Source organism: Periplaneta americana, chromosome 5 (genome assembly GCF_040183065.1).
Source record: "Periplaneta americana isolate PAMFEO1 chromosome 5, P.americana_PAMFEO1_priV1, whole genome shotgun sequence".
NCBI lineage: Eukaryota > Metazoa > Arthropoda > Insecta > Blattodea > Blattidae > Periplaneta > Periplaneta americana.
The window spans coordinates 123686442-123749966 of NC_091121.1; the positions used below are offsets into that span (position 1 = coordinate 123686442).

Sequence of the window (63525 nt, forward strand, 5' to 3'; positions counted from 1 at the left end):
GCATCAACCTATAAAAGTAATTATCAGGCAAAGGATTTATATGTAAATACATATTTACTTATAAAGCTAATATAATTTATATTTTGCATTATCTTTATGTTTCACAATGTGTAGGGTTGAAAAATCCTACTTTTATTTTCCATATTTTTCCATATTTTAGAGTTTAGTACATATTTTCGTTAATTTCCATATATTTTCCATATTTCATATAAAACAGTCCATATTATATTAGGTTTAACAATAAAACAAAACAAAATTCCATTAACTTTTAAAAATACATTTCAACAATAGAGATTTAAACACATGTTCAGTAATCCCTTTAACATCAGAGTTATTTGAAAATTAGCAGTCCTATCAACAATGGGAAAGTAAGTTACAAAACTGTATTAATTTAATTTAAAATTTTTAACAGACTTCAGTTGTGCAGCTCAACAGTTAAATGCCAGTCAGAGTACACATAGGTTCAGTTTTGTAAATCATACTATAAAGACGGTAAATATGCCAAAAGTACGTCATTCAGTCAATTTAAAATCAAAACTAACAAGTTACATTTCAGAATTTAAAGAAGATGGTTTATCAACTGACAATAAAATATTATTTTGTAATTTGTGTCAGTGTGCAGTATCATCTACACAAAAGTTCCTGGTGCAACAACACATTACAACTAGTAAACATCAGGCCAACAAACAACTAAATTCCAAGCAGAGACAATTGTTTTTAACACAACCAACAACATCGAATGTAAGATCTGAGTTTAACATCGACCTGTGCCGTTCTCTCATCTCTGCTGATATTCCTCTCTACAAACTAAAGAATAAGGTCTTCAGGGAATTCCTTGAAAAATATACTCAACATACAATCCCGGATGAGTCAACACTTAGGAAGACGTATGCTCCATCCATCTACGATGAGACAATACAGAAGATAAGAGATGAAATTAAAGATAGTTCAATTTGGGTTTCCATTGATGAGACTCCCGACAAAGAAGGTAGACTTGTTGGTAATGTAGTTATCGGTTTGTTAAGTGAACAATATTCTGAACGAATTCTTTTACATTGTGATGTTCTAGAAAAGTGCAATAACAAAACTATAGTTAAACTGTTCAACGAAGCTATGGGTATCCTGTGGCCAAAGGGTATTATGTACGATAATGTGTTATTCTTTATTAGCGATGCTGCCCCTTATATGGTCAAAGCTGGACAAGCATTATCTGTTGTATATCCTAAATTGACTCATTTTACTTGTGTGGCGCATGCATTTCATCGTGTGGCAGAAGTGGTCAGAGACAATTTCCCTAAAGTAGATTTGTTGATTTCATCAGTGAAAAAAGTATTTCTCAAAGCTCCCAGTAGAGTTAACGTGTTGAAAGAAATGTACCCTGAAATTCCATTGCCACCCAAGCCAATTTTAACTAGATGGGGTACATGGCTAGAAGCAGTTGAATATTATGCCGAACATATAGACTCTATTAACAATGTTCTCCTTGCATTGGACTCTGAAGATGCAGTCTCAATTGATACTGCGAAAACAGTTACCTGTGACATAAGTGTGAAGAATGACTTAGCTCACATTCAGCATACATTTTCATGCATCATAAAAACGCTCAAAAGTCTCCAAAATAGGCACCTTTCACTATCTGAAAGTTTTGAAATTATAAATAGTACTGTGGAACAACTGAATCGTGGTAGAGGTAAAGTTGCAGATGCAGTAAGAGCTAAGGTGGACACTGTACTTTCAAAAAACCCTGGATATGAAGAACTACAAAAGGTTGTTGCTGTGATGAATGGTGAATCAACAGTGAAGATTAACTTGGACTTATCCCCAGCAGACATTGTGAAATTGAATTATGTACCAGTTACTTCTTGTGACGTCGAACGCTCTTTTAGTCAGTATAAATCTATCCTCAGAGACAATAGAAGAAGATTCACTTTTCAGCACTTGAAAGAAATGTTTGTAACCTATTGTTATGGTAACAGACAATAAAAATTGTGTTTTGTTGAAACTACATTGGAAGATAAGGTACGTCCATTATATTTTTTGTTTAGTTTGATTAAAATGTACCAATATTTAACGTACATAGTCATTTTTTTATAATTTTAAGTCCATATTTAATTCCATATTTTGGTAAAAATCCATATTTAATTCCATATTTTGGTAAAAATAACTACATATATATTTACATATTTCATATATTTTTAGTCCATATAAATCCGTTCCCTGGTAATTATTATAGGGTAGCATTTTTATTGGACTAGTAGCAAAATAAGGTCAAACTGTTATTTTCCTTTTTTATCATTATTGTTTGTTTAACCTTCCAGATTATCTATTAAATACCATACTGCAATTTGAAGAGCTGCCAATTTAAATAACCTGTATATATGTGATTTATCGATGACAGTTTCGTAATTTTTGCTAAAAAAATACGTGCATAGCGATTCTGTATTACGAAACAAACAAGAAATTGTGAGTCCTACAAGAAATTAGGGACATATGGAATTCTTATTATCATAAGATCTTCTATAACGTAATAGCTATTTTGCAATGTTTTGGTAGCAACAAGATGGCGTCAGGTCCATCAAACCGGCTTCACTCCGTCCAATAGTATTAAGATGCTAGTGTCTACTCTATTGTATTCTGTGCTCGTTGGTTGGAACTCGGTGTGAAATCAAGATGGCTGCACGTCGTACAGCTGGTGATTTGAAGGATCAATTTAATTTTGATACTGATTCTGATGATAAGTTCTGGAGCAGATGCTTCGTTATATCAGAACAGCAAAACGAATTAGGCTGCGTCCAAATAATTTTGAAGAGTGGGATGACGAGAAAGTTTTGAGACGGTTTCGAATAACGAAACCTACTACATGAAATCAATGATCAACTGAAACAAGACACAGATCGTAAGTACACAGTTAATAATAAGCTACACTATTTCGGTAGGTATTACATCAATATTTTGTATATAATAGCACTATAATAATTATTTTGAAGTACAGTAACCTGTAATAGGCGTACAGTAGAAGTGAGGTTAGAATGTTGCTTCATGCAGGTGTTCTGTTGCCCTTGCAAAGTATTAAGGTGATTGATATAATAATATAGGGCAACCTACAATAATAACAGTTTCAAAATACTTTTATATAAAAAATATTAATAATAGTATAATAATATATCAAAATCCTTTATATGGTAAACTATCATTTCTTCACAATTGCGTTACCACTTTAAGATACAAATGTATTCACATATTTGGCTTCTAGTCAAGTCATATGTATCATAAACGAAAGAAAAATTGAGTGTCGACACCAATTTCCCAAATAAAGGTGGAAAGTTGCTGTGAAAGTGGAGTCCGGTGGAGAGGTACTGGTAGGCGGGATCGCTCTGTCGAGATAGAAGGGGTAGGCGGCAGGGAAGGGCAGCACATTCATTTCATTACTGTGTTTCCTTGCTAATTAAAGGGAAAAGACAAGTTGTCGTAAGGTTAGGTTAGTATGATTTGCATACATTTAAAATTGTCTAAAAAAATGTCAAAACTACATCCAAACCTCTCTTTTCCAGGCTATCCTGTAGGGAGTCCTTGCCTTCTTTTGGTAACGCTATTGTAAAGATTTACCGGTAAAGGTGTAACCAAATCTTTGTTTGTATATTTTTCCAGAAATAATGCCTTACCTCCAATGGACCAATTACTACTGGTATTGAGATTCTATGCCACTGGGAGAACATTGAAAACAGTAGGAGATTTTTGTGGGGTCCACGAAGTTACAGCAGGAACTGTTGTCAATCGAGCTAGTGCTGGACTTGCTGCTTGGTTTAATTGAAGTGATGACTTTTAATGCTTCATTGGGAGTAGTTTTATTTTCTCCAGTAATTAACTGCAAGGCTTGTTCCCCCCCCCCCCCTCGAGGGATTCTGTCTCTCTTTTTGATGCTGTTACAAATACTTCAGAATAGTATTTTGATACAGGTTTTATGTACATATTATAGGTCTTGATTAAAGTTTTGCTAGAACTGTTTCATTTTGTGTCTGCTAGTTGTTTAGTCAAATCTCCGAAGATAGATTGGAATACCAATAAGGCATCACTCATGAGACAACTGTCAGGAGATAATGTGGTAGGGTGGCAAGTTCCCTTCTCCTTCTTTGCATATATCGCTCACCAGTAGGAGTAGGCCTAACATATTTCACTAATCAGACTTAAGATATGCTTGCTATATATTATTATTTAACAAACTGTAACAGTTTATTGAATTTTAGACGTGACAGTTTTTCTTCATTTCCTGAAAGTTTTGGAATTGGCATTTATGTTTTGCAAGGGAGCTGTTTCATTCACGTTAGGCCTAGTGATTCATGTATGAAAACATATTCATATCGTTACTTTTTAAATATATTTTATTGCTTGGATCCCTCACACTGATCTCTTAACAGGCTAATGCATTGTATCTGGAATTCAAATTTATTTTACATAAGCAAAATATGGTAAAACAACATTTTTCAAGAGGCACATTAATTGAAGCGTCAGCTGGAACAACGTTATAAGTTACATTTGGTAAAATTTACAGTAGCTGCAAAAATGTGTATGCATACAACTTTGTTCTTATGAGGGGAGCAAACTTTTGAGTGGACAAATTTCACGTACTGCATTGATGGACAGTTGCAAGCCAAGGAGTATAGCAAGGTAACATGACCTAAAACATTATTACACAGAAACACACCGAATGAAAATTTTGTAACTTACAATGTTGTTCCAGCTGACGCTTCAATTGTATTCAGGTACTCTGTGAATATGTACTTAAAACAAGAGAGCTGGACTATAGCTGCAATTTAATTTAAAAATTTATTTATTTATTTTGTGTAAACAAAACACATTTTTCAGGAGACACAATAAGCATAATCATTTATTACATCCACTGTCTCATTATATATGCTATGGTACATGTCATATTTACAAATTAATAATATGCAGGCTAATACATAAGAGTACATAGTAACTGTAATTAAACACAACACAAATACATATGCAAATACACAAAACTTGGAAAACTGTGGCAGAGCCAACTTCAGCTATAAGCCCCATTTGTTACAGATCTGCACGGGCCATAATTCTTAGGCCCGGCCCATCTCGGCCTGATCTGAACCAGACCCAAACCCAACCAGAAACCTTAGATTAGCTTATAATTATCACCTGACTCGAACCTAATCCTGAAGACTAGCAGATAAAGCAGAGACCATAGGGATCAAGAACAGCTGCAAGAGATTATCACTACATTAGAAGGATGAGAAGAAGTAATCTCCCAGTCATCCAGGTCAAACAAATCTGGTCAACAAAATTAAACATATTTTTTGTTAAAACATAAAGAATGGGTGATTATTGTAGCATTTACTTTCTGCCACTAATTGAAGATGTCCTTGTAGATGGACCACCCATTAAAGAGGAGGAAAAAGTAACGTAAAAACTCCAAATGTTACTTTTGATATTTCAAACCCCATCTCTTTCCAAACATGAGGACATGACTTACTTTTATTTCAAATCATTCTTTGTTATAATGTTAGTATCCAACTTTCAACTAATGTATTTTTAAAGAAATCACTGTAATAGTACTGAAGTTCATGCATTTCTAACATCTCAAGTATAATTAAGTCAACATTAAACTTACAGTTCACAGATGGAGAAAGATTTTTCAATGTGGCGAATGCATTCCTCAGAGGCTTGCTTTTTCTTTCTTCTTCTTCTTCTTCTTCTTCTTCTTCTTCTTTAAGCATCCTTGGGGTGTAACTCGATCAGCTATTATCCCATTATCAGCTGAAATATTTAAGAGAGGGATATATGCTTATATTCAGACCTTTCTGGGTTTAGCCTACACTACCTGCACTGAATAAACCAGTAATTTCACTTAAAACTTACTTTCATTACACTGTGTAGACACCAGTACAGTGGAAGACCTTCATCTGCTGCACCAGCTGACTCTGTAATATTTTAAGAGTGGAATTAATTCTTAAGATATTTAATTCTGGAGAAAGATGATGTTTTATCATAAATGTGTGGACACTTCAAAGTCAGCAGCTGTAACAGTATTGTATTTTCTAACGTGCTATTAATCCAAACTCATTTTTAACAATAAGAAAGTAAAGCTGCAATATAAAAGAGAGAGAAAAAACCAAGCAAATAGTTCTATTGTAAATAGAGTGTAGTCAGTTTCTGTATTATCTTATGAAAAGATATTTTTCAGTTTTTCTGTACACAAGAAATCATTCACAAGTTTCAAAGTGAGAATCCTCACAGTAAAATTGAAATACAACTTAACAAAATGTGGCCTAATCTGATTACAAACCCATTACAGAGAAATCTCAAAATAAATTCTTCAGTACTTTCTATTTTTAGGCCTACATTTATAAATTTCAAATTCCCACTCAAATCCCACATAATATTATAATACAATGATGTTTACTTTTTATGACATCCATTTCTTGTGACTAATTCATCTTTATGTACAATTTATATTTTAACATTTTTTTTTTTTTGCATCTAATTTATCTACTGCTTGCAGATTTCATATAGTATGTGTGTTAGTTTTATTTTCAACATGTTGGCTGAAAATGTGTTTACATGTTACAGCTATTTCAGATTGGAAAAGTAAGCATCATACCTAGAATGTGAAAGAACGTTTTGTAGTATAAATCAGATTACCTGGAGGTATTGTTGGGATGTCCAGTTTCACTTCAAAAACTAAAGAATTACACTGTGAACCTGAATGGTACTGTAAATAAAAAAGAAATAATAATATTATAATGTAATACCGACGTTAAATTAAATTTGTATAACAATTTTCAAGAATCTAATATTTTTTTTAATCTCTAAAGCTGATCATCTCCTTCTTCTGACTCTTAATTCCTTACACACTAACCTCATTCGTGTTATTAGTTGCACTGGTATCAGTGGAACTTGGTTTAGTTACTACTTCGGCTGTAACAAAAGTAAGTAAATAAATAAATGAGTGAATGAATAAATAAATAAAAAGAATTCAAACTTGTGTTATACAATTTCCTCTGCTTATTATTTAATAATTGTATAACTTAACATATAAAAGAACTTATGCATTGAATATGAATCAAAATCACTGAGAAATCACTCAATTGATAGGAGAATTAAATCACTTACCTTGGCTGAGTTTGGATTTGGTTTTGCTTCAGTTGGAGGGGCTCCAATTGTTTGTAGCCTGCATTGTCTCTCTGCAGCAGCAATTTTATCTATGTTCTTTTCCAAGAATTCAAATTTGCTTCTCAGCTGTTTTCAGGTCCTTGTATTTGTGCTGATGTTACTATATTCTTCCCATGCTTCGTTGTATATTACTAAAAAGGAAGTAAAACTAGGTTAATTCCATATGCAACCTACAACATTAGGAAATATACTGTATTTCTCTTTCTCCCTTATCTAAGTTTCTATACCTAAATAAGCAAAAGCTTTTAATGGACGATTGTCAGTACAATATCAAACATATGACTATACTGTACACAGAAACTTTGGAAAAAAAACTTAATATCTGCTGTTTCTGTGTTATTTTACGAGGTGTTGAATGTGCATTACAAACAGATAGGCCTATTGCATTTTAGTGGAAACGTCTCTCCACCTCATGCTGATCTTTTAAAAAGTAATGTTAAGCCCTATCTGTGATCGAATGGTATTATGGGCCTAATACAAAATATCCGCCCATTTATTAACAGTAAAAACGTGGGCCTAACGTACTGAAATATTGGTAATTTGCTAGGAACAGTGTACCTTGCTGTACTAATGTTGGTTAGAAATCCCAGGCCAAAGACATCATTCATTATTATCAGTATCAGTGAACTTTTCTTTTTAAACGAGTTATTGTGCCTTCGACCCATGATTTGAAGGAGTGAAGTACACTATTTCTAAAAAATTACCGAAATAGGCCCTATTCACTAATAATGTGGGCTATACAACAAACTGAAAGCACACTTAATATTAATTACAATACAAAAATAATTGCCACCTACACTTCTTGTGCAGTTACACATGAATAAAACAATGATTATGGAGAAAGACGCACTTTTGCTGGAACCCGCACCCGTCCTGTTTAGGCCTACTAATTAAAACCAAAATACTATCATATGGTAGGAATTATTACTATTCGAAAAGAAACATAACCTTTAAAATCTTACCTTTTGCTTCCATGTAAAGTTTCTTCATACAGTATGTGTAATTTTCTGTTCTTCACTCTGTTATTTTCTTGGCTGGAGCTTCAGTATTATAATAAATAATAACAATAATGCTTACAATAAAACCTCGAAATAAATAGTACCATATAAACACGGAACATAAACATGAAATACGCGGGGAAAGGTATACCAACGCAATAAATTTCACTACATTTTCAGTAACTTCATTGCCAACGTAATAAAAATGTTACTATATCTTCCGGATAACAATCCTGCAGTTAAAATCCGCTGGTAGTACAGAACAAAATATTTAACTTCCAGATTGCTAAACTGGAGTATACGAATCTGGAGCTTTAACAGGCGATCGTAGTACAGGCCCTAAATGAAACAGTTAGCCTTCTGTTATTTCCGTCATCCTTTTAACTCACAAAGTACTTCCTGTCCAAAGAGTGTAAATTCCATTGTTATTTTCATACGTGCAAGAACGACCTAAGCAGGGACCGCTAAACTTTACCATTGCCCTATTATTATTCATCCTATTTATACATTTATATTGAATGATTCGGTCTACCTTCATAACACATCTCATCAACAATACTCGATAAAGAGTTGAATTAGCTTTCATGTTCCGTTGTATTTATTTTGTCATGTTCCTACAGCAGGAATATTAAATAGGAATTCCTTAAAACAGATTTATATTCACTCCTATGCCTTTATATAGAATACCAGTACATATACTGTATTTCATAAGATTTGGTTAATTTATAAACGGTATGTTAGTGCATGAACTCTTTTTTTTCATATTTAATAATTCTGGCATGTGTCAATAAATATGCTTGAGACCTCTGTCTCTCTGAAATACTCTTTACTAACTTTAAACATTCCAAATTTATATTTTAAAAAAGTATCAAAATATCCTCACAATTTATAGCACAACAATTCCCGAAATAATCATCCTAGATTAAATTATTAAGATAAAAATGATTCAATCTACCGCTTGTAACAATACCTTTATGGTCCTAATAAATTAAGAAATAATTTACATCCAACAGATTTATTTTAAAATGGCCTGCAGTTATTAATTTGAATTTTATTGTACCTTAATAAATTGAGTTAAGGTACAATAAAATTTCATCAAGTTTCAAACAAAGTAGTTCCATCTTTCCAACAAGGGGACAATAAATACTTAAAGTAATGCTAAACTCGAAAAACTTATTGATGCAACTTAATTTCATATTCTATACCACTGGCACCAAAAAAAGTGTCCTATTGTTCACACTGATTCAAGATGAGTAGTTTCTTAGTGTCTGTCCATTCCACTTTTTTTTATTGTCCTTGCCATTTCTATTTCTCTCATTTTTAGTAGGTACTTCACATGTAGTATATGTTTTACTTTAATACATATATGACCATGAAGATATTTGGATATGTCTTAAAAAATTCTTGCTGAAGACCATTGTGGTAACATTCTGCCACATCTGTAGTTTGTACATTTCGAAATTTTCGTGCTCAGCCCAGAATTCAGGCGGGGGGAGGGGAGGTTGATGTGCCAATGTAGTTTTCCAGAATATAATAATATTCAAAACATTCTCTAATAGGAGGGGCCTCTGCAAAAAATCTGATACCGGTACGTCTGTTGCTGGTAAAAAAGAAAGAACGAAATTTAAAAATTTTAACCACTTTCGAATTTCAGGTGCTTTGTGTCTCAGCTGCTGGTTTGTAATACTGTTTGTTTCCTTTAATTTTCCGGAGCAAAAACTGTCCTAAGCGAAATTTACACTCTGTAATCTTAACACTGGGAACATTTATTTTGGCAGCTTTGTGTGATGCTATTTCATAATATAACAAGAGCTATGAAATGATTAACTGATAAGGTTAGCACTGAAGCGGTTCCTGTGATTTCTGAAGTGAAAACCGTTTAATTTATAAGGATTTTTTTCTTTGTAGAGATGCAGTTGCTTGTATATGTAAGGTGTAAAAGTGCCTAAACTAACCAACCCCAGTGCTGTCATGGAGGCCACACGAGGCCATATATCATATGGAACCTACAATCTTTTTAAATTAATCATATGGGGAAATGAAAATTTTGTCTGTAAGGAGCCATACGGCATATGGGTGCCTAAGTTTTGTAGGTGGAGATCTATACGGATCTTAGATCATCTCTTGCTGTTCCTACTGTACCTACCAGTATTTTGTTTGGTGTTCTTAAACAAAAATTATCCACCTCTTCAGCACTGGAATCCAGAATTATACAAAATAATGGTTGAAAAAAAAAAAGAAGTGCTGCAAATATACACTCCAAGATTCATCGAGACAAGTGTGCATCTATGATGGTGCTACATGGTGTATTCTTTAAATCAAACTTGTACAATTAAATTGTAAAGCAGAACAATTTCTTTACTTCTTCTATAATATTAAAAAAGATAATTAAATGACAATTGGAGAGATAGAGAGAGGAGAGTAAAATATATTTCAAGGGAGAAAAAAATTACCATGACAGCATTGATCAAACCTAACATGTTACAGACTCATGTATGCAAGGTGAATAAGCTGAGTATGAAGGAAACTACCTCAGCGCTAGTTTAACTCTTATAGATGAACTATATAAAGAACTTCAAGTGTCAATATTGTCTCAAAGGTTTCTGTGTAACAAACTTCATTTAGAAATGTCCATCTGCGATTATGTTAACTGCAGAAGAAGGAAGAAATATTGTCGTCATATGAAGTTACTCAAATTTCCAATTTAGGTCAAGGAAAGGCTACAAAATTATTTTTGATTTCACCCTTATAAATTGAATGATTTTCACTTCAGAAATCACCGTAACTACCTCAGCACTAGTTTCAGTAATTTAAGGACCAGTATAAAGTAAATTTGATTAAAGTGAGAAAGAAATTCGTAAGGGAGGCGGTCAGGAGGGATTGAGGTTGTCTACTAATTCGTTACAAACAACTATTATAGGCTATTTCATTTGACTAACGATTATTTGTAGAGAGCAAAATACCTACAGTAGGGTAAAGAATCTAAATCAGTACGTTTATGAGAACGGATATAAAAGTGTCAGGAAAATAGGCTGACAGAATTACCGTATATTGCAATTAACTCTGCATTGGGAGAGAAACCGCACAGGGTATCGTAAATCTGCTAAAAATTATAAAATTGTATAAAAAAATGCATTCAGAGCGAATTTTGCAACCTGATAATATCTCGCCCAAGTTATGGACATAATTCAATACCGTAAGACTGATATGAAACGAATATTACAACAATTTGTTAACCAAAGACGATGTTCAGTAGTTCTGTAGTTATTTAACAATATACAGAGCAAATAAAAACACAAACGCATATTCTAGCAATAGTTCAGATGAAAAGAAAATGATTAGTACGACCGCTTATTCATAAAAAGAACACTGCCAGCTGTGTAGCCTACATGAAGCAATATATCAGGTCTACGTTATGAACACGTTGAATTTAATGTGGACGAGAAACGTACAGTTATTATTTATCTGCTTCCATATCGCAGCATATAATACACCTGTAAAATGAAAACATGTAGGCCGAGAAAAGAGTAAACAAGTGTGGGGGGAGGGAGTCAGTGGCGGCCCGTGCCTTTCTTGGATGGGTGTTCACAAAAAATGAGTAATAAACACACTGATATATTGTCGTATAGCTGAGTCACGCGTCAGAGGTAAACGTTTTCTAATATGCATGCACCATATCTACGCATATAAAACCAAAAAATAAAACCATTAGGCCTAAACAATAGTAGAGTAAAATTAATTCATAGGACTCACCTTCACTGCTTTTGTAGATGGTGTTGAAGATCTGGATTTATTTGTAGAGAAACTCCATGCGACTAGTTTTGAGAGATGCAAATAACTTTATTATTGAAGTCTCTAATGTTATTAACAAGTTTTTTTTTCCACTGCCAACATAGCCAATGCGCTTAATCGGTCTTCTGTCATGGTGTTACGGAGGAATGTTTTAATCCTCTTCAGGGTCGAAAAACACCTCTCTGGTTCAGATGAGGTCATCGGTGTTGTGACAATTACCCTAAGCAATTCACTCAGATGATGGAAAGTATCTTCATGTAAATTATTTTCTATTAAAATTTGTAGCATGGCCCCTGCTCCATCAGCATTGTGAAAGTCACTTCTCCCATATAGGACTTCTAGCTCAGTCCTAAGTTGAGACTTTACTAGAGACGGGTACGTTCTGACGGCTTCTTCCAATTCTTTATCAGGAAATGATTTTAAAAATGAAGGAAACAAGTTGACATCCACTAACCTAGATGAAACCAAGTCGTTAGTGAAGGCAAAGCGGTCATTTATGTGAGAGATGATGGCATCGCAAACCTCCTTTGCCTCCGAAGTTCGATGCTCTTCTCTTCTTCTTTTTCGTAGTGGAACATGGAATCATTCTAGAATTCTTTCTTCCATGGAATCAACACTAACGTTTCTAATAGTTTTCACCGTCGTTTGGAATGATGTTAAACAATGTTTGGCCTTAATGGCATCGATGTTTCGTTGTTGCAACATCTTAAACAAAATATCCGCATGAGGCATAATGCGGTGAAAAAATTCTAACCAGAATAAATAATTTACATCTTCTAAAAGTGCCAAAAGACCAGTCGATTCTCGACGAATAGTGTGGTCAGTATTTTGTATGTGTGAAATTTCATCCAAACATTCTATTACAGCCTCCTTATTTTCATATATTGCATTTACTGTTCTGATATTGAACATCCAGGGCGTTTGAGCAAGCCTCGGAAGTCGCTGTTGAACAATATCGTCAAGCACTTTCATTCTCAAAGAGGATCTAGAAAAAAATGCTGGAAAGCCGGAAAGATTTGAGAAGAAAATCCTGACAGAACTATTAATGAATGAAGCTTTCTGCAAGACTAGATTAAACTGATGTGCGTAACAATGGATATAATATGCCTGAGGATAGATAAGTTTTACTCTGGCTTGTACGCCGTTAGCTGCACCACTCATCACTGCTGCACCATCATAACACTGCGCTATCAGCTTGTGTGGTTGGTTACCTATTTGTTTTGTCAGCTCTCTGATGATAACTTCTGACAAAGCCTCTGCACTTTGGCCATCGGGATTTAAAAAAGACCAGAATCTTTCTACTGGATGCCCACCAACTTCATAACGGTAAATTATTACCATTTGTTGAAGTGTTGTGACGTCAGTCGTTTCATCGGCCATTACTGCCAAATAATTGGCTTTTTTTATTTCCTCAGAAATATCCCTACAGACTTCTAATATGCAGTCTAGAATCTCATTTTGAACAGTTTTTGAAGTTCCTTTAAACACTGTTGCACTGTCAAGATGTTCCTTCATTGCTGCATCGATCGAACTAACAAAATTGACAAGTCCCCTGAACACCCCCGGAGTATCTGAACTTTCACTTTTATCGTGACCTCTCAGAGCCAGTTCAAACACTCCACAGAACTTAATACAATCGATTAATCTAGAAAGAATATGTCTGTTTTTCTCTACCTGTTCATTGTGCTTTTTAACTGATAGCCTATAAGCACTATCTAATTGATCTTGGATATTCGAACGTCCTAACAGTGATAATTCAATGCATGCGTTTTTATGTGCGTGTGTACTGTCATGTTTTTTTGTCACAGAACTTATATGACTAATGTCCCTAAAACCTGTTTTTGTCCATGCGTTTGATTCCTTGCTGAATATCAGGCAGGGAAAACAAAACAAAGCATTTCTAGTAGAGCATCCGCACAACCACTTATACTTATTATACGTAGATATATTGAATTTTCTACGATATTCCCGTTTTTCACATTTTGTTACTTGCTCTATTGTTAGTTCTGGCCGATCAGGACCTAATCTTTTAGCTGCTAATTTATCATCATAAGAGAGCGAGTCTTTGCTTAATAGCGACTGAACGGAATTCATTGTTAAAGAGAAACTGTACACAATGTACAGTTCCCAATCAGTGATCACTAAAAATAATTAATCACAGTCTAACACAGTATTATACACTATTATACAACTTCTAACGAAATCACATTAAATCTATATTCTGCTCAACGCACTTATACTATAGTCTATAAACAATTTTGTACGAAACCACAATAATTTAACACACTCACAATTTCACACACGTTCGTCTCCAAACTTCGAGTGCTACTGTTTCAGCTTTCAATACGCACCAATGCAACTTGTATTTTCCTTACTTTGCTGAACAAAAGACAACAGAATCAGCCCCCGCGCTTAACGGTATTTTGAAAAGAAAGAGTAAAGAGAGAAAACGAGGAAAGAGGGAGAAAGGAAGAGGATGCCAGACCCAAGTGAGATGGAGCATCTCTCTTTCTCTGTTACTAGCACGTTAAGATTTGTGCGAACCAGAGCTGTTGTAACCATTGCAACAAACTACAAAATATTCCCGCCTCAGGCTATTTCACCCTGCTATAGAAAAATCGTGCGAACTGCGAGCTGCTGTCAACCTGTCCAATGGAAATTTAAAGACACACGAACGGGACATTCTCTCGAGACTAAAAATGTAGGAACGTCATTGCCTATTGGGAAGTAATAGATGTAATAATATTAATAAAGTAATACGTATGGTTTTTAAGGTGTTCACGTGCTCCTGTGCTCATATAGAAGAACAGCCGCTGGAGGGAGTTGTAATTCTTCCCCTTTCGAATAAATTTCAGAAGAGGGATACCTGCTTTTCCTTCATATTCAAAAATTATAATCTTGTGCACACAAAATAAATTAGTGCCTTTTCGTGAGCATTATGATGTGCATTCAACAAACGCAGACAAATCTGCTCTTTTTAGGATTTTGTGATAATTGTTGCTAGTGAGTATAGTATATTGAAAAGTAAAAACAATTAGATATCGTACATCAAATGATGACAGATTATATATTGAACGCAAACAACATTATATCAGCCATGTACCAAAATGCCATCTATGTGTGTTGATGAATTTGGGTAAAACAAGCTTCTGTATGCTACAAATTATCGACACATCAAAGTCTTATTGTAACGTTGCTTACGTATTGTAACCGTTGATTACACTACGAGATTACACAAGCAGGCGCATAGCGCTTGAAAAACGAGTCTGAACTGGTTCCCTCGTAATGCCAATTGCGCCGCTCGGAGCGCAGTTCTGCCCTAAATATTAATAGTAATAATAATAATAATAATAATAATAATAATAATAATAATAATAATAATAATAATATTTATTTGTCAGAAACCAGTGTACAAGGCCTGGATATGACATCGTCAGGTTCGATAATACATACACAAGCACGTATACACTCACACATGCACAAACAAACTTGGCACAAATAAATAGACAAGTAAACAAATAATTATAGGCAAATAAACAAACATAGTGAAATAAACAAACACTGACAAATAAACAAAACAAACAATGAGAGATAAACAGAGAATAGCAAAAATAAACAAAAATAGCAGAATAAGCAGTGGTGAATAACATCCATCCTGCTAAGAAAAATAAACCCAATGTTGAACATAGTACAGGAGCTTTTAATGAAGCAACTGTTTCAATTGAAGAAATCTATGAAGCACCTAAAACACCTATAGCCACACAGTGCTCAATTGAAAGTAAAAAAATCCCCAAAGCCATTACATTACAACGTAAAAAAATAACTAGGACAATTCGGAAACAAAATCAGCTTATTGGAAAACTAAGACAGACAATATGTAATTTAAAAAGCAAGCTATGAGGATAGCTGAACAAACTTCAAATAACACTGTAATATGCTTGGCATATTTATAATATTCATACTCAATCAGTAATGCACAATTAATCGAACTATTTTCACGATACACAATGCTTTGTAATGGCACTATTCATAATTTCTTAGCGCAGCGAGGCGAACCTAGCGGTAGAAATTGTCATGACTCACAGAGACCTACTCTCGATCGTGCTATGCGCCAGCTTGTATAATCTTGTAAGCAACGATTGTAACATAATCTCACATTACAAAGAGAAAGAAATTTGGAGGTGGCATGACGTAAAAAAGTCATCCCATAGTCGTATTACTCTATGTACTTTTCAGGTACTCTGCCATCTAGTGTTGGATATCGCAAGCTCATTTCTCGACACTAGCGACGCATAACTTCCGTTATTTTCCAGTTGCGTCCAAATTTAATATAAGCTTGGCTGATCTGTTTTACATAGGTTAAACCCCCCCCTGGCAGTAACATTCCTCAAGTTATTAACATTTCGTTATCACATATTGCCGTCCCTGCTATATGCCGTGTCGAGTGCCACCTAGTGGAAGTGGATCGTAATGTCGGGGAAAAACTTTCATCATTACATTCAAAGACGTTTTATAGTTACATTTAGTTCGTTCGTTGTGTATTTTGTAAAATAATTAATGTGTTGATGTAATGATAATTCCATATATAACTTATAGTGCAACAAGAATTGAAATGTTTTGTGATTGTGATAAAAGTATTCAAAATTGCTTCATAGCGCCACATTTGGCAATAATAGAAGTGTGCAATTTTCGTTACATTGGCGGGTGGATGCTCTACCTTGACCTATGGTGGATTATTATTATTATTATTATTATTATTATTATTATTATTATTATTATTATAAAATTGAATAATAATAAATACGCATTAAAATCTAGAGATTTTTGATAGCGTGATTATATGAACAACTGTTGGCTACACTGACGTCCGATGAGTGCGATGCGATGTAGTGACCGGAACAGTTCCAAAATAACTGTTGTGTTATTTTTTACATCTCTTAACAACTACAACAAGAATGTACTGCAGTGCTGCTGAAAATGCGTCGTGAGACCTGCCTTAAGTATGACAACAAAATATCCATCATTTGATCTAAAAAATATATGCCGTCTTTGTCTGTCACAAGATGGTAACATGTCAATATTCAACGAGAGAAAATCTGAAAAATCTTCACTACTACAGAGAATTCTTTGTTGTTTGCCATTGGACATTAGTATAACCTAGGGGATGGTGCTCCCCAAAGTTTTATTTCTACAGATAAGTGCGTATTTCACGACTATGACGTAGGCCCTAATTAATTTACTGTATGTATTTCAGGTGACTGAAGGTGATGGTTTGCCAGCATCAGTATGCGAGAACTGTGTCTGTCTTCTTGACAAATTCTATGATTTTAGGGAACTGTGTAAACAGTCAGCTTTAACTTTAAAAAGAAAATGTGTAAAAAGTGTGCAGTTATGCGGTAGTAAGGTGAGAAATTGACTGTAATCCATTTAAGTTTGTTTAACCTATCCATTAAGCTAATTCAGACACTGTTATATGGCAATAATGGAGAATTTGGGAGAACCTGAATGACTGTTGCTGATAAGCCCCGCCCAGTATCCCCAACACGAGACACTCTACGGAACGCGTGGGGAATATCGTGTGTAGGGCCATAACACAGTCTTTTATTACAGGATATCTTTTATTATAGGATATCACTTAATTTTCGTCAAGTTTGACAAACGTTGACGTCACACATGGCGGTAGTTACGTCACAACATGGCCGACGTAAACCAACACGACGAGTAAATAAAACTATCTAAAAAATAATCACACAAACTGACGATATCCCATTCTGGAACAGAGCCCATCCGCTCTTATCCAAAATAGGATATCAGCAAAACAATTTCACAACATCCCATTCTGGAATACAACCCATCCGCATTTATTCAAAATAGGAAATCATCAACACGATTCCATTATCTAAAAAGCAATAGTCACACAAATTGACGATATCCCAATCTGGAACAGAGCCCATCCGCTCTTATCCAAAATAGGATATCAGCAAAACAATTTCACAACATCCCATTCTGGAATACAACCCATCCGTTCTGATTCAAAATAGGGTATCATCAACACGATCCCATACGTGAAATTTCGGCAATTCGACACTATACACGGCAGAGAAAACGCACTTATATCATTGAATTCACAGTATTCTACCTCATGTCACTGAGATATCACCTCAACTAACCCACTAACCTTCTCACATACGTCGACCTCATGTCACTGAGATATCTCCTCAAGTAACCCTCTAACCTCACATACGTCGACCTCATGTCACTGAGATATCACCTCAACTAACCCTCTAACCTTCTCACATACGTCGACCTCATGTCACTGAGATATCACCTCAACTAACCCACTAACCTTCTCACATACGTCGACTTCATTCACTGAGACATCATCTCAACTAACCCACTAACCTTCTCAGATAAGTCGACCTCATGTCACTGAAATATCACCTCAACTAACCCTCTAACCTTCTCACATACGTCGACCTTGTTCAGTCCTCCATTTCACTCCTCTTGGGCCAGCAACGCACTCCATAGCCAAACAAATCACCAGTAGCACAACTGCTCACGAATTGAACAAATAATAGAATGATTTACACACCATCCAAACACATGCTTTACCGGTATGCCATTCAAACCTCATCAGTACCAACCACCAATAAAATTTACACTTATACCAACCTAACCACCGGAATCCACAGCGACCTCTATATTTTCATCCGCAAACACAAAATGTAACCCTACCAACCGATTACGTCAATCTTATGACATCACCCCATTCCCCAATCTAACCAACATATATTCTCATAAACATACTACCGATATCCTATAGTCATATAGACCCAGAATTTCTACCCTACAATAAATCATTCAGTGTGTTCAACTCATTTTGATGATAGTTATTACCTGTCAAACTACGTTATTGTACATTGTTATTGTCTTTCACTCCATATCCTTTTCAGTGCATACATGAATAATTATTCACCGAATTATAGATACAAAAACTGTAAATTTTAATAAAGTTAGCAGTTTCATTAAAAACAATTTAAGCGAATATATTTTATGCTTTAAATTAGTTGTTCATTTAATGTTATAATATGACTGATTGAAAGTAATTTTTGTCTTAGTTATGGAGTAATGAAACATTTTCTTATGGTGCTGCTGCTTTTTGACTTCATACAGCAGTTTAACCCACAGATTAAATTAAAATCTTGACATATTAATTCTTTTATTAACTGTGGTTATGAATATTTACATAGAGTTTCTATGAAAATGCAGTACGGGTCGAGCTTCAGTTGTGTAAAGACATAGTGTCCGCGCTCTTGAAGTTTATAACCAGAATGCATTTAGTGTAGTGTGTGTAGTGTTAGTGTATATGTCTTTTTGTGGTGTTACCTCTGTCTAACCCAGTGATAGTGAACCGTTGCTATCCGTGCATTTTTAAGCGCTTCAGTAAAGGCTTTGCTGCAGCAAAATGAGGGTCGAAAAAAAAAAACTCAATTAGGTCAGCTGACTGCAAAATGGTGGACAATTGATATTGGCTACTATTACTGCAGTAATAAATTTAACCTTAAAAGAACTGAACATCTTAAATATTTTCGACTTCCATGATAATGACATAGAATTATTATTACTAGACGATTTTAACAATAATAAACGTTGCAAAAGACCAAAACACACATTCTGCCATGATGGATCGTGCAGCAAACTCGTAAAGCGATATTTTGATTTGCTGCACGGTTGCTGCTGCAGCGCTTCAGCGACGGTGAAGCAAATGTAATAAAAGAACAACGAGTTAGAAAGAGAAAGATATAGAGTGGTCATTGCGCCGCCATGTTTGAAGAAAATTGAACGACCGTCGGTAATGAACTTATGCGCCCAAAACAAAGTGGGCGTGGTGATAACTGACATTAGAATCGTCAGCTGTCGAAATTTCGTTTGCATAAATCAGTTAAACTGAAGTGGAAAAGCCTAGTATTTCGTCAAATACGTGCTAGGAACTTAATCTAAACTTATGTACGCTAAATTTAAAACACTTGAGCTATTCCTAGAAGGAATGCTTAAAAGAATAACCTAAGCAAAATTGTCATGTAGTATGACAAGAAGTCCTACCAAATATACTGAAGAAAATGTTAATATTCCTAGGTTCTTTTAAATGCGACCTGCAAGATTGCCTATAAAATTAACGAGTATGATTCGGATGATTTTATTAAATTGTTTTCCCAGTCTCTACACGTTGCAAAACTATTTACTATACCATAAGATATAGAATGAAAGTAGGTCCTGTCTGAAGTAAACAACCTTTACCTCCAAGCTTGTAACGTGGGTGAAACATGACAAAACACGCTTTCAGTTTTTTTTGTTACAGTAAAGTATAATTATTATCGAAATGTGAACGTGAGGTCAACAGCCGGCTGGTCTGTCTGAGCCTTTCAAGGGCTGTGGCACCACAGATAATTATTAGTGTATAATTGAGCACCCACGTACAATAATGGGGTAAGTAGTTACGAAATACGTATATTCATACTTACCCCATTATTGCACGTGGGTTGCCAATTATTTTCTTTCATGTCCTTCCAGTCAAAATACTAACAACAATACGACCTACCCCAGAGTTTTGCGTTATTTTGGATGCGAGTGTCGAAATACAATTTTAATAATTGATTGCTATTACTAGGTTTGAAACAGAATTGTAGCGGTTTTATCCGTATTTAGTTTAACTTTATTACTAGTGAACCATTTATTTGATTAATCGTTTGTCTTCGAAATAGGCCTACTTCTTATAAGCTACAGCTTATCGTCTTCTTGTATAAGCAGTAAGCACAGAAGGAGCAGAAATAAAGGATGCCGGTGTCGAAATAGTTTTAATATTGTATAGCTATTTGTTTTTCACTGGGTCTGAAACGGAATTGTATTGGTTTTATCCGTATTTAGTTTAAGTACATTACCAGTGAACCATTTATTTTGTTTATGCCGGGCGTTGTTGCACATTTATGCATGAAAAAAAAAATGCTGCTAATTAACAAAACTATGGACTTAACTTCATAAAATTTACATGAAATATCATATACCAGTTGTATTTTTCCTTTCGACATTGCAGTTATATGCAGCACACACAATAGGCATGTTTTTCCTTCGTATTTTTGTACTTCTTACCTCCGTTATACAACATTGTAAGCAGACGAATTTTTACAAAGGTGGGCGCTTAGCTCAGATCTGCCGTGTTTCGCGGTGGCACCGCAAAGAGCGCTGTACAGGACAACATGGCCACTCTATAGCCTTCTCTTTCTAACTCGTTGTAAAAGAACGGTCTTACTGCAGCGCTTTACGTCTTGCTTTAAAAAAAACGCACGGTATATTAGTAGTACATTTATAATGGGGTATTCTCCGCCCATATCCTAGATTCATTTGAACAATTATATGTTGAACAATTACAATGATGTAGCTGATACAACATTCATTCCTGACTTAGAATTTAATGTCAGCCAAGAAGTAACGGTAGTTTCCGAGGGCAATGATGATGTTATAACTGTAAATTCACCATCAAATTCAGTATATATATAATAATAATAATAATAATAATAATAATAATAATAATAATAATAATATCCAATCGGGAACCACAATTAAATACCCAATTATCAGTAAAGCTATCTTACCATTTCCAATATGTATACCGAACAGATTACTGAAGGTTCCATGATGGATCAAATGAAGTTAAGTCCCCGATTGGGGTCCACTTTCGGATAATAATCAAATGCAGACAGTAGGGACGGAAAATAAAGATCATGACATGTTAACAACTCAACCTAATACGGTACCTGAAAAAAACTTATGTAAACCTCTTATGCACAAGTATCAGACGACCTCTAAACGGAACAAACCCAAAGGACAGCCATCAACTTCTCAGGATAACACAAGTCTAACATACAAGAAACCAGCAGTTTAACACCTGCTACGATGACCATAACAGAACATAATTTTGAAATTGAGGAACAAGATAAGACCAATACTCCAGTTACTAGCAAATCTCCACTTGCAATCCCATACTATAACTGTAATGGTGCTGCACCACATACTGTAATTATGCAAGCAAGGGATGGTAATATTACCAAATTACACCCCCTACAAATGGGTAAATTGCTTTTACAAGCCAATATTTTGGGACTTGAAATAGTAAAAAAAAAAAATTGGATATAATAAACTAGAGATGACATTTGATTCCTATTTTGGTGCAAATCAATTTCTCAGCTTCAAATTTTCAGAAACTAACAACATCCACTACTTCATTCCTACCTACAATGTATCAGTGAAAGGCATAGTTAGAGGTATCTCCACGGACATCACTGAAGACGAAATTACTAACTTCGGAAAGGCTTCTGGGTACATTTCCATTTTAAATGCCCACAGATTCCATAAAAAAAATTATAGATGAGAACCAAGAAACTGAATATGTACTGACTACCACCATTGTAATAACTTTCTGATCCAAGTACATACCTAACCACTTCTTTCTGTTTTATAACAGATACCAAATACAGAAAGTGACAGGATTTTTTCTCGTTGCCAAACTTTCAGAACGGCCCTGAGGTTCACTCAGTCTCCTATAAAATTGAGTACCGGGTCTTTCCCGGGGGTAAAAGGCGGTCAGAGCATGGTGCCGACCACACCACCTCATTCTAGTGCTGAGGTCATGGAAAGCATGGGGCTCTACCTCCATGCCCCCCAAATGCCTTCATGGCATGTTACGGGGATACCTTTACTTTTTTACTTTTTACCAAATACAGAAGTATAATATGTCAATTATTCAATGTCGAAATTGTTATAAATTTGGGCATGTTACAAAATTTTGCAGAAACAAAAATATCTGCCCCAAGTGCAGTGGCAACCATACCATTGTAGACTGCACCTCATATAATACTAACTGTCCCAACTGCTCTCTAGCGCACATGGCAACAAATGATGCTTGCACCACAAGACAGATGGAGTGTAATATCATCGATAAAATCAACAATAATATATCCAGATTTGACGTGATCCAAATACTGACCGGCCGGAATCATATTCCACTATAGCTTTGTCTGCCAAGAAATCAAATAAAGTACATTTCCCAATTTTGAATGATACTCCAGTCGATCCAGGTGATACATCAGGAGATACTCACGTGATACCTACAGAAACGAAGAGATTGGATATGACCCATTCACCCTACAAACCAACTCCCAGACAGAGATTAGTTCAAACAACTGAACATACTCCAAAACGTCCTAGAAGGAATGGGGAACAAACCCCTATGAACACTTTCTTTAACCAATTATTCTCCAGGGAATCTCAATACATTCCTTCTTTGCTGAAATGCAGAAAATACGAAAATATTCAACTCCTACGCAACTAGCGGATGAAGAGATAAACCGGAGGAGAAATATCCCAACAAACAGTGACGGTGGCAGCCATTATCAAATTGATACTCAAAAAATTATATTATTAATCAATTCCGACGGCAACACAACAACAACAACAAGAAGAGAAGATTTTACTTGAACTTCAATCAGAATGTCAACAAGGGACTTCACAATAATTCAATGGAATACACGAAGTATAAAAAAAAAACAAGAGGGAAGAATTTTTCCAATATATATCAGATAACAGTGCGGACATTATTATTATTTCATAAACATGGTTACATCCTAAACATTCTTTTAAACATCCTCAATATAACATCATCAGAAATGATAGAGAACAACACGAAAGAGAGGGAATAGCAATTATGGTGAATAAACAGATAACCATTCTCAAAACTTCAGTTATCGCTAATTACAACCAATCGCTCTAAGCTATACAAATTGAACTGGAAAATACCATCATCCGTTGGATACCGTCGAGTCTTCGAAGATGGCGGGGGTGGGCGTGAGACCATGCTTCACATGCATACAAAATGAGAGATCTGATGACGGATATGTACAGTTGTAATTTGGTTTTTGTTGGTATTGAGCTCTTGAAGATGGGATATAGGAACATGAATCGTTGAAAAGCTCTATTTCTCACGGAATGAATATGGTGTTTGAACGTTAGTCTCTTGTCAAGGAGGACTCCAAGATATTTTGCTGATGAACTAAAGGGGATGGCTTGATTTTGAATATGAAGTGGCTCATTTATACGGTGGAAACGTCTTGTGAATATGACTATACTTTTGAATTGGTGTTATTTATTTTAAGTCGCCATCTCGTTGACCATTGCGTTATTTTATCTAGAGCTTCTTGCATATGTTTGCGGGCATACTGTATATTGAAGTGCTTCGTATATATGACTGTATCATCTGCATAGAGGGCACGTTGGCATACATTCTGCAGCTATTTGTATCGAGATGTAGTTCCGATGTTTTGCCGCCAAGTGTCTCGATGTCGCGTCAATAGCGTGTCGAACAGAGCAGTGTATATTAGAGAGTACTGCATTCTCGACGGCGGCAGCCATATTTACTCCTTGCTCGGCACAGACGTGTAAGCAGTAATGCTAGAACGATGGTGATTAAAGGCGATATCATACATGTTGTTGTAGTTTATTGAACACAGGAGACAAGAATTAACAAACATTATTGTCATAGCGAAATGACTCATGGGAGATAACACTTTATTATTTATGTTATGTCCATTTCAATAGGGATAACATCAACAATTTTCTCACCCCAACATTTCGACCGCCACATTTAGCAAATTGTTGTAGTGCATTTGCTATAACAGACAATTTTCTTAACAATAAATATATTCTAGTTCTAAAATAGTGATAAGACCTTTTCAAATATATTATAACGAATTGTGAACGTATGTTTTGAAGTGTTAATGAATAAAGACTTCAAATCCTTTAGTGTCAATACATTTTCTACCAACGTTTCACATTTTTCTGCATTTAGAATTATATCAAACAAGAATTTATAAGGGTATATGTGACATTTCCATGTACGACTTGAGAGTCACTAATATGCTAATAAAATTTATCGATTCATCCCTGTTATCATTTATTAGATATGAAATACATTTTTCACAAATATTATATAACTTATTTTGTTTTATTTTGAACAATACTGATCCCAACAAATAGTAAAGAGCTTGTTGTTCATACAAGTCAATATTTCTATTTTGAGTTAAATTAAAATTTAGCCTATATCAATTTCTTTTGCTCAGATTCATCTTCACTAGACCTTTCTGTTTCGGGTTTACTTACATCTATACCTAGAAACTCAACTAATTGTTCAGAATCGCAAACTTCCCCAAAGGTCTTTTTCCCTCCGGCTACCCAACAATACTCTATATGGACTTCTGGATTCGTCCGTATGTGCTACATGCCCTGCTCATCTCAAACTTCTGGATTTAATCTTCCTAATTATGTCAGGTGAAGAATACAATGCGTGCAGTTCTGCGTTGTGTAACTTTCTCCATTCTCCTGTAACTTCATCCCTCTTAGCCACAAATATTTTCCTAAGAACCATATTCTCAAGCACTCTTAATCTCTGTTCCTCAAAGTGAGAGTTCAAGTTTCACAACCATACATAACAACCGGTAATATAACTGTTTTATAAATTCTAATTTTCACATTTTTTATAGCAGACAAGATGACAAAATCTTCTCAGCCGAGTAATAATAGGCATTTCCCATATTTATTCTGCGTTTAATTTCCTCCCGAGTGTCATTTATATTTGTTACTGTTGCTCCAAGATATATTATTTTTTCTACCTCTTTGAAGGATAAATTTCTAATTTTTATATTTCCATTTCATATAATATTCTGGTCACGAGACATAATCATATACTTTGTCTTTTCGGGATTTACTTCCAAACCTATCGCTTTACTTGCTTCAGTAAAGTTCCCGTGTTTTCCCTAATAGTTTGTGTATTTTCTCCTAATATATTCATGTCATCCGCATAGACAATAAACTGTAATGCTAATTCAGTACAACAGCAATTGATTACACATTGATTAACTGCACAACAACACGGCATTCTTCATGATAACAATGGAATACCGCACTAGAAACCTGTGTTTCTGCGCAAGTCTTACGGTGTACTGAATCTCCGCAGGAGTAAATATGGCCGCCGCGTCGGCATTTGTCGGATCAAAAGAATGCGGTACTCTCCAATATACACTGCTCTGGTGTCGAAGGTAATGCATTGAGTTGGGGGTCTTTTTACGAGACGATAAAAGTCACCCTCGGCTCCCTTTATTATGCATGCGCTATCGGTGAAGAAATTCCGCTTCCGGTGTGATGCTGAGCCCCGTTGTAAGCATAAAAATGTTTTATTTACCGCAATCCAGATATTCAGTGTGTTCCATTAATTACATTACATCCTCAACATCTTATTTTGCACTAATTTAATGCTAACGTATTATTGTTTTTATCATGATTTATCTTAAATGAATAATGTCTCCATGTATCGTCTCTTATTTTCTCAAAGATAATTTCTGTAAATATTCCTCATAATTTATATATTATTTTCTGTTAATGTATTGTGCTCTATTTTTGCCCTGTAAATATCTTACATTTGTAACATTGCATCTTATAGTCGTTATTTATTATCCTTATATTTTGCCATAACCTAAATCAGTGGTTTTCAAATATGGTGTGTGATGAACCCTTTGAAGCTTACATTTCATTTTGGTGGACCTCCAGTGTTTTCTGTAATAATCTGGTAATCATTTTGTACTCATTAAACATTTGCATAATGTAGTGAATTAACTACCCTTAATAAGTTGGTAGCTATATTAAATATCAGTTTTAAGTTTTGAATATAATATACAAATACAAGGTTATTTTATGTTTTAGCATATCTTTACTGTCAAAAATGAAACCATACGGTTTCCAGTGGGATGTTTCTTTTGCTGTTAAAATTAACATTACAAAGACTGGGACTTTCAAACTACCTAGTACGACCAGCACCGGTCATTTTGACATGCACGTTTTATCCTAAATTTCTGTCTCATTAGCAGCTTTCATTTGAAATATCGTCTTATTACAGACTTAGTGGGTATAATTAAAGAGTTGCGAGTTAATAATTCCAGAACAAAATTTGAGACCACAATACACTCTTCTTCTAAGAAGAAATTGTTATGTGTAGATGAAGAAAATTTGTTTTATTAACTGTGCATAAGTACTAGCATATTAATTCTGCCATTTCTCAAATACAATTCTGTTCTTAACATCATGTTCACTCAATTTTACATTAAATATTTTTGACATATATATTTTGTGTTTTCTGAATTTATCTATAGTCTATTGATTATTATAATCACATCTTGCACACACACATGTACATGATTCTACACTTTGCACACACATACATGATTCTTTCAGAATTTGTTATACTTTGCGCAGATATGTGATGTCTTATTTCTGCTGTGACACCCTCCAATCTGACAGGTCTTTCTCTCCGGTTTCCTGGACACTGCTGGAATATATAATCTCGCGAGATATAATTAAAATCACCAGTCTCATTTTCATCTTCGTCACAAACACTAACTGGATATTCTCTTTCCTAATCTATTTCTGACAGTGTTTCTAAATAATGCAGAATTCTTCATCACTCATAATCTTTCATAACAGAAGTTCATCGCTCAAACCCTTTCGTGCCATGTTTGCAAAATAACTACAGTACATGGCAAATAGAAATCTTGAGATAGACTAATGAAATACTTCACACAGTTGCCAAAAGAATTGCCGCTGTTATCCAGAATAAATTGACTATATTGTAATGTCATAGGAAAGCGGTTATAAACTCCCTATTGTCGTTCTTATGTTTGAGTATCAACCAGTCTACATAAAGAGAATATTTTCGGTAATATGAAAGACTTGCCACATACATTCAGTAAGCTTGTCACATGGGGACAATGTAGGCCTATTGAGTTCATTATTAGGAGGCGTAAGACGATCATAAAACAGCAATATTTGTAGTTTGCTGCTGCATGAAAATAAGACAGTGCAGACCAGTAAAAATGACCTATGTTCGTCCTTCTAGGTAACTGTACTTTTATCCCCATAAATAATGATAGGGACTTGACATTTTCAGAGGATCTAAAAAGAGTAAATTCAATAAATGTCCTGAAGGACTAGCTTGTTGAGCAAATACACAGAGGAGGTACAAATAAATTAAATATCGAAATGAGTCAAATGATCGGTTGGTTCTTCTAGTGTTAAACAAGTTTTTTATACTTATAAAATTATTAGTGGAATGGTTGAAGTCGCTTTGCGAAGTCTGGCTGAATTGTAGGTACTCTAAAGCTGCAGTTTGTTTACGGCGATCATTGCTTGGAGTTGCTGGCTGTTAAAATGAATGCGCACTGTTTCTTTACAGCGATGATTGTTGGACGCGGTGCAGAACGCTGGAGGTTGCTTCTGAAGCAAATTCAGGACGCATATCACTCCATACATGTTCAATAATCGATTTTTAGAGAAGGCCATGTAGAAATATTTAATCGAGTTAAAGTAGCAAAACAAATGAGAATTGACAGCGATTTACACTGATAAAGAAACCACTTCCTGACAATCATCGCCAGCATTTATAATCGCCGGCGATGTGCGTCCGGTGATGATCACCATAAACAAACCGTAGCTTAAGTTGCAAATCTACCTTAAGAATATGTTTACTTCTATACTCGTATTTGTTCTTCAAGAAGACCAGAGCAGAAAATGTACTCTCACTGAAATATACTGATGCAAATGGCATTAAGTGTAGTACTGCAATCCAGAAAACATTGAGATATACTGGTGAGTCATGCAACCAAGATTGCAACAGAGATGTTTTAGGAAACACAATTTTTAACCACGATATCAGTAGATAATTCTAATAATTTTAAGAGACCCTTTTCTTTGGTCAAACTATTAATTGTTTGTCATCGGGAATGAATTTTTCATACAATTGTCTTTATTTGATAATATTTCCGTAATTTTAATCTCAATCAATGAAGATACTTTTATGCTTTCAAACATATTGGACGAAAGTCACAGAGTGGAACATTAATCGAATTCTCGATTGATAACTCAGCAAGACCAGTTTAATTTCTTTATTGTTGCTTTAGTCTTATCCTGAATGCTGAACACAGTTGGATCCTAGAGATTAAAATAAAGAAAAATAATAATAATATCGGATATGTAAGCAAGAGTTTCAAGCCAAGGGAAGTCCTTGGACAAACTCATTCCTGTTAAAATCTCAGAAGTGTGAGATAAAAAATATTTCAGCCAGCTGATATGTCACAGAATGTGATGAAGTTAAATTTATTTAAAATAACGTTTGAAAACATACATTGGTTCCACACAACCAGGTGGGCAACCACTTGCTTAGGTAATTTGTCAACTATGAATGCCATAAATTGTGTATTAAGTTATACTTCAATATTGTATAGCATTGTTACATGTTTTAATAATTTTTGTCCTGTAAACATCTTACAGATTATTGTAATACAGTTTCTTGATGGTTTCTTGTACATTTTGTTATTCAACTGTGGAATAATAAATAATAATGAATATAGGTCTATGCCGGTAATAATAAAAAAAATATATATTTTCTTTTTTCCGAGATGTTCCAGTCGAACCAAACCACTACTCTCTATAGAGTTCAAATAATAATCTTTGGCCTATATCATCTTTCAAACAAATTAATTCAATTTTTAGCTAAACTAGTGCTGAAGTAGTTCCCCGCTTATATACATGTTGCATATACGAATCTGTGACAGGTTAGATTTGGTTAGTTTAGGCTTTTGTTATGCCATGCATATATTTGTCTATGATGCATATACGATCAACTGTATCTACATAAGAAGAATCCGTTATAAATTCAACAATTTTCACTTCCGAAATCACCAGAATTACCTCAGCGCTAGTTTCGCCGCTTTATTAACATAGGAATATCTCTTCGAATTGTTAACAAGGTTGAGATCACTCTTAATTTTACTGGATGTGATGCCCCTGGTTTTATAAATTTGCACACAAAGTGTCTTGCAGCCCCTCTGAAGTTGACACCTACGTTTGGTGATATTTATTTGCATATCACGACATTCATAAGTTGGTTTACAGTTGAAATATCCAGAACTACCTCAGCGCTAGTTCTTGCCGCCCCTCTGAAGTTGTAGATGGAATATTGTGTTGGCCAAGTTTAATATCAATACTACCACCAGAAATTAACTCTTAATACATATAGCCTATACATATAGCCTATCAAGACTTATGAGGAAATATTCTGGAATACAATTATACGAAAATAAGGTTTGACTTGGATAACAGGAGCTGGAGTAATAATTGCGAAATCTACCAATGCACTATTATTATAATTACGTAACTTGTATCACCGAAATGTAAATAACATATGATTGCAGTGTTGCCAGCTCCAAATCGAAAATTTCCTCGATGAAACAGGCAAAATTTCCCCAAATTTCCTCAACATGTCTGCAAACTCTGGATTTGTGCAGGAAATGCCGGATAAAGAAAAAAATAGATGATTTGTTAAGACGTAAAAGTGCTGTTTTGTTCAATATAATACCTGTAAAACTTCCACATTACCCCAATATTGCTTTATAATATATTTTGCCCCAATATTGCTTTATAATATATTTAAGCTTTAAATTGTGACTAACGAGTGCAAAGTAATGTTTAATTCTAAAATTAATCTGAATGAAACGGACATTCACTTTTATTTAGCATTTTTATGGTTAAGTGTTTTTGGAATTATACTGGGAATGTAGAAGCACAATACAAATTGAAGAGAGCAACTGCATTCTAAACTTTCATGTTATTTTATTCGTTAAAGTATAACGGAAATACAGATTCTATCATAATACTGATTTATTTGAAACACATTATGTGAGTGAAGTTTGTTTCTTCTATAGCAAAACAAAAGAGTTATTAGCTGTTGGTAACAGTAGGTTTGAAAAGGGCAACAGATTTTTGTAAGCAATGAGCTGAAGATTATAATTAAATAAATAAATAAATAAATAAGAAAGATTGATTGGTATTGGTGAAGTAGCAATAATTTGAAATTTAAACTTTCTTTCGCGTACATGTTCTAATTTGTCAATAACTATCATTCTGATCGGCCAGTGCAAACGAATCTTATCACTTCGGAATATGTATAAGACTTTCTTGTGTTAAAAGTTGTGTAATCAAGATGTAGAATTTTATCAGTTGGATAGACAGAAGATGAGCTGTGGAGAGACGGAAGACAAATACAAATCTCATGAATAACATAATATTTTATTGAAAATCGACTTGAGAGATGTGTATTTATAACACACGTGTATCAAAGAAAGAAAATATAAAGCGTTCAATTTTTTATTGTACATTTCTTCTGTGGATTTAATTGAAAGCCAAAAATTCCTCAAAAGTCTAGTATTTTCTTCAAATCCTCAAAATTTCCCTCTTCTTTACAGAAGCTCCCTAATTTGAGGAAATTTCCTCAAATCTGGCAACACTGTATGATTGTGACGAAGGTGAATCTAGCATGCGGTGAATAAAACAATTTTTATGCTTACAACGGGGCCCAGCATCACACCAGAAGCGGAAATACTACACCGATGGCGCATGCGCAAAAAGAGAGCCGAGGGTGACTTCTATCGTCTCGTGGTCTTTTTATGTATTTGTCTATGAACCCAGCCTTCGAACAACTTTAATGCTCGAAGTTCCCAGCGAAGTTCGCCAGCGATGATCGTCGGCGAAGACCGCTGTAGCCAAACCGTAGCTTCATACATACAGTCGGGCAACTTCACTTTTTTTTTTGCCAATATTCGCGACACTAGCGCCCGAGCGGCAGGCAAGCACAGGTCAAAGGGTTAATACAATCAGGACGTGCTTTTAACGGATTGGAGATGTTATAATAACATTTTAATCATGCGTCGGAATAAAGGCAATGAGTACAGTGCTGTAAATTGCACTAACAACAAGCTTAAATATCCTAATTTGTCGTTCTTCAGATTCCCTAAAGACAAAGAAAATCATAAGTCAATCATACCCAATAATCCACATTGTAGGTAGCCTACGTTTTGTGTTCCATAAAAGATTTACTAGTTATCAGTTACCTATTTGTATGTCAGGAAGGACAGTTTAAATAAAAACAAAGTAAATACGTGTTACAATCTATTCTTTTGTTGCAGAGATCATAATATGTGTAAATGTGTAACCATTCCGATTTTGGATAATGTGTCTACAGTTTTTAATGCAAGTATTTCCATAATTTTTGTATTCGTGTTTTTTTCATTATACAGTATTTTTCAAAAGTTGAATGTTATATTGCATTCAAGTAGGGATCATGGTGTTAATTTTTCAAGAATTCATGGAGTATTGTAATCCTTTTGCAAAATATTCACCTCTTGAATAAATCCAGACTTTTTCGATAAATTTCTGATGTGTTGATGTAGATTCATGTGGCAGACGTATTAAGTTCTCAAGAAATAAAAGTGGCTTTTTAAATTTAATATAAAATAGCAATCTTTTCTGTAATAAATTGCATGACTGTTATTGGTGTTGATTTTACAGTTTCCGTGAGTAATTATTGAAAATAAACGTACATTTTCAGAGTTAATTGAAGTTAAAAGTTTTTCAACAAAAATGTGTGTTCATTTATTTCTTCTCACCTACGTCATATTAACAGTAAGTGCATGTAAATTATGTACTATATAGGTAGGATAAGTTAAAATTAAGCGTATGTGTGAAAACTGGAAATTTAATGTAAAATGCGTTAAACTTGCCATAAAAATATTAAACCATAATATCAGCGCTATTTGAGCCGTTCAGAGCAGAAGTGGTGTAAGTAAAAAATGGGTAATGAGGGTTAAAGTAAACATTCTGTAAAATACAGCGCAAAGTAGCAATTAATATTCAATTTATTTAAATTATTAGTAGTCAGTGGATAGCATGAAGGCCTTATTAATTGCTACTTTACGCTGTATTTTACAGAATTTTTGTTTTAACCCTCATTACCAAATTTTGATTTACACCACTTTTGCTCTGAACGGCTCACTTGTGACTCAAAATAATAAAGGAAATACCGGGTCTTAAGAAATGGAAAAATTAATGAAATTTATAAATCAGTGTCTATTATATTAAGGTTTAAATCCTCACCTTTTTTATTTTCGTTTATCTTAACGGTCGAGTTTACCCCAATTTGCGGTATGGAAAATAGTTAATTTCTCAGGAAATAGGGAGAGGAGTCCACAACGCCATGTACCCTACGAGATATGCCCTACAATTTTGAAGCTACTAATTTTTACTCTTGTCATAGGAAATATAGGGTTCCAATTATGCATAAATATATCTAGGAATGAATTGAATTAACCGTCCACGTACGAACAATTATATTATATCAAATCATGATACGTGATCAGGGCCATGATTCACTTGTAAGGAGTAGAAAGAATTACGTTTATTCCCAGCTTCTGAAACTTGTAGATTAACTGCGTATGAATATCTTCTAGGATTCTAAAGTAAAATTAATAAGAAACATTTACACTTACTGTATAGCATAAAGATATAAAAGAAATTACACAAAACCCGTTTTATGATGTGTTATTATAATTATGTCGTCTGCACATTTTCTTACAATAACTGATAACGTCAACATCCCCCAAGATAATGTTACTGACAGTTTAGATTCTTTAACACAATATTTTCCGACAAAATTCCAAAATATTCAAATATTTCCAACAAACAAACAAGAAATAATTGCAATTATTAAAAATCTAAAGTCAAAAAACTCTTCAGGGTATGATGAAATAACAAGCAAAATATTAAAAGCGAGTTCACATATTATAGCTGGACCATTAAGTTATTTATGTAACTATTCAATGTTCAATGGTATATTTCCCGAGAGATTAAAATATTCAGTGGTTATTCAAAAAGGGAGAAACAACGTCTCCAGAAAATTACAGACCTATATCACTTCTACCAGTCTTCTCCAAAATCTTTGAAAAAGTAATGTATAAAAGATTATATCATCATCTAGAAAGATACAAAATTTTAGTCCCAGAACAATTTGGATTTTAGGAAAAATAAAGGTACAGAAAATGCAACATTTAGTTTAACTGACAAAATTCTGGAGGCAGTAAATAAAAAATTACAAGTTGGAGGGATTTTCTGTGATTTATCCAAAGCATTTGACTGTATAAATCATAAAATGCTGCTAGATAAATTAGATTATTATGGAATTAAAGGTGTTGCACACCAATGGTTTCACTCATATCTCATAGATAGGAAACAGAAAGTTGAAATCAATACAACTATGAAATCTACATCGAAATGGGGAACTATTAATAATGGAATTCCTCAAGGATCAATATTAGGTCCCCTACTTTTTCTAGTTTTTATAAATGATCTTGCCCCCTTATAAAAGATGTAGGTCATCCCATATTATTTGCAGATGACACAAGTATAGTAATTACAGCCAATAACTCCAACACATTCCAAACATCAACAGAGGAAATTCTCTTCAAAATATGTGACTGGTTCTCAGTCAATAAATTAGTATTAAATTGTAACAAAACTAACCTAATTCAATTTAAATCCTGTCCAAATTCAACGTCGAAAATTTCTAGCGCAATAATTAACAACAGATCCCTATTAGAAACAACAACAGCCAAATTTCTTGGCTTAAAAATCGATAATGTGTTAAATTGGAAAAATCATATTAAAGAAATTACCCCCAAACTAAATTCAGCTTGTTTTGCTATTAGATCTATGCAAAAGATAGTAAATATCAATACCTTAAAAACAATATACTTTGCATACTTCCACTCGGTAATGAGTTTCGGAATAATATTCTGGGAAAATTCCACAGATAGTAACAATATATTTCTATTACAAAAAAGAGTAATTAGAATAATAGTAGGTGCCAAATCTAGGGAATCTTGTAGGACTATTTTTAAAAAACTACAAATAATGCCCATGGCTTGTCAGTATATCTTTTCATTAATAGTCTTCCTCGTATGTAATCGTGAAAACTTTGTAACTAATTCAACAGTTCATAGCATAAATACACGTCAAAAAATGACTTTCATACTCCATCGGCAAGTCTATCGTGCTATCAAAAAGGAGTGCGTTATATGGCAGTAAAAATTTTTAATAGCCTCCCTATCGACATAAAAAATGAAACTCAAAACATAAAATTATTTAGGGCCAAATTAAAGAAGTACCTAATTTCTCACGGCTTCTATTCTGTAGGTGAATTCATGACATTCAATAACACTTCATGAAATTGATACTAAAACTGTGTTGTACTAGTAGACTATATTGTAAATCTCGTCTGTATATATTTCATCTAGACTGTGACTATAAATTAAGATTTTATAATAGTATTAAATGTTTTGACTTGTTCCATATTCTAGCTGTAAGCATGTATGAATACCATGGAATGTTAATAAATACAATACAATACAACTTGTCTGTCGCTAGAGCGCTACTGTCGCGACGGCTATCAAATGTTGGCATATTTTATACGTATGAGTTGCGCGACTGATGTGTGTTGATGTTTATTGACTTTACCGGCTTTGAGCCCGAGGCCGTTTTAAGGTCTTATACTCGCAGGATGCCCTCTCCAGCCATTGTACATAAATAATAATAAATATATATTTACATACTGTATATGACACTATTTCTGACATAAGTGCCAGTAGGTGTGTGAGTGCGGTGATTGTTTTATTTATTTATTTATTTTTTTAATTATTTTGGTATATGCCCAATTTGTTAATCTGCGATGCTTAAGGAATGGTGAACGGGACAAGAGTTCGGGGTAAAAGATATCAGTTGATAGACAGCATTAAGGTATTATATAGGTAGATTAGTAGGAAAGCAAGAAATTGGGAAGAATGGGAGATGCTGGGTTTGCAGTTAAAGACCTGCTCTTGGGCAGAACGCTGTACATACATACATGCACACATACATACATACTTTTCTTTTATTTCCCCCTTCTGGTGGCAGAAGCGTCTGAATGGATTATTTTTATTTAATTGATTTTTATTTCAATAGGTTATTTAACGACGCTTTATCAACAGCTTAGGTTATTTAGCGTCTGAATGAGATGAAGGTGATAATGTCGGTGAAATGAGTCCGGGATTCAGCACCGAAAGTTACCCAGCATTTGCTCATCTTGGGTTGAGGGAAAACCCCGGAAAAACCTCAACCAGGTAACTTGCCCCGACCGGGAATCGAACCCGGGCCACCTGGTTTCGCGGTCAGACGCGCTGACCGTTATTCCACAGGTGTGGACGTCTGAATGGATATGGAGACTTTCATGGTGTAGTGTTATTTTATTGATCTGGCTCTCTGTTGCTGTCGTGTGTCCTCTCAGACAGTATTCAAATTTCCAACACGTGTATGCGGTTTTGTTTGTGTGTTTTAGTTTGGTGGTTGTGGCTGGTGGTAGTTGTAGAGGAGTTTCTCCAGTGTTGTTCTGTTGTTTGTGTTCGGTGGATTTGTGAATATACGCGATTTACTGCCGAATGTGTGTATTTCCTGTTTATGTTGTTTAGGTGTATGAAGAGTGGCTTTGTTTTTGTCGTAGTGTAAACTGTGTTGTTTCTGATGCGTCTGTGCAGGTGGAGGATTTGGCGGAGAATTCTTCTTTCGCGGGCTTCAAATTTCGATTGGGTCGTTGGAGGGGCTTGTGTGAGGAAAATGGAGGGATGTATGCGTAGGGATCTAACCAATGCTTTGTATAGGTGAAGGAGTGTTTCGGTTATACAGCCGGGTCGATTGATGCCACTTAGCTTATTGCTCTGGTGGCTGCGTTATATTTTCTCCAGGTTTCTTTAACTACTTCGGTCCAGAAGAGTTTGGAGGTGAGGGGTATTCCTAGATATGTGAGATTCCGCTGGAGTGGAAGTTGAGTGTTGGCTATTGTGATTGGGTTGTTCTGGAGGACCCGAGTCCGGAGTTTTGGGCGGAAGACGCATATCTGTGTTTTGTCTGTGTTGACTGTGATCCGCCACGAATTGGTCCAATTTAGATACTGCCTGAGTGTTGTGTTTAGTAACTTCCTAGCGGAGGGGAGTCGGGGGTGTGTTGCCCAATATGCGACGTCGTCTGCATATTGTGCCAGTCCTACTAGCGGGTTATTAGGGAGGTGCGCGACTGTACACAGTATAAAGAAGATACAGTATGGACAACTAGCAAATTCTCAGTACGCATGTCACGAAACCGGGTATATTATCTATATTATCTGGAACCTCCACCAGATGGTGCTCAATCTACGACAGGGCTGGCATAATTTAATAATAACTGAAACGATTTATTACTCATATTTTAACAATTTGAAAGACATGAGCAAAGGAATGGCAACATAATCATAATAATAATAATTACTTCCGTATGTAAACATCATGAAAATATTCACTAATTGACGCTAATTTTAAAGTCACTGGTAGATGCTTATGTTGGTAACGTAATATTGAATCATTAGCTACATAGAGAATGACATTCGTTTCGATGAAGTTACGACGTCAACAAAGGAAATAATAAAATTTTGTTGACTAGCTAATATCAGTATATTAGTGATGGATATTAAGTATTTCATACTTTGGCCTCCATGATTATTCCTATTATTGACAATCATATTTTGTATATCGATATTGATTTTGGTTTCCAAATTGGAATTAACATACACATTAAAATTTATAACTGTATCGGTTGAATAGAATGTCTCTAAATACTGTAAGTGAAAGAAAATATAACCTCGACTACATAATAATTACCCGATTACGCTGGTGTATAGGTAGCTCTTGGATCTAGCTGTGAAAGAGTGATTGAAAAGATGCAACAATTGATATGAACACTGACTTGCCCTGTGCTAACATGCCGTAGTTTGAACTCCGTGAGTGCATTATTTCCTGGGTTCGAGGCTTGTATTGAGATAGGCCTAAGTAATTACTATGCGTATGAAGGAGTTAAAAAATGACAAAATTTACATACATAATGATTTTTGCCTGTAGTAATAAGCCAGCTTTGTAAGGAAATTATTTCTTGAGTTTGACTCTTATAAAATTATAAGACGTAATTAGGATTTGGTGTAGTGCTCTTGTGTCTAGCTATGGAGTTAAGAATTTGTATTACTGACTACAAAAAATTCTTTACGAGAATGGAAGGTAAGAATTTGTTAATTCAAACGTATTACTGCAATATTGGTTTTACGAAAATGGAAGAAGGTAAGAATAATGTGACAGCCACATCGAGACTCGAACACGCGTCCCGCAAGAGTCGCGCGGGCTCCACGCAGCACTGGGGGGCGGCGCGCGGCGTGGAGAGGAGAGGAGAGGAGAAACGGCGACATGCTGGGCCGCGGGAGAGAGCAGGAAGTAAGCAGCTGGTGACTGAGGGGAGAAATCCAGAGAAGTCTGGATATGCGTCATCTTCTGGACATCCGTGGAAATTTCTAGCATCGTACTTTCTCGTAACTATGGTTTGGTTATAAAATACGACACGCGAGTGAACTTGAGCAGTGTTGTTGTAGTCATTGGACAGGAAGCCAGCCAGTCTTGTGTAGCAGTGAATCCAGCTTCGAGACCGGAGTTCGACTTGAGTGTGTCCGCAGCTGTGTGAGCATCCGAAGCCCTGAGTTCGAGTGCAGTGGACCGCAGTTGGAGGACCTGAGTTCGAAGTTCAGTGGACTGTCTCTGAAGGTCTGGGGTTCGAGATACTGTGAACTCGAGTGACTGAGCTAGAAGAACTAGCCAAGGCAAACGAACTGTGAGCTGAGAACGGACAGTTCTGATTTGTAAATAGTGCTTTGTGAACATTAGTTAAGATTATCAGTACATTGTTGTTTTCAATAATCCAAGTAAATTGTCATTGTCGTCTGTGGAGTGCAATAACGAATACTGTGTTGCTGTGTGGAGTGGAAATCCCATTGTTGACGGGAGTGTTTACATTCAATCATAGAAAATGACTATTGTTGAAACAATAAAAATACATTATTGATTCGTAATAAAAGTTACAATATTGTAATTAAAACGTAGCCTTATTACAGCAAAGGAAAAGTGAAAGAAGTTACCGGGATTTAACTGTTGCCAGTTAAGCATTGTCCTCCAAGTGTAGCACTCCATAATGATTTAAGTATTACATAGTTATGTGATAAAAGTTGCAGTAGATAAATTATTAGGCTCTCTTTGTGCACCTAGGTAGTTAGGCCTACAATTAGTAGCCTACATAGGACATATATAGTGAACACATTCTTTATTATAACAGGTTACCTCGAATGTTTGTTTATTTATTAAATGTTTCCCTGATGTGTGTATTTTACAACATATTGTGATCCAAAATGAAGTGCAATGGATATGAAGAAACAGAATAAAACGGTAAGCACTTCGCTAATAGTATGTTTTACTTCAATTATGAACACTGCAATTTTATATGTATTTTAAAAATAAAAAATGAATTTTCACTAGACCTAAATAATAAGACACAAATATCACTACGGAACAAAGGAGTAATTACAACATTTAATACAAAGTTCCATCTGAAAGTTTAGGATGTCTACTAGCGACATGGTTGGATTCATTGAGTACTAGACCTCCCTGATCTTGATTTTAGTACCAACAACATCAAAGGTTCCGACAAGAGTTGTCTCTATTGTATCTTCTTTAAACTGTGGACTATATGTGTTAGACTGTGATATTTTTTACTAAAATAGATTATTCTAAGCTTGCTCATTCATATTTCACCAACAGAAAATATAAAGTATTCTTAAAGAAAATTAAAAGTATTTAAATTTTTATATATTGGCGACAATGGAGTTTCATGTACTGTGATTGGTCGAGTATACCAACACGTCTATTACTTAAATGATCAAAGCGCCAAATTCAGTCAAATAAGTTAATAACAGATTTAGTCCACGTACGATTATGCAATTGATAAAATAATTACGATGTCTAACTACAAAATCAGGTTCATTTTTCGTGTCGATCCATCAGTATATATTAACGTTGCATCCACAACTTCACAAACATTAGTGATCCCAGCAGCAGCATAAAAATTCTGTGCTATGTTGCTGTTGTTTATTGACATTTCTGGCTTTGAGCCAGAGGCCATTTTAGAGTATTATACGCGCAGGATGCCCTCTCCAGCCATTGTACGTAAATAATAATAGTAAATAACATTTTGGTGATCAAAAACCTGGCCCGAATTTAACTCTTAACAACATCAACTACCCTGTGGGCACTTTTGCACATTGATATCTTAGAAATTCCGTGCTTATCTGCTAACGCACGGAACTGATAGCTAGTATGCAACCAATTCAAAACAATACAGTTCTCGCTTTGAGGTTAGGTCTTCACTTTTCCCTTTTGGATGTTGGATATGTCGTCCCATATCTTGTAGGAGAGATTCCAGCGAAACGGGCTCGAAACGACTTAAGAATGCCGCGTAAGTACTGTCCTTATTGCATTATTAAATTATTTATTTTTGGTGCAGGGAACTTCTTTTTTAAGTGCGAGTATTTATTAAATACAGTCTCGGTATATAAATACTTATGCAGTATTCTGAAGTATAGCGCGGGACTCATTCGAAACGCTTCATTAAATTCATAAAATGATACCAACGTGTTATTAATTCTTGAACGGAGAATTTTACGTATACGTCTTCGTTTTATTAGGCCTAAATTCAATATCTTTGTCTGAGTCATTAGAACTCCTTAATAAATCAAAACTGCGTTAGTTTAATTCTTAATATTATTCAGTTACTCAAAAATAATTTAATAAATATTTTTTATTGCATTTATTCATAATTTGTTGAAATATCAAACTTTACACATCTCAGAGGTATTGTAGAAAATGTGCTAATTTTACAAGTAAAGTTTACACGTTTGTAAAATTACCCTTCATTGTGAAACAGAATACTTGTAAACTGAGCAAAATTTAATTTGTAAAGATTTGATTTCCTTTGTAAAGTTGAACATTACAAACGAAGATTGTGAAACAGAAGTTTACAATTTACAAGCAAAGTTTACAATTTACAAAGATTGTAAACATTGTGAAACAGGCCCCTGTCTTGTTGGTCAAGGCGCCTCTTCTTTTGTTTCTTGTGAGAGGGTGTGTTCGTGTGCTGATATGTGGAGTCAAAGAGTGTGTGTGTTCTGAAATTGAGTTGTGTGTTGAGAATTTCATTGGGATGTGTTTTTGTGTGTATGTGTATTTCATATTGTTCTAGTGTGTTTAGTTTCTGGCTTTTTGGTTGGATGTGTAATATTTCCATATCTGTGTTGATGTCTCTGTAGGTGTGGTTAGCATTTGTGATGTGTTCTGCATAATTATGTGGAGGTGTTTTGTAATTTTGTTATGGATGTGATGTGTTCTTAGTAACGTGTTTGAAATGATCTGCTTGTCTGTCCTATGTAGAAGTTGTTGCAGGTGTTACATTTGAGTTTGTATATGCCTGAGTGGTTGTATTTGTTTGTGTTGTTGAGATATTTTTGTACGCGATGTTGTAATTTAATTTCTTGAATGAGGTTGCAATCTTGTGTGTGTTTTTGCAATTCATGTGAAAATTATAGGTTATGTTTACTATACTTAACTTATATTCCTATATTCGCAATTATACATTATAATTAAGCATAATGTCATGTATGATACTTCGCACATTCAATTTGTATGTATTTTAATACTACAATTGAGTGCCGGTTCTGAATTATTGTATTTATCTATTACTTAAGAGACGAAGTAACACAATCGTACGTACACTAATTACATAGGAGTGGTATGGTAAATTTTCTGTCTATAAGTACGGAAGGTAGATGTGCTAAATTAAAAACACAATATAAATTCTTTTTTATTAAACCTCATAATAGTTTCCATTCTAAACTTAAAATGTTGATGCGAACAGATTATGTTAACATGTTAAAATTCTATTCACATTAAAATAACACAGTTTTGTAAGTATATCTGCAACATATTATGCAACAAGAAGTATACGATAGAATTTAACACAAGAAAGTCATATAATACATATTCCGAATTGCAGCGCATTGGAGCCCACTAAAATTAGACAGAAAGGGACAACTGGTACAGTAAACATAGCCTATAATTTCAACATATCTAAATATCCGTGCGGTGCAACTGAAAATTATTGAATCGTGCATAAATGAATGTACCAGAATTTCTCAATGTTTAATCGAAATAAACACATAGGAAGAACGTAATTTTCACACCAAAAATAATATTGCACCTTAACTCGCAAGTGAATTATATCTGAAGTGTCTCATAATTATTGTTTTAAATTTTATTAATGCAATTACACTACATTTTAGAGAAATATACGTTACGTTTTATGCATTCCAACTAATTTATATGGTTGGAACGCCACCCTTCCTGATCGGGTTAAGTGAGTCACATGTGGCCGTGTGCACCATTCTCGATCATCTAGCCCGTTTATCAGCAATCACGGAAACATGGTCAATTCTTGACAATGATCAAGTTACAGATGCGGTGCACCGACATTTTCCCTCGATCAACTCATTACCGTCAGCTGACGGTACGCTCGCTTGAGAAGAATCATCTGAGCGCTAGGTAACCGCGTATAAAACAGCGAACGAACGCACTCTGTCAATTATCGCTTCGTTTTTGTTTGTCGCCTTGTCGGACTGTTTCAAACATCGTCACAGGTTTCAAAACAAGTTTCATGGAAGAAAAAAAGAAAAGAGCACCGAACTCCTCACAGTTCGAAGTGGGAATTCTTTTAGAACTCGTCGGCAATTCGGCATCTATATTAGAAAATAAAAGTACTGACGGAAGTTCTCTAAGAAAAAAGCAGGCTACCTGGTTGGATTTAACCTCACAATTCAACGCTGTTCCAGGTGAGTTATACGTGTTTACATAATTCGGGAACATTTTAGAACATGGATTGCACGTACCAAATTATGTCTTAAAATACTAAAAAGAGCAGATTTGTCTGCGTTTGTCGAATGCGCATCATTATATTTACGAAAAGGCACTTTTCAGTGCCAATAATTTATTTTGTGTGCACAAGGTTGGAATTTTGAACTAAGAGGGAAAGGGTGCAATCCATGTTCTGGAGTTTATCCCATCCACATAATTTATACAGTGGTTATTTCATAATTTTGATAATAATTGGGAAAATTTTAGTATACGGATACCTCACTGACAATTATCTTGAAATAGGCTACTAAAAAGAGCAGATTTGTATGTATTTGTCGAATTCTCATCATCTTGCTTACGAAGAGACATTGCAGAGCCAATAATTTATTTGGGAAAATTTCAGTATACGGATACCTCACTAACAATTATTAAAAAAAAAAAAAAAAGGCAATTCATCTGTGTATGTCGAATACGCATCATCATGCATACGAAAAGGAAGTTTTTAGTGCCAATTTATTTTGTGTGCATGAGATTGGAATTTTGGAGTAAGAGGGAAAGGAAAGTATCCTTGTTCTGAAATTTATCCATTTATTTTGTATTCACAAGGTTGGAATTTTGGAGTAAGAGGGAAAGGAAGGTATCCGTGTAATTTCTCTTAATTCAAGCGTCAATAGCCTTATTGTCCAAAACGTCATGTAGGTCCTAATAGTTTGAAACTGCAAATCTATAGCTAATAAGTGATAATCTCGCATTCCACAAAATGGTCATTTAGTTTTACTATATTATTACCAGCATATAATAACTACTTTATTATTAAATTGGACAGTTAGGCCTAAATAATATTTTGTCCTCAAGTAAAGTCCCCAGAAACATATATAAAATATTAGTCTATTTTTACAAAAAAAAAATATATACATTTTTATTATTCATCTGCAAACTTGCAGAGACATATCACTTTTTAGCCATCGATATATTATTAGACGTCCCTGTGAAAACTGTTGGGTAGTGTAAGGAGTGATTAAATGAAATTGAAGATTAGACAGAAGTGAATAAAATAAATTTATTGCAATTTATATCAGTGTTCAATATCATAATCAAGTAGTATTATAATTTTAAAAAATTCCAGCGGTCTACATTAATACAAATGAACATGACAGTTATCTGATAAATAGCCTATTTACAGTGAGGTCAGTATTAAACTATTTTGAACTACTTTTTACTTCACAAAAACACACAAAAAAACATATTTTTTTAACAATTCTCTCTTTTTTTCTATTAATACAGGGTTGCCAAGTTAAAATTCTGAAAAAGCTGAAATTCATGTTAAAAACAACAAAAATAAGCTGACACCATTAATTATTATTTTCATAAGATAAAATAAGTAAATACATTACCATGCATACAATAACAAACTATTCAGCATTTGAAATGTAAAACACACAACAAATACAGCCAGATTGCTATGAATTATTTTTATTATACTCTTCAGTGTGGTACATCTGACTTTATTAAAATATTTTTTGTCAAACACTTGTTCAGGGCACTTTCCAACATAGTTTAATTTGCAACATGCAATGGAAGAGAGAGTTCTGAGTTTCATTTTGTCGTTTCTATAAAAATGTGTATTGAAAACTTAAATTAACCGATTAATACAAAATAGACATTGGCACAGCAATTGTGACAAAAGCTGACAACAGATATGAACTGACAAGCTGACAAACTTTAGAAAATGCTGGTCAATTTTAAAACCTGACACTTGGCAAAACTGTTAATAAAATACACTAAACCTAAGTTAAGCTGAGCAAACCTAAACTAAAGTGACAAGCCAGGCTTGCTGTACAGTGAGAGTATATTTCCAAAAAAAATTTCACATTCCTTTTGTAAAACAGCAATTAAATCGAGGTTTTGCAGAAAAAAAAGTTACGAAATCCAGTACTGACCTCGTTGTAAATAATGAATATGTAATATAATGTGGAGTTATTGGAAGCTGTGATGAGTAAAATAAAATTACACAAGTTCCTTTCTTTCTAAAATTAAATAAGCTTATTATGCAGGGTCCCCTACAAAGTTTGAAGTATATTGTACTTATGGTTGAAAATTATACATTAATAGAGACTGTGAATACATTTAACCCACATTTTCTATATAGCAGCATAATTATTAACATGGTTTTTACATATTTATGTTTCTTTATGTTTTAGGTGTAACAAAAAGGTCTACACAAAATCTAAAAGTATGCTATGAGAATTTAAAAAGACGTCTACGCAAAGACCTTGCAGATGAGAAAGTAGAGACATATAAGACTGGCGGAGGAAAAAAGAACATTAAAACCACAAACATTGACCCTAAACTACTAGAAATTATGGGCCATTCTGTAAGACCCTTACAAAATGCCTTTGACTCTGATACTAGTTATCAGGGTGACGTTTTGTATGATGGTAGTTTGTCAGTAGTAACTACACAGTATGAGGTACCATCAACATCAACTGCTCCTGAAATGGAACCAGTTGAGCAGGCATCAACAGTATCAGCTACTGTAATACAGGACATCACACAGAGAGTAAATGTACAGACACCAGTCGATATGGTATCGCCTAATATCTTCCAAGAAAAGGAAGTGGCACACTCCAAGACCCCAGCCAGCTCCAAGCAATACCAATGGAATCGTCGTCGGATGCCTCAAAAACCAAAACCTTCATGTGATGCTGTAGCTGACACCTTTAAAAAAAGAATAAGTGTACTGGAAAATCAATTACGAATGATGGAGGAAGAACATCTAAAAGAAATTAGGATAAAAAACTTAAAAATTTCAGTGTTACGACAGAAACTAAAATACTGGAAAAAAAAAATTCTGTTAATTGAAATGCCTACCACTGTCTCTTCCAGTTTTCAACTGGGTCATTCCGTGTCATTTCAACCAATATTCTTTCAAAATGTCACCCACCATCTCAGATCATCTTCGTATTAGGTGAACATGTTTGCTTACCTGAGATGTGAACATAACCAAAATATTTGTTTTACCTGTAGCACCATTTCTTTGTTATAGCTTCATGAAAATATAAAAATTGCATATATGTCACAAACACGGTTTATAAGGTACTCCAGAAACAAAAATTGCTGCAAAAATGGAATAACTGTACTTGATTCTTGTATTTAATTGTTTGTTTGCTATTGAAGATTTTGAAATTACTATTGATATGAAATTATAATTGTTTGCTTTCTTTTACACACACGCACACACACATTATAACACTTTCCATGGATTTGGGCCAAATGGTTAATCTGTTTCAGTATCAGTTATCAGTAGTTGTTTCAATGGTCGTTCCTAATGTCTTGTTCCCCAAGGTTGGAAATTTTTCATTATTCTTGGGAGACAATGTCGTGGCATCCATTGGATGTGTTCAAACCAGTTATTTTTGTATTTAATCCAGCACTGATGTAACTTTCAGTTACTGGTAATTTAAAATTTGTTTATTAGCCTTGTGATCTAACAAAATAGCTATACTGCGCAGTTTTTCTCATGAACTTCATTTCAGCCGCTCTAATTCTTGATTTATCAGATGTTTCTAGAGTCCATATGTCACTGCCATACATTAACATTGGAAGTGCCAAATTGTTATAAATTTTACTCTAGTAGGTACTCCTTGAAAATTTTGTAGGTTAAAAAATATTATTTATGAGTCCTGTTATTTTTAGGAACTTTGAGATGTAATTTTTTTCATTCTCATGAGACAGTAAACATCCTAAATAGTTAAATGACTTTGTTTGCTCAGTGACTTTATTATTAGTAACTATTTCACTTCTTACTGGTTCTTGGCCTATGAATGTCATCATTTTTGTTTTTTATGGTAGAAATTGCCATTTCATAAGCTTGTATAACTTTATTCAGTTTATGCACTGCTATTTGTAAAAAATATATATATATCTGTGTGTGTGTGTGTGTGTGTGCGTATTTTAACTGTATATACTTACAGCCTTAGACACAAAAAATGACATCTCCTGTAGTGTGAATTTGTCTAAGTCCATTTTGGACAGCACTTGGTTTACACGACTAGGGAAAGGATATTTATTTTGCACTTAATTTATTATTTGAATATATCTTCCTTATAACACATATATCTTCATAACACCTATAAACAGACAAATAAAAGCAACTAACAAAACAAAGAAGAAAAAGAGCGGAGTCATGCATAAGAAATTTCTTCATGTGTTAACCTAAGCTCTCATTGAATCAATTGAAGTCTTCCGAAGGGGACTTTGTATGGCGGCCCATCATTTTTTGTGTCTAAGGTTGTACATGATACATCATAATAAAGTCTAAATGTGGAGCAACATAGCTTTTAGAACCACTACATATCTGATACAAACAAAAATAGACATTTATAATTGTACCCCGGGTCCAAGTTTAGTAATATAATTTTCACACAAATGTTTGTTGACATTTTATTTCCTTAATATTCCTGTCATTTGGAATTAATGGGTTCATTTGTTTCCTTGGTCACTTGTTATGTTCTTCCTGTTGCTGTGTGCATACTGCCTTCACACAGTGTAATGCTCAAAAGCAACCTCACAGGTATCACTTTGAGACCTATAATATGATAATGCTGGGCCATGTGGACGCATACATTTAACAGTTATATCCCTTTCATCAGTATTTACTGCTTCTGCAAATCTTTTGCACCAGTATGAATCATATACACAAGCCACGTTGGAGTTTGCACTCCAACTGTAATTATTGCACTTCCATTGTGAGCTGATGCTGTAATGTTCATCAGCACTAACCTTTTCGCACCAATTTCATTTATTGACAAGGGCACAAATTGATGTAGACTGTGAGTACCAGAAATTATAAAAGCTTGCTGAAATCGTTTATTCAGTTGGACACGAGTTCATGATGTCTTTTATGGTACAAAGAAAAATTTCAATTTCTTTAAGTGTTTCCCTACAGAAGTTGTAGATCAGACGTACTCATGGTGGGCACATCGCCCAGTGCAGAAGATGGGCGGGTGCTGGAAACTTCTGTACATGCAAACAGACAGTGTCGTGCACTCAGACCTATTGTAACCTAGCAGTAAGGTTGCTTGCGGTTTGTATCATGGATAGACCTATTGATACAATATTTATTTAACCTGGTAGAGAGAGATAAGGCCGTAGCCTTCTCTTTCCCTCTACCAGGGGATTACAACTACAATATCAAAAATATAATTTAATATTAAATTTACAATTACAATAAAATCAAAGTACTAAACATTACTTGTATAATAAAGACTGGACAATTTATTATAGAAGTTAAGACCAAAGAAAGAATTAGTTACTGAAGTACAAATTAAACATAGCATAATTAAATAGGGATGAAATTACTGAAGATCGAAGTATTTTATGCTACAGTAAGGAAGCTATTTACAAAGAGAACAGAAAAGTACCAGCACTACATTTAAAGTGACTCTTTTTGTTCAAACTGACAAACTTGCCAAACACTTACTATGCAGGCACTCTGTTATAGGGACAGAATATAACATTGAGCCATATTACAACATCAGGCATGCTCAAACATATGATACTATGCAAATCATGCAAATCTGGCTTTCAGGTAGTAGCTCCCTGTAAAGCAGGTTTGAATAATTTCAAGGAAAAATTGTTCCGGGGCCGGGTATCGATCCCGGGACCCTTCGCTTAGCACGCGAACGCTCTACTGTTCGAGATGAGCGTATGCAAGTAATATAAAATTTAAAAAGACTGTCATCAGTGAAGTAAGTTATAGGGAAGTAAAGCATTATTCCAGACATTTCCCTGGTTACTGAAAAAAAAAACGGAAAAAAATATAAACAAGAAAATGCTTAAAGCAAAATCATAATGATAACATTTAGTTGTGCACATAATGTAAATATATTATAAATACAACACTCTAATTTGAAAAAAAGATATTGAAATAAAGTGATAAAATATTGTCAGTTCCACTAGGACAGTTGTTTTTAATCTTTTTTTGGAAAAAGAGGCCCCTTTGAAAATATGGTGAAAGCTATGGACCCCCTTTCTAGAAAAATATAAAAAAAGGACTAACATTTTCAGATACGCTTCTCCTTTTTTACTGCTGCTTTTTAGTTCTGTACTGGTCAATAGGAGCTGGATATTTTTGTGTATTTTACATACACACGGAATTGTGTTCCTGGTGATCCTGCTGACACAGTGTTTTGGTCTTAATAAATTGGCAAAATGTAGAAAAACAAACTATTGTGGAAGAGGGTTTTGCTTTAAAAGTAGAGTATAGTTCTTGCAGATTGCAAAGTATAAGGCATTTCTGTTCATGTACATTTTTTTAAATGCTTTGTCTCTGATGCCTGACAATATTCTGGTAAATTCAGATTATTATAAAAGCCAGTTACCATTTTCACTGTTTCGTCTGCTAGCTTCTTTCCTCTTTTTATGTTTCGAAGATAAAGTCTCCCTTTCTCTTTCACAAGTTTTCTTCATTGCTTCACTCTCTTTCTTTTTTGACCAACTTTAAGAAACTAGTGTTAGTAACTAAATTTTTCCCTGCTAGTTACAGTTTGAATTTTTTGCATTATTAGGTCTAAAAGTATATCAAAATCTTCTGTCTTTTGCTTTATTTCAGTTCTAAGTGTTTCCTCTTCAGGTAGTGAAGCCGAATCAGGGTAAAGGATTCTCCCCCCCCCCCCCCATATAAAATTTACCTAGTTTTGCTTTGAGAGAAGTTGATGCAAGTTCTATTTTATATTTGGCTACAGATGCCGTTCTGTGTTGTGGGATGCCATGGATCTTGAGACACCCAAACTAACAAGGCTTTCATTTATACCCTCTTTAAAGAAAATTTCCATAACAGTTTGACTACAAGATCATCCAAAGGACTGGACTGTTTGCTTCCTCAGAAACTTCTATTATTTTTTTTATCATTTTTCCTGCATATGTATATATATATTGAATAAGCAGTCGCGGACAGCCGATGAGGGATGGTCCTCAGCTTGGGGGTTGGGCGAAGAGCTAACAACCCATCACTGTAAAAAAACAGCTTGATACGATTCCTTCAAAGTGGGATATGATGATAGAGAATGGATTAATTTTGCTCAGAATAGAGACCAATGGCGGGCTTATGTGAGGGCGGCAATGAAGCTCCGGGTTCCTTAAAAGCCAGTAAGTAAGTAAGTATCATTTTTCCTGCAATTTGGACACATCTTTATGCCAAGTGCAGCATTATGTCCTTTCCTCTGTAATTTCCTGGCATTAACAAGGTAGGCTATATCTCTTTCAAACCAGATATGTTTTTTTGTGTGTTTTAAACAAATTACACTTGCTCACTATGAGTGAAAACCTCCAGAGATAATTATTTGTTCTTATGGTAATCACAGCATGTTGCCTTTGTTACAAGACTTGATATTGCTATATCTTCTCTCCATAACAGAAATTCTCCTCTTCTTTTGTTTGTTTATTTGTCATTAACAGACCCTTGACAGGTATCAGTATTTGAACAAAAGGCAGCATATGCATTGACTTTATGACAAGGTTTTACAGATAACACTCCATTACAATCACACAGAAATCAACGCAGCCTTATTTTATATGAAAGACTGAAAAGAATACCTAACATAGACTACTGGAGAACCTTCTCAGATACTCGTACAAGCTTAGAGATCCAACAAGGTTTCATACAGAAAGTTAAATATCTAAAAAAAAAAACCAATATAGCCTACCATTAGACAAATATAGTATGGAAAGGTTACAACTTCCATCTTATCCTGTCAATAAATTAAAAATCCAAATTACAATATAACACTATCAACACAAGATTCCAGAAACTGAATGGGTACACATCTACACCGATGGTTCTAAAATCAGCAATAACTTTAATAATACGACTGGTGCTGGAATATATAATAAATTATTTTGCTTTTATATATTTCTAGGTCAAAATTCAACTCACTTTGATGAGAACTTGAAGCAGTCAATTCTACATAAAAATAACTTTTCTATCACAGTAACCTCTTTAATAAAGCTGTTATATTTAGCGATTCTAAATCAGTTATACAAGCCATTAATGCAAACACCTATGCAACAAAAAGAATTACTGAAATTCACCAAAGTATCAAACACTAAGTTATCTCTTCACAATAAATAGTTTTGCAATGGATTCCTTCACACTGTGGAATTCTTGTTAATGAGATAGCAGATTTCTTAACAAAAATTAAAAAAAGGCACAATGATCCAACAAATTAAAAATTCATGTTTATCATTTCAATTTTCCAAAGTAATAATTAAGAAAATCATCCAACAAGAAATACACAAAAAATTAGTAGGCCTACATGAGAGTATAAATAAGCAATGGAATATTTTATTAAACAATAACAATTTAATTCCAGACTGCCCATGAATGAAAGCTGTCGTCGCACTTTTTCAATTATATATGTGATATGATTGTTTGGCTGCTTATCTATATAAAATAAATATTTTTCATACTCCTAATTATTTATTTTGTAAAGAAGAAAATACTATAATGGATATGACACACCTCAAGAATTGTACAAATTTAACAGTACACATCTGTCATAATACTGGGAAGCAAGAATGCAAATGGAAGAACTCCAATACACAGAGCATTAGCAACCTAACAACATTGACTTTTGAGACTTATAGTATTAAAGATTATACCTGTACAATAAAAAAAGTAATAAGCCAACAGCAAGTTTACACTATCTAAAATACTCGTAGGCCTATATCAATATTCCATATATAGCCTAAGTGAATTACCCAAACTTTTCAGAAATATAATGCAAAGCAGAGTTTGAAAATTATAATTTTACATATGCTTTATGTGGCTTAATTTCTAGATTTTATCAAAGTATTTTTTTTTCTCGAGAACCTCTCATTTCTAAAAAAAAAAACAATTTTCTTCCCTAGTAAAGACTGGTGCACACTTAAAAAAAATCTACAATTCTGAATATACAGCAAATTGTTCTTTATAATATTATACATATCTAAATTTTTGAAGTAATTTGACACTTAGGTAACTAAATTACCAGTATACTGATACCAAGAAGCCATATTGTGAAATTCTCCAATGTATATTGAATAAAATAAAGGAAGAATCAAGGCTCTGGCGTTCATTCTTTACTTTTTATATCTACATTTGTTCCACTCTGCACTCATCAATATCAGTTACTGAGTGAGAACACATGAACTTCAACGGGCTGTAACTCACTCATGCAACAACGGAATAATCTAAATTCTGCCAGATTTCTGTACTGGTACACATAAAACTCATGACCAAATATCATAACAATCGCTATCAGTGGGTGACATGTTTTAGTTGCACTGACACAGAATGACTCTAGCGCTTTGTCTAAAAAATAAGTGTTTCAGAAATTGTTAAATATAAAGTTAAAATTAATGTTCATAATTAAAAGCAAAAATTAATGTTCAATGTTATTACACTGATGCTACTGACTGACTTACCTTATTGAAAATGTTGGTTAATTATAGCTTGACGAAATGCTCTCCCAGGCACAGCATCATTGCGCTGCATCAACTCTCCTTGGGGAACAGGTTCATCATCATCAATGTCAGGGCCTCTTAAACCTCGTAACTCCTCTAGTAGTCGCACCATCTGTGGATCTTCAGGCGGTTCTTCATTGCTGGTGCTTCTGGCAATGTTATGCAGTACTGCAGTAGCCGTTATTACAGTCATGGCTTTCTGCAGACCACATCTCAAACCCACTGACAATATTGGAAACCTTCTTTTCCATATACCATACTGCCTTTCTACAGTGTTCCTTGTTTTGATGTGTGCTCTATTATATCGCTGTTCGGCTGGAGTTAGTGGATTTAACAGTGGAGTTAATAAATATGGTTTGCAGGCATAACCTCCATCTCCTAATAAATACCCATGCGGTATTTCACCATTTTCAAATTGTGCTCTACGAGCACAGTTACGAAATATGGTGCTATCATGCACAGATCCTGCCCATCTTGCCACAATATCCCTTATCAATAGATTGTGATCACTGATTGTCTGACAATTCAAAGAGAAATAACCTTTCCTGTTACGGAAGTGTTCTGCGTTGTCTCCCCCAGGAGATTGAATTCTAATATGTGTACAATCTATTGTTCCTATCACACCCGGAAATCCATCCATTACATTTTGTAAATCGGCCCTTGCTGGAAAAACAATGAAGCGTGGAAAGAACGATGCAATGATTTCCGACACTTCACTGGTGATACGCTGCACTGTTGTTCGATGTATATTAGCAGTGTTCCCGATAACAATATTAAAAGCACCTGTGGCATACGATCGTAAAGTTGCCAAAACTCTGTTCATAGGAGAAACGGGATTATTTCTGTTGGTAGGGAACTCTAACCTATCGTTCATTTGGTCCACTAACCACCACACTGTTTCTTTACTCAGTCGAAATCTCTCTTCAAATTTTCTGTCTCCCAGATCTTCGAAAGGATCTCCTCTTTCTACAATAACACCAATTCTATTATTTCCGCAGTGATTTGCGTGTTCAAGATACATCATTTCATCTTCGATTCCATCAAGTACGTCAAATCGTGCCGCCATTTTGGTTTTCTCGACTTGACCATGTTCAATTCAAGATAATCAGTCCCACACCCGTGATCAAATTTGATCATCATCAACTCGCTTGTTTAACTTTGATCGAGATTGATACTCCGCAAATTGGCGTTGAAGACGGTCAAGTGCCGACTTAACTTTGGTCAAATTTTGATCGAGAATGGTGCACACGGGCAGTGGTCTGCCTTACGGCCTTACTATAGCAGTGGCACAGTCTATTGTTTCTACTACTCACAGCGCTCCAAGCGGCTAGCAACTATCGCGGGAAATGCAAAAAATCATCCCAAACTTCGTGACTGTATATACTAGACTGTGGTGTTACTATAAATGATCTTTCCGATTACAAACTTGAATAATTATCGTTAGGAGACACTTAGAAACATGATATTGGTATCAATGGAAAGAGAAACTCAAATATTTTTTGTTATGTTGGTGAACCTGTCACATATTTATTAATTTCGTTGCTACGAGACGATATAAGAGAAAAATGGCTGCAAACGAATACAGGAGGGGATTTTGTCTGCTAGATTTTCACATATCCCAGTCTGTAGTCACTGTACAACGCAATTTTAGAAGAATATTTGGTGTTGATCCACCCAGTTGGCCCAGTATCCGTAAGTGGTACACTGACTCCAAAACGACGGGATGCATCTGTAAGCGGAAGTCAACCGGTCGTCCATCAGTGAGGCAAATGTGGAGCGTGTGAGAGAGAGTTTCACACGAAGTCCACAGAAATCCACCGTAAAAGCCAGTAAAGAATTAAACATCCCCCAACAAAGTGTGTGGAAGATTTAACGGAAACGTTTGAAGTTCCATCCATACCGTTTGCAATTGTTTCAGGCTCTGAAACCAGACGATAAAGCCAAGCGACAGTCGTTCTGTGAGGATATGCAACTCAGAATGGAAACAGAAGGTTTCCTCGAATCATTGGTGTTTAGTGACGAAGCCACTTTCCATCTGTCAGGAAAAGTGCACAAACACAATGTCAGAATATGAGCTTTGAAAAATCCTAACAGTTATGTGGAACATGTACGCGACCAGGGGCGGCTTTCGAAGAAGGGCTGCGGAGCTGCAGCACCCCCGACATTTGTGACTCTTATCTCGTTTTAAGTTGTGAAATGCATTTATTATAGTAGTCTCTATTTAGCGGCTCAATTTTTTTAAAATTTCGCTCTCATTGACATGCATGCAATCATTAGTGAAGTCACTTTCTCCCCTGGTACTGCCAGAGCGAAGCCGGAGACAAGGACTATTGGTGAAGCCACTTCCTCCTCTGGAGCTGCCAGTCTCGTCTCGGACGCTTTGCGCATTAGTTTTACCCCTCCCCCTGCTACCCCTGGGCTAGAATCCAGAGTTTCCAGGAGCTGCAACATTTGCAGCAGCTTGTCAGTAGCGCGCAATTTTAAATACATTTTATTTAATGTTGTGAGTATAACAAGAGCAACAATGTTTAATTCTGTACAATCTATTTACAGTCTATTCAGTTCAGTACCTTAAGAATTAAGCAGAAATGTGAAACTAAGTGCTCATCAGCTGAATATCATAATGGAAAGAGCCGCTAAACAAAATACAAAGGCTTGCATATTTTTTGCTGATTTAGCCAGTAGCCCTGCTTTCTTCTCTCGATCTCCACTCAGTCTGTATTAGATTAATATGTTTCAAAGACAATTCCATCAGCTGGGGCAACAAGATGGAGTTTTAAAATAAGAACAGTAAACGTTGTTCATGAGAAGAAGGAGCCATTGCTAGAATGTTTTAAAACCATAATGGAATCTGAAACATCTAACAACATCACAATAAATGAGGCAAGCGCCCTGGTGCGTGCTCTTGAAGATCCTGAATTCAATTTCTGGCTCAGTTTTTTTATTCATTTATTGATGTATAATGTAGATATATTATACAACCAACTACAACATCACCAGTTAGATATTTCTATGGTCCAAATCTGCATATAAAAAATTAAATTATGGTTTATTTAACGACACTCGCAACTGCAGGGGTTATATCAGCGTCGCTGGTGTGCCGGAATTTTGTCTTGCAGGATTCTTTTAAATGCCAGTAAATCTACTGACATGAGCCTGTCTCATTTAAACACACTTAAATGCCATCGACCTGGGCCAGGATCGAACCCGCAACCGACTATGCTACCGAGGCCGACTTTGCATATAAAGCTTTGTTAATTCCATACAGACAGTACAGAACAGTGCACAGTTGAGAAGCGAGATCTGTGAAAATGAAAACCATAAAAAGCGTCGTAAGGTCGAAGGGATTCAGACAAGGGTTGCGGCAGCCAAGGAAGTGCGTGACCTCATTATCACACAAGCTAACACCCGATTCCAGTTCATAGATCATATGATATTATCTTCTCTTCTGTGTCAAGAAAAATTTGAATGCTACAAAAGCTCGTTTCCTGAAAATGACCTACATATATGTGTGAAGCTTTTTTCTAATGTTCGATAAAGACAAACTAAAAACGGTACTCGCTGTGCTGTATCAGAGACAAGAATTCAGAAATATCAGTGACGCAGTCAAGCTCTTGCAGTTTCTTCTATCTGAGAACTTGCAGGCCTCATTTTCAGAAGTTGTGAAACTACTACGCATAGCTATCACCATACCAATGACAATTTCCGAACCAGAACGTTGCTTTTCGTGTTTGAAAAGAATGACATTCTATCTTAGAAATACGATGAGAGAATAGAGACTGACCGCATTAGCTATGTTTTCCATTGTAAAGACTATGTTAAACGACATATCGGATTTTAATCAGAAGATTATTCAAAAGTTTGCAACCTACAAGACAAGGCGCATGGAACTAATCTTTAAATAAGGTAAGTTACATGGTTTATTTTTGTATGCAACCCCCCTGAATTCAATACCCACGAGCTGCCACTGTACGCGACTCCCAAAAGTGAACGTGTTTTGTGCTATAAGCCGTGAAAATGTGTATGGCCCTCTCTTTTTTGTCGAGGCGACAGTCACAGGTAATTCGTACCTATACATGTTACAATTATGGCTTCTTCCACAACTGGAACAGGACATCGAAGGTCTTATTTTTTAGCAGGATGGGGCACCACCCCATTACCACTTAGATGTCAGAAACGAACTGAATACACGACTTCCAAGGAGATGGACTGGACATGCTGGCAGTGAAGATTTAGAATGTTTGCATTGGCCTCCACGTTCATCCGACCTCACTCCTTGTGATTTTTTCTGTGGGGTTTTATAAAACAACAAGTGTATCAGCCACCATTACCACCTACCATTGAGAATCTTCGTGTCCGCATCACATAGGCCATTGCACTGGTGGATAGTCCAATGCTACAACGTGTATGGCAGGAAATTGACTAGAGACTTGATGAGTGTCGTGTGACACAAGGAGCTCACATTGAGAACATGTGACTTACGGTTTCTCTTTCTGTTTCATGTTTTCCAGTGAAAATATTAAAAAATTGTTGGAGTTTCTGTTTCTGTTGATACCAATTTCATGTTTTCTAATTTTTGATGATTTAAGAGTAGCACATATGATTTAACCCAACGGATAAAAAATATTTGAGTTTCTCTTTCCATTGATACTAATATATTTCTAAGTGTCTCTTAACGATAGTTATTCAAGTTCGTAATCGGAAAGATCATTTATAGTAACACAAAATCTCGTAAGCAAGGATGTCATTATCCGAAATTCGAAACGAAGTTGGTAAAAGAAAATTCAACCTGAGAGCTATAAAATCAATATAATCCACTAGCATATGTAGTAATGGGGGAAAAATGGTTAGGTTTCACCCTTGAGGTATTAAGTAAGCTGACCCCAAGAGGAGTAGAATAGAAAGTCTGTTAATATGTAATTAGATGTTATATATTCTGTATATGTGTGTATGAATTAATATCTGATAACCTAACCTATATTATTTAAAATGATGCACGTGGCTAGCAAAATTTACAAGTATATCAAATCACGGTATAATCCAATAAACTGTTGCCAAGGCGAACTGTCATGGCGGACGCGCGCAAGGCTACTACGTAAATCAAATTAAGCATGTATGCATGGGAGCCAACACTACACTCCTTAGCGATAGCGATGAGAGAAAAGCTGCCATCATGTATTTGAAAAGGTAATAAGTTGTAACTGTATTAAATCGTGGACGTAGTTTACAGACAGAACACCAGAGTCGCAATGACACTATGCTTTCAGCTCAAGATACCCGTACGGCAAAGAACTGTACAACAAACAAATTATTACCCGGGTTCGAACCCCGAATAAATGCAATTCCAAAAAATATGTATGAGTATGACAGAAATGTAAATTGTTGCAAAACCAGATCATATAATCCACAATGACAGGAAAGGAAATACACTGAGAGCACATAGAGTGGACTGAGAGGACAGAGAATGGACTGAAAGAATAGAGCGTGGACTGAGAGGACATAAAGTGGACTAAGAATTCAGGCAAGGGAATATGAGTACAGAGAGAGTACTGGTTTGACTGTGAGTGAACTGAGAGGAAGCAGATGGGACAGAGAGGACAGAGAGTGGACTGAGTGCACATAGAGTGGACTGAGAGGACAGAGAGAGGACTCCAAGCTCAGAGAGGGGACTCAGTGGGCAGAAAATGGACTCAGAGGACAGAGAGTGGACTGAGAGGAACCACATTGGACTAAGATGAGAGAGAGAGAGTGGACGGAGAAGAAAGAGTAGACTGACAGAACATAGAGTGGACTGAGAGGACATAGAGTAGAGTGACAATTCAGAGAGTGAACTGGTGGGACTGTGAGCGGACAGAGAAGAACCAGATAGGACTGAGAGGAGAGAGAGAGTGGGCTCAGAGCACATAGAGTGGACTAAGAGCACATAGAGTGGACTGAGAGCACATAGAGTGGACTGAGAGCATATAGAGTGGATTTAGAGCACATAGAGTGGACTGAGAGGACATAGAGTGGACTAAGAGGACATAGAGAGGACTGAGAGGACATAGAGTGGACTAAGAGGACATAGAGTGGACTAAGAGGACATAGAGAGGACTGAGAGGACACAGACTGGACTGAAAGGATATAGAATGAACTAAGAGTATATGGAGTGGCCTGAGACAACATTGAGTGGACTGAGAGAACATAGAGTGGACTCTGATGACAGAGAATGGACTGAGAGCACATAGAAGAGACTGAGAGAACAGAGAGTGGACTGAGAGCACATTGAGTGGACCGAGAGGACATAGAGTGGACTAAGAGGACATAGAGTGGACTAAGAATTCAGAGAGTGGAATATCAGTACAGACAGTGGACTGGGAGAACAGAGAGAGGCCTGGTTGGACTGTGAGTGGACTGAGAGAACCAGATAGGACAAAGATGAGAGAGAGTCGACTGAGAGGACACAGAGTGGACTGAGAGCACATACAGTTGACTGAGAGGACAAAGAGTGGACTGAGAGGACATAGAGCGGACTTAGAGCACATAGAGAGGACTGAGAGGAAAAAGAGTGGACTTAGTGCACATAGAGTGGACTTAGAGCACATAGAGTTCACTGAGAGGACATAGAGTGGACTGAGAGCACATAGAGTGGATTTAGAGCACATAGAGTGGACTGAGAAGATATAGAGTGGACTAAGCGGACATAGAGTGGACTGAGAGGACAGAGAGTGGACTAAGAGGACATAGAGTGGACTAAGAGGGCATGGAGTGGACTGAAAGCATACAGAGTGGACTGAGATGACAGAGAATGGACAGAGAGCACATAGAGTGGACTGAGACAACAGAGAGTGGACTGAGAGCACATAGAGTGGACTGAGAGGACATAGAGTGGACTTAGAGCACATAGAGTGGACTGAGAGGACAGAGAGTGGACTTAGAGCATAAAGAGTGGACTGAGAGAACAGACAGTGGACTGAAAGGATATAGAGTGGACTAAGAGGACATAGAGTGGACTGAGAGAACAGAGAGTGGAGTGAGACCACATAGAGTGGACTGAGAGGACATAGAGTGGACATAGAGCACATAGAGTGGACTTAGAGCACACAGAGTGGACTGAGAGGACACAGAGTGGACTTAGATTACAGAGAGTAGACTGAGAGTACAGAGAGTGGACTGAGAGGACATAGAATGGACTTAAAGCACACAGAGTAGACAGAGAGGACAGAGAGTAGACTGAGAGGACACTGACTGGACTTAGAGCACATAGAGTGGACTTAGACGACAGAGGGTGGACTGAGAGGACAGAGAGTGGACTGAGAGGACAGAGAGTGGACTGCGAGGATATAGAGTGGACTGAGAGGACATAGAGTGGACTTAGAGTACAGAGAGATGACTGAGAGTGGACTGAGAGGACAGAGAGTGGACTGAGAGCACATAGAGTGGACTGAAAGGATATAGAGTGGACTAAGAGGACATAGAGAGGACTGAGAGGACGGAGAGTGGATTGAGAGGACATAGAGTGGTCTAAGGGGTCATAGAGTGGACTGAGAGGACATAGAGTGAACTGAGAAAACAGGGAGTGGACTAAGAGGACATTGAGTGGACTGAGAGGACATAGAGTGGACTGAGAAGACGGAGTGGACTAAGAAACACATAGAGTGGACTGAGAAGAGAGGGAGTGGACTGAGAGGGCATAGAGTGGACTGAGAAGACAGGGAGTGGACTGAGAAGACATAGGGTAGACTGAGAGGACATAAAGTGGACTGAGAGGACAGGGTGTGGACTGAGAAGACAGGGAGTGGACAGAGAGGACATAGAGTAGACTGAGAGGACATAGAGTGGACTGAGAGGACATAGAGTGGGCTGAGAGGACAGGGAGTGGACTGAGAGGACAGAGAGTGGACTGAGAAGACAGGGAGTGAACTGAGAGGACTTAGAGTGGACTGAAAGGACATAGAGTGGACTAAAAATACAGGGAGTGGAGTGAGAGGACAGAGAATGGACTAAAAGGACATAGAGTGGATTGAGAAGACATGGAGTGGACTGAGAGAACATAGAGTGAAATGAGAAGACAGGGAGTGGGCTGAGAGGATATAGAGTGGACTGAGAAGATAGGGAGTGGACTGAGAGGACATAGAGTGGACTGAGAACACAGTGAGTGGACTAAGAGGGCATAGAGTGGACTGAGAAGACAGCGAGTGGACTGAGAGGACTTAGAGTGGACTGAGAGAACACAGAGTGGACTGTGAAGACATAGAGTGGACTGAGAAGACAGGGAGTGGACTCAGACGACATAGAGTGGACTGAGAGGACATAGAGTGGACTGAGAGGACAATGAGTGGGCTGAGAGGTCAGGGAGTAGACTGAGAAGACATTGAGTGGACTGAGAAAACAGGGAGTGGACTGAGAGGACTTAGTGTGGACTGAGAAGACGGGGAGTGGACTGAGAGGACATGGAGTGGACTGAGAGGACATAGAGTGGACTGAGAACACCTGGAGTGGACTGAGAAAACATAGAGTGGACTGAGAGGTCATAGAGTGGACTGAGAACACAGTGAGGGGACTGAGAGGACATAGAGTGGACTGAGAAGACAGGGTGTGGACTTAGAGGACATAGAGTGGACTGACAAGACAGGGAGTGGACTGAGAGGACATAGAGTGAACTGAGAAGACAGGGAGTGGACTGAGAGGACATAGAGTGGACTGAGAAGACATAGAGTGGACTGAGAGGACATAGAGTGGACTGAGAAGACGTAGTGGACTAAAAAACACATAGAGTGGACTGAGAAGACAGGGAGTGGACTGAGAGGACATAGAGTGGACTGAGAAGAAGACAGGGAGTGGACTGAGAAAACAAAAGTAGACTGAGAGGACATAGAGTGGACTGAGAGGACAGGGTGTGGACTGAGAAGACAGGGAGTGGACTGAGAGGATATAGAGTGGACTGAGAGGACATAGAGTGGACTGAGAGAACATAGAGTGGGCTGAGAGGACAGGGAGTGGACTGAGAGGACACAGAGTGGACTGAGAAGACAGGGAGTGAACTGAGAGGACTTAGAGTGGACTGAGATGACATAGAGTTGACTAAAAATACAGGGAGTGGAGTGAGACGACAGGGAATGGACTAAAAGGACATAGAGTGGATTGAGAAGACATGGAGTGGACTGGGAGTACATAGAGTGGACTGAGAAGACAGCGAGTGGACTGAGAGGACATAGACTGGACTGAGAGGACACAGAGTGGACTGAGAAGACATAGAGTTGATTGAGAAGACAGGGAGTGGACTCAGAGGACATAGAGTGGACTGAGAAGTCAGGGCGTGGACTGAGAGGACATAGAGTGGACTGAGAGGTCAGGTAGTAGACTGAGAAGACAGGGAGTGGACTGAGAGGACTTAGAGTGGACTGAGAAGAAGGGGAGTGGACTGAGAGGACAAGGAGTGGACTGAGAGGACATAGAGTGGACTGAGAAGACATGGAGTGGACTGAGAAAACATAGAGTGGTCTGAGAGGACATAGAGTGGACTGAGAACACAGGGAGGGGACTGAGAGGACATAGAGTGGACTGAGAAGACAGGGAGAGGACTCAGAGGACATAGAGTGGACTGAGAGCACACAGAGTGGACTGAGATGACAGAGAATGGACAGAGAGCACATAGAGTGGACTGAGAGAACAGAGAGTGAACTGCGAGCACATAGAGTGGACTGAGAGGACATAGAGTGGACTTAGAGCATATAGAGTGGACTGAGAGGACACAGAGTGGACTGAGAGGACATAGAGTGGACTGAGAGGACAGAGAGTGGACTGAGAGCATAAAGAGTGGACTGAGAGAACAGACAGTGGACTGAAAGGATATAGAGTGGACTAACAGGACATAGAGTGGACTGAGAGAATAGCGAGTAGACTGAGATCACATAGAGTGGACTGAGAGGACATAGAGTGCACATAGAGCACATAGAGTGGACTGAGAGGACACAGAGTGGACTTAGATTACAGAGAGAGGACTGAGAGTACAGAGAGTGGAGTGAGAGGACATAGAATGGACTTAAAGCACACAGAGTGGACAGAGAGGACAGAGAGTAGACTGAGAGGACATTGAGTGGACTTAGAGCACATAGAGTGGACTTAGACGACAGAGGGTGGACTGAGAGGACAGAGAGTGGACTGAGAGGACACACAGTGGACTTAGAGGACAGAGAGTTTACTGAGAGTGGACTGAGAGGACAGAGAGTGGACTGAGAGCACATAGAGTGGACTGAAAGGATATAGAGTGGACTAAGGGGACATAGAGAGGACTGAGACGACAGAGAGTGGATTGAGAGGACATAGAGTGGTCTAAGGGGTCATAGAGTGGACTGAGAGGAGATAGAGTGGACTAAGAAGACGGAGTGAACTAAGAGGACATAGAGTGGACTGAGAAGACTAGGAGTGGACTGAGAGCACATAGAGTGGACTGAGAGGACATAGAGTGAACTGAGAAGACAGGGAGTGGACTGAGAGGACATAGAGTGGACTGAGATGACATAGAGTGGACTGAGAGGACATAGAGTGGACTGAGAAAACGGAGTGGACTAAAAAAACACATAGAGTGGACTGAGAAGACAGGGAGTGGACTGAGAGGACATAGAGTGGACTGAGAAGACACGCAGTGGACTGAGAAAACATAGAGTAGACTGAGAGGACATAGAGTGGACAGAGAGGACATGGTGTGGACTGAGAAGACAGGGAGTGGACTGAGAGGACATAGAGTGGACTGAGAGGACATAGAGTGGACTGAGAGGACACAGAGTGGACTGAGAAAGCAGGGAGTGAACTGAGAGGACTTAGAGTGGACTGAGAGGACATAGAGTGGACTAAAAATACAGGGAGTAGAGTGAGAGGACATGGAGTGGACTAAAGGGACATAGAGTGGATTTAGAAGACATGGAGTGGACTGAGAGTACATAGAGTTCAATGAGAAGACAGGGAGTGGACTGAGAGGACATAGAGTGGACTGAGAGGACATAGAGTGAACTGAGAAGACAGGGAGTGGACTGAGAGGACATAGAGTGGACTGAGAGGACATAGAGTGGACTGAGAAGACAGGGAGTGGACTGAGATGACATAGAGTGGACTGAGAGGACATAGAGTGGACTGAGAAGACGGAGTGGACTAAAAAACACATAGAGTGGACTGAGAAGACAGGGAGTGGACTCAGAGGACATAGAGTGGACTGAGAAGACAGGGAG

General features: G+C 36.2%; 1 protein-coding gene and 2 long non-coding RNA genes across 4 annotated transcripts; 1 reads left to right on the forward strand and 2 right to left on the reverse strand.

Moving 5' to 3' along the window:
• The first annotated feature begins 2594 nt into the window (after window positions 1–2594).
• On the forward strand, window positions 2595–6822 carry LOC138700135 (uncharacterized). The gene is made up of 2 exons (XR_011332248.1): window positions 2595–2896; window positions 3649–6822. It is a non-coding gene; the product is annotated as an uncharacterized lncRNA (long non-coding RNA).
• Window positions 5098–8536, reverse strand: LOC138700134 (uncharacterized). 2 transcript variants are annotated; one of them, XR_011332247.1, is made up of 6 exons: window positions 8169–8536; window positions 7147–7337; window positions 6893–6951; window positions 6676–6745; window positions 5645–5954; window positions 5098–5234 (listed from the first exon to the last, which is right to left on the reverse strand). It is a non-coding gene; the product is annotated as an uncharacterized lncRNA (long non-coding RNA). The 2 variants fall into 2 exon arrangements; XR_011332246.1 differs by having other exon boundaries at window positions 8004–8536.
• Window positions 8537–43860: 35324 nt separating this feature from the next.
• LOC138700142 (putative nuclease HARBI1) lies at window positions 43861–53591 on the reverse strand. The gene is made up of 2 exons (XM_069826508.1): window positions 52280–53591; window positions 43861–45532 (listed from the first exon to the last, which is right to left on the reverse strand). Exon 1 carries the CDS (start codon window positions 53382–53384, stop codon window positions 52281–52283), a length of 1104 nt encoding a protein of 367 aa, XP_069682609.1. The 5' UTR covers window positions 53385–53591; the 3' UTR covers window positions 43861–45532; window position 52280.
• Between the last annotated feature and the right edge of the window lie 9934 nt (window positions 53592–63525).

What these genes read in the sequence shown, in the direction of transcription:
- LOC138700142 (XM_069826508.1), bottom strand. Translation starts at nt 53,384, where the DNA reads ATGGCGGCACGATTTGACGTACTTGATGGAATCGAAGATGAAATGATG.